Below are 72,089 nucleotides of genomic sequence, written 5' to 3' on the forward strand. Positions count from 1 at the left end.
AAATACTTATTTTCCACCATAATTTGCAAATAAATTCATTAAAAATCCTACAATGTGATTTTCTGGAAAAAAAATTCTCAATTTGTCTGTCATAGTTGACGTGTACCTATGATGAAAATGACAGGCCTCTCTCATCTTTTTAAGTGGGAGAACTTGCACAATTGGTGGCTGACTAAATACTTTTCCCCCCACTGTGTATATATATATATATATATATCTATATAATATATTTGCGAGGGAAAAAAACATATTGGGGATTGGAAGGGATGCAGACAATTACATTGATGGAAGTTACAATCTATCTGCAATATTAAAATAAAGTGTCAGCTCATCCAGGCACACTTCAACCCTGTGAGCTGGCTGTGCATCCGTTGATCCATCATGCCCCCCAGTACGCTTGGCTTGCCTGAGAGGCTTTGGGATGGTTAAACTGGTTAGCCTCATCATCACTCAAACAATCAATCTGTCATTCACCAGATTTGTGCTATGGGGTCTCACATGGTAAAGCGTGCCGTCACCGAGATGACGACCATAAGAACCCTGTCAGTCTGTTATCCTGATGAGACCACTTTAACCTGCAGAGGGGATATCTCTACCCTATATTACTCATGGGAATGTTATACATGATCTCATGAACAATGAACTCTCAGTTTAGGTGTGCAGGACACTGATCCAGCTATACCCTCCTCAACTATAAGGAGTATCCCACCGGGCAAAAACAGGTTGAATCAACTTTGTTTCCATGTCATTTCAACAAGGAAATGTAATGTGATGATGAATCAACGTGAAAAACTCATTGGATTTGAAAAAAGTAATCAACGTGGGGGAATTTAGTATTTATTTCACCCAACTTCTAACCTAAATCCAATGACTTAGTGAATTGTTTTGATGATTTCACATTGAATTCACGTTAGTTGACAACTCAAACAAATGCAAATCAAAACTAGACGTTGAACTGAGGTCTGTGCCCAGCGAGATTGCTCCCTGATCAGAGGTCAAATCTGCTGCCCTGAGGCGTGATGACCCATTACCATCCTGACTTACAGTTGCTTTAACCTGAGCAGGGTTAGCAGCAGGCAGGGTCTAGCCACACGTGGGACACATATCTGCACTTGACATCAGGGGAGTGTGTTTGTGGTGTATAGACATACAGTACAAAGGGAGCCCATTGTTTATGTAGTTGTGTGTCAGCTGGAACAGCAGTAGTGATATTCCAGTGCAGCTGGTGTCTAGGGAGGAGGCGGAGAGAGACTGGGGAAGACAGCTGCAGAAGAATGTCTCTCCCTCCTTTTTTCTTTCTCCTCCTCCCTCTCTACCCGGGGTAAACTCAAGGACCTGGAACCCTCCGAGACCTCCCTAGAGTTCACTGGAATATAGAAGCATAACACTGTGAGGAGATACATACAACCCACGCTGTTGAATCAGGGTATTTACAAACATTGATCACATCTTTACTAATGCTGCAGAAATCTGCTGTAAAGCAGTATCCAAATACATCGGATGTAGTGATCACAATATAGTAGCCATATCTAGGAAAACCAAAGTTCCAAAGGCTGGACCTAATATTGTGTATAAGAGGTCCTATGTTGATGATGTAAATAATATTTGCTGGTCTGTGGTGTGTAATGAGGAGCAACCAGACGCTGCTCTTGACACATTTATGAAATTGCTTACTCCAGTTACTAATAAACATGCACCCATTAAGAATATGACTGTAAAAACTGTTACATTTACATTTGACATTTTAGTCATTTAGCAGACACTCTTATCCAGAGCGACTTACAGTTAGTGAGTGCATACATTTTTTATACAAATCCCTGTGGATTGCTGAGGAATTGAAAATTGTTATGGTTGAGAGGGATGAGGCAAAAGGAATGGCAAATAAGTCTGGCTGCATAACCGATTGGCAAACCTACTGCAAATTGAGAAATCATGTGACTAAACAGAACAAAACGAAGAAGAAACTATACTATGAAACAAAGACAAATCATATAAAGAACGATAGTAAAAAAGCTTTGGAGCAGCTTAAATGACATTTTGGGCAAAAAGGCCAACTCAGCTCCATCATTCATTGAATCAGATGGCTCATTCATTACAAAACCCACTGATATTTCCAACTACTTTAATGATTTTTTTCATTGGCAAGATTAGCAAACTTAGGCATGACATGCCAGCAACAAACGCCGAACCTACACATCCAAGTATAACTGACCAAATTATGAAAGACAAGCATTGTGATTTTGAATACGGTAAAATGAGTGTGGAAGAGGTAAAAACATGATTGTTGTCTATCAACAATGACAAGCCACCTGGGTCTGACAACTTGGATGGAAAATTACTGAGGATGATAGTGGACGATATTGCCACTCCTATTTGCCATCTCTTCAATCTAAGCTTACAAAAAAGTGTGTGCCCTCAGGCCTGGAGGGAAGTAAAAGTAATTCCACTACCCAAGAACAGTAAAGCACCCTTTACTGGCTCAAATAGCTGACCAATCAGCCTGTTATCAACCCTTAGTAAACTTTTTGAAAAAATGGTGTTTGACCAGATACAATGCCATTTTACAGTAATAAATTAACAACAGACTTTCAGCACGCTTACAGGGAAGGGCATTCAACATTCACGGTACTTACACAAATGACTGATGATTGGCTGAGAGAAATTGAAAATTAAAACGATCGTAGGAGCTGTTTTGTTAGACTTCAGTGCGGCTTTTGACATTATCGATCATAGTATGCTGCTGGAAAAATGTAGATGTTATGGCTTTATTGTGGATTGAGAGTTACCTGTCTAACAGAACACAGAAGGTGTTCTTTAATGGTAGCCTCGCCAACATAATCCAGGTAGAATCAGGCATTCTCCAGGGCAGCTGTCTAGGTCCCTTACTTTTTTCAATCTTAACTAATGACCTGCCAATGGCTTTGAGTAAAGCCTGTGTGTCTGTATGCAGATGACTCAACGCTATACACGTCAGCTACTACAGCGAGTGAAATCACTGCAACACTTAACAAAGAGCTGCAGTCAGTTTCAGAATGGGTGGCAAGAAAGAAGTTAGTCCTAAATATTTCAAAAACTAAAAGCATTGTATTTGGGACAAATCATTCACTAACCCTAAACCTCAACTAAATCTTGTAATGAATCATGTGAAAATTGAGCAAGTTGAGGAGACTAAACTGCTTGGAGTAACCCTTGATTGTAAACTGTTATGGTCAAAATATATTGATGCAACACTAGCTAAGAGGGGGAGAGGTCTGTCCATAATAAAGCACTGTCTGCCTTCTTAACAACAATATCAACAAGGCAGGTCCTACAGGCCCTAGTTTTGTCACATCTGGACTACTGCCCAGTCGTGTGGTCAGGTGCCACAAAGAGGGACTTGGGAAAATTACACCTGACCCAGAACAGGGCAGCACAGCTGGCCCTTCAATGTACACGTACAGTGGGGAGAACAAGTATTTGATACACTGCCGATTTTGCAGGTTTTCCTACTTACAAAGCATGTAGAGGTCTGTAATTTTTATCATAGGTACACTTCAACTGTGAGAGACGGAATCTAAAAAGAAAATCACATTGTATGATTTTTAAGTAATTAATTTTCATTTTATTGCATGACATAAGTATTTGATTACCTACCAACCAGTAAGAAATCCGGCTCTCACAGACCTGTTAGTTTTTCTTTAAGAAGCCCTCCTGTTCTCCACTCATTACCTGTATTAACTGCACCTGTTTGAACACGTTACCTGTATAAAAGACACCTGTCCACACACTCAATCAAACAGACTCCAACCTCTCCACAATGGCCAAGACCAGAGAGCTGTGTAAGGACATCAGGGATAAAATTGTAGACCTGTACAAGGCTGGGATGGGCTACAGGACAATAGGCAAGCAGCTTGGTGAGAAGGCAACAACTGTTGGCACAATTATTAGAAAATGGAAGAAGTTCAAGATGACGGTCAATCACCCTCGGTCTGGGGCTCCATGCAAGATCTCACCTCGTGGGGCATCAATGATCATCAGGAAGGTGAGGGATCAGCCCAGAACTACACGGCAGGACCTGGTCAATCACCTGAAGAGAGCTGGGACCACAGTCTCAAAGAAAACCATTAGTAACACACTACGCCGTCATGGATTAAAATCCTGCAGCGCACGCAAGGTCCCCCTGCTCAAGCCAGCGCATGTCCACGCCCGTCTGAAGTTTGCCAATGACCATCTGGATGATCCAGAAGAGGAATGGGAGAAGGTCATGTGGTCTGATGAGACAAAAATAGAGCTTTTTGGTCTAAACTTCACTCGCCGTGTTTGGAGGAAGAAGAAGGATGAGTACAACCCCAAGAACACCATCCCAACCGTGAAGCATAGAGGTGGAAACATCAGTCTTTGGGGATTATTTTCTGCAAAGGAGACAGGACGACTGCACAGTATTGAGGGGAGGATGGATGGGGCCACGTATCGCGAGATCTTGGCCAACAACCTCCTTCCCTCAGTAAGAGCATTGAAGATGGGTCGTGGCTGGGTCTTCCAGCATGACAACGACCCGAAACACACAGCCAGGGCAACTAAGGAGTGGCTCCATAAGAAGCATCTCAAGGTCCTGGAGTGGCCTAGCCAGTATCCAGACCTGAACCCAATAGAACATCTTTGGAGGGAGCTGAAAGTCTGTATTGCCCATCGACAGCCCCGAAACCTGAAGGATCTGGAGAAGGTCTGTATGGAGGAGTGGGCCAAAATCCCTGCTGCGGTGTGTGCAAACCTGGTCAAGACCTACAGGAAACGTATAATCTCTGTAATTGCAAACAATGGTTTCTGTACCAAATATTAAGTTCTGCTTTTCTGATGTATCAAATACTTATGTCATGCAATAAAATGCAAATTAATTACTTAAAAATCATACAATGTGATTTTCTGGATTTTTGTTTTAGATTCCGTCTCTCACAGTTGAAGTGTACCTATGATAAAAATTACAGACCTCTACATGCTTTGTAAGTAGGAAAACCTGCAAAATCGGCAGTGTATCAAATACTTGTTCTCCCCACTGTATAGCTAACATTAATAATATGCATGTCAATCTCTCATGGCTCAAAGTAGAGGAGATTGACTTCATCTCTACTTGTTTTTGTAAGAAGTATTGACATGTTGAATGCACCGAGCTGTCTGTTTAAACTACTAGCACACAGCTCAGACACCCTTCACAGTCCCCAAGTCCAGAACAGACTATGGGAGCCGCACAGTACTACATAGAGCCATGGCTACATGGAACTCTATTCCATATCAAGTAACTCACGCATGCAGTAAAATCAGAAAAAAACATAGAAATACACCTTATGTAACAGTGAGGACTGTGAAGAGTCACACACACAGGTACAAACACACACAACATACACACTATACACACACGTACACCTGGATTGTGTTGTAGTAGAGTAGTGGACGGAAGGCACACACTTAATGTATTGTGAAATCTGTTGTAAAATGTATGTTTAAAATGTGTATTATAATGTATATGTTACGTTCCCCAGCAAGAAAACCGAATAATGTCACTCAAACAGAAGGGGGAACTAACAAAAAATCACTGAATTTGCCCAAGAAGAGGCAATCAAAAGAAAAACCTACACCTAACTTAAAGACAGGAAGCAAACCAAAAAAGTGGAGCAAAACGAAATCAGATAAAAGATTGTTTGTCTAGAAATCAAAATAGGGAGAGCCAACTAAAGGTGTTAACCCTCCGCATCTATCAAGACAACTTAAATAGCACCTGGGCCAGCACAGGTGAAACACCTTCCCACTAACGAGATGGCAAATAGCACAGGTGTAACACATACTGACTAACAAGATGACGTCAATCGGTGCACCCTACGTGCTATAAGTCTAACCTCAAAACATAAATGGAAAAACCAAAGTCTGTAATAGTATATTACTGCCTTAATCTTTGCTGGACTCCAGGAAGAGTAGCTGCTGCCTTGGCATGTTTGCTGGCTAGCTGGGGAGGGAGGAAAAGAAAGAGGTGAAGGGTCACATACTGGTCCAGGGGTGAGTGGAGGCTCCATGTTCAGGAATTACACTTTCACTACATGGAGTATTGACTATTCAGTGAGGTGAAACCTTCAGAATGTTGCAGAATGTAGAAAGAAATGTAATAAATAGAGCCGACTCATTTCCGCAGGTTGGCATTATTGGGATGACTCGTATTGGAAGCAGCTCTGCAGGGTAGTCACTAGCTGGGCACAGCCACAGTCATAAAATCTGATTTTACACCTAACCACACTGCTAACCTTATGCCTAACCCTTACCTTTTCATGAATAATTATGATATACAGCCAATTTTGACTTTGCAGCTGGCCCATTTAGTGAAAATCGCTCAGTTCTGCCTCCAAGACAAGATCAAAGAAAATAAAAGTTTATTGGTCACGTACACAGTTTTGCAGATGTTAGCGCCGGCGCAGCAAAATGCTTATGTTTCTAGCTGTATACAGATGTACAGATTCATCCCAATAAAACGTCAACCGGCCTCATTTCCCATTGAGCATGACAATCATTTGTACATTTCTGAATGTTCTTTAATGTTGCACCCTCCTAAACGGGCCCAGGTTTAGTGCCGTTTACTTTAGTTTGTCATACGTGGGAAGGGCAGAGTGTGCGTCAGTCTTTAAACAAACTGGTTGTGTCTGGTTTACAGTTTATGGAGACACAAAACCAGTTTGAGAAAATGGAGCCAAAACCTGAGGCTAGCAACAGTTGTTTACAGCTATGACACTTTATACTACTCTGATAGAGGTAACATCTTCTGTTTCATGTCACAGGCATATTTCATCCCTCTAAGTTGTGCCTAGCAAGTGCAGGGGAACAGCTAGAGACTATATCCACATTAAAGAGTCGTTATCGTCCTCAGTTCTTTAAGTTCATGATCTTAAGTAAAAAAAAGCATTGTACTTTTATGGTAAAACCCAATTAACTAATTACACTAGCTTGATTAAATGGATCTGGATTTAAATTCTGTGTTTTACTGAATCAGTTACTGGAGATTTGTTTTTCCACTTCTCAGATTTTGTCACAAGTTCCTCAGACGTCATAGCAACCATTTTAAAGACAAAAAACATGAATAAACTGAGGACATAGTTCAAAATGTTTGTTTTAATTCAAACGCATTTCAATTATACAAACTACTAAGAACCAGCTTGACAAATGTGATTGTTTACTATACATAACATGCTTCTTAAAATATATCAAAATGCTCCAAAAACGGTTCTGTACAATCTATTTACATTATCAACATGTACATACAAATTCCTTCTTGAGAGGAATCGAAGGCACCAGTCCATGGATTCCAGCATGGGATGCAATAAGCATTAAAAAAAACCAGACATTTTGTCTCACTGCAATGAGCGATAAAATGAAGCCCTGTAGCTCAGTTGGTAGAGCATGGCGCTTGCAACGCCAGGATTGTGGGTTCGATTCCCACGGGGGGCCAGTATGAAAAATGTATGCACTCACTAACTGCAAGTCGCTCTGGATAAGAGTGTCTACTAAATGACTAAAATGTAAATGTAATAGAGTAGACTTATTACATAACTGTCATTGATAAAGTGTTAACATGGTATTTTAAAGTATAAAAGCTGACATGGTTGAGTCTAGACTTTAATGGTTAGACTGAAGCATTTGGCAGTAAAGATGATCAAATTACTGAGAACTAGAGAGAGGTCCAAATACTGTGTTAAATGGCTGGTGCAAAAAGACTGACAACCTAAGAATAGCACAATGTGCTGTACAGTATCTACAAACACTATCATAGAATGGGCTCTAGAAATTGGTACTGACTGGGGAATGTTTCAGCAGGTCGCCATTGGTAACCATTCTCACACTCAAAATCAAGTTTCAATCCTTCATTTCAACATTTAAAAGTGTCAATATTTGAGATCCATCATTGTAATGTTGAGCATGCAGGACAAATCATGTTCATTGTCCTCCATCCCCTTATTGTCATCCAAGCTTCTCAGACTAACCCGACCAGCCACAGCAATCCAGAACATTCAGATCAGGTGACCATGTTGTTATTCTGCTTTCAGAGAGTGTACGCAGGTAGACCTACTTTGGCAATTCCATGTATGAGAACTCAAATCAGCTGTACTTCGACTTAAGGTCCTCCCCTGTGTGAATTCCACAGTGATTGTTATTTGATTCTTTGGATCCTTTTTCCATCTAGAAAAACAGGTAAGTGCAGTCCAAGGCACATGTTAGTGTCACAAAGTGGAAGTTGAGAAAGTTGATGATGGCTCTGACTGCTACACTATAGTTCCAGGTTTGGATGAGCCCTCGTGCCAGTAAAGTCTCTGGTCATCTGGATCCAAGCTGCAGTTCGTTTGGCTGTTGATGTATGTTTCTATTTGGCTGTTAATGTATGTTTCTGTTTGGTTCACATCTACATTGGATCTGCAACACATACAGGACGTAAACAGGTTAGGCTAGCAACAAAACATAGCTGGTAACACAATCCAAGCAAAGAGACATCTCCACTAGTGAAAAGTTATGAGTAATTTAACCCTGGGTTGTTACTTAATTGGAATACAGCACTGGAGAAATGAAATTTAACACTCCAACTTCAAGATAATTCTATCTCAGTTTGAAAATGACAAAGGTGTTTGTGTGTTTCACCCAGGATTAAACTATTCGCATACCTTAAAACAAAGCAGATGGACAGATGAACAACAAGCATCAAACACACGCACCATTCAAATATCCAATATGCAGGGTCACTTTCCTTCTTCCACAGATACCACCACTTCCAGAGCAGCTGCCCCACCACCACCACCAGTGGACACCACCATAGAGTAAAGAGTAGTAGGACAACCAAAGCAGTTTTGTGTTTTTTTTTTTTTTAGTGCCACGTACAAAATGAGTCACCACCAACACCATAGAATCTGTGGGGGTAGTTTGTTTCTTCTCTCACCCTTTCTTTAGTGCGGTGCCTTTGATTAGGCTGTTTCATTTCGCTGGTCAGAAGAACTCAGTACCATGACAGGCACCAGCATCAAACCTCTCTAATGACCCTGGAGCCACTGTTGGCCCCGGCACCAGTCTATCACAGCTCCTCCACCCATACCCTGCTGGGGGACATCTGTGCACGAGAGGGTCAAAATGAGTGATAGTGAAAAAGGGGAGGGAGAGGGGGAGGAGACAGCCGGGGTAACAGACCGTTTAAGTGGTGTATGTATGTCTATGCACACCCTTTAAGAGAAATGTGACCGCTGGATGACAATTTGGTATGGCAGCAGAAAGAGAGGGCAGATATGAACAACACTCGTAAAAGCCATGCAGTTACCTTATCATAGAGAGGGAGACAGCCCAAACAAACAGCTTTGATACTAATTGAAAAAGAGAAGCCCAAAGCACAGACCAGGACATTTTTTAGCTCACTTAAAAAAAAACAAGCAAGCAATGAAGTCACGCTGAGGACAGACTGATAAGCAAACCCACAGACAGGCCTGGTAGCTGGTTACTTACTACTATCGCGGGCTACACTTAGCAAAGGAGTCTTTACCAAGCTTCTGGAGTTGTGGGGCTGCTGCAGGGGACTGGAGCCCTGGCCCACCTGCCCTGGCCCTGGCCCTGGCCCCGGGCCCAGCCGGAGCCCACAGCGAGGGGGGGAGGAAGGGAAGGAGGAGAGGAGGGAGGAGGTGGAGGAGAAAGCGCTAGCAGGGACAAAGGCACAGCACCTCTGTCTGTCAGGGCTGTACCAAGAGCCCTTAGAGTGCTGGGAGGAGGAGCAAGAGGAGCCGTATCTATGAAGAGAGCAGCCCAGTGGACAGTTAAAGCAGGAGAAGAAGAACCACCATTCCTAAGGCCAGTAAGATGAAGAGCTAACCATTGGCTGCACAGAAGGCCGCTATAATGCAATTCAAGCAGCCACGCTAATTGGCCTGTGAGTGAGTGAGCACCAACTATCAAACTGTTTTCAATACTTCAGGGACATCTCATGGTCAGCAAGGGAATGTTAGACACACAGGTCACAATGGTGTGTGGCCGATAAAACCAAAGCGCAGCTGAATTTTTTCCAGCAAGCATCCATTCTCCACAATGACATAGTAGTGGTCTTTAGCTCCATGGTTAAGTAGGATCAGGGAGGGCCAATTAGATAAGCAGCTGAATTGGGACTAACAGTTGCTTCTCTCACCTGCTGTGGGCGGGGTGGCTGTAGTGAGCGGTGCCGTAGGAGGGGTAAGGCTGCTGCACCGGCAGGGGCATGTCGAACTCTGACATACCTCCTCCCAGGTGATCGCGCCAGCCTCCTGCTGTGGAGGACTGCTGTGACGAGACTGGAACAGAAACAGGAAGAAAGAAAAGTTAGAATAGGACGATTTATATCTCTGAGATATAGAACGCTAATGAGTGACTGAATGTTAGCATTCATTGACATGCTTGAATGCAGAGTTGGCTGATGCGTGTCGTTTTGCATTGCACATTCAAGTGAAACTAAATAATTGCCTTTGACTAACAGACTGGAATTTCATTCTGTTTGCATGTGAGATGAGGGAGTTGACAGGCTGTCTGTACCTGAGGAGTAGGACGTGGTCCTGCTGTAGGGAGCTGGCATGGTCTGGTAACCCAGGCTCTGCTGGGAACCCCTCTGGTTGTAGTCATATGCCTGTGGTTGCTTGTGGCTTGCGTTGCGGTGGTACCAGCCTTTCAGGTGCTCTGCCACCAGCGCCTTCTGGATGTTCTTGGTCACGTGTTCCGTCCGGGGCGGAGCTTGACGGTTCCTGGGTGGCCTCAGGGTGGCGTAGGGGTTCTGGGCCATACTGTCTATCTCGTCGTCACCATAGCGACTGCTGTACGCATCATGTCCGTGGTAGGCCGGCGTGGCGTGGTACGAGGGGTTGACGTTGTAGTGACCCTCTACCTCGTTGTCGTACATGTACACTCGGTTAGAGTAGGGCTCTGGTTCTGTGTAGCTGGGGTAACCCGTCACGTAGTAGGCCGTGGTGGTGGGTCGCGGTGCCCGGGGGGGCTGGTATGTGTTGTAGCAGGCATCAGCCTGTGCCAAGTTGGGCATGCTGCCCGTGTTGGCGTAGATGTTGCCCTTCCTGCCACGCCGGCGGTCCCTGGGGCGGTGGGTATGGTTCCCAGGCGCTGAATACTCCGCGCTGGATTGGCTGGTGTAGGATGAGCCGTCGTCCAGGACCTCTGTGCTGTTGCTGCGGCGGAACGGGACGAACGCTGGCGCCGAGGGTGTGGTCTCTTGAGACTGGGACTCCAGACTGCCACTCCGCTGGCGGAAATGCTGGGGGTCGTCATCCGACCTGGGAACGAACAACACCATGATGAACAACATGATCCTCTGTCCTCCTTATATACAGCGCAATATTGATCACTACCTGACATAGGGTTAGAAATCCCATCCAGAAGTTATACAGAGAACAAAAGGTCTAGACAGGATGCTAGTCTAATTGGGGCTCCTGGCTGGTGTTGAGGGAGATGTGTTAGTGAACATCAGAGGCAGCTTTGTATGTGAGGGGTGTATGGAGGGCATGGAGGCCAGGGCCCATACTCACAAAGCGTTTCAGAGTAGAAAATTGGTCATAAGTGCTGAGAACAGACATTTTACTCCTACTCTTATGGGTAAAAATAAAAGCTATGAATAAAGCCTCTTTAGTAATAAGAGTCCCACCTAGTCGACATATTTAGGAGACCTCATGAGCTGTCCTAACCAGTTAAGAGTTACCAGCAGGTGTCTTGATAATAGAAAAATGCAGCAAATCAGTGGTTCCTGTTTTGATATTTCTATATGATCAACCCAGAAATAATCTACACCTACATGCAACAGTATTTGTTGCGCTTTTGACGATTTCACATGAGGCCTATTTCACATGATATGCCTAAATAAATCATGTTTTTCTTTCGATTATTGAATTACCTACATCATATCATTTCAAGTTATCCCTTTGGAGGGCAGCATCACGTTGTTAAAACAGATGTCTAAATTGGGCATGCCTTTACGTTTGGCAATTGAATGCGTCTAGATACTAGGGCTTATGTTAACTTGATTGTCTTCGATGAAAGTTACAGACCTTTCAAACGTTGTATGCAACATTAAATCGGCAAGTGACTTGATGCCTACCGTGCCAAAACGATTTAGAGTTGTTAGACGGGAGTGACAAGTGTGTTGATAAACATTCAGCTGTTAACAATCAGAATTTGTTAAAAAAAAGCCTTATGCACGCCAACATATTAGGCAATAATAAAAGTAGGCAAAGTGATCGTGTCAGGCTAAAATTACATCAAACATTTTACCATTGCAACATTTGATGTACAGTCACATTCACCGTGGTTGTCTAAAGGGTGCTATTTAGTTCACAGCAGACTATGCCTCATCGCAATTGGTTATTCCACATCATTTGCAACATGTCAATGAGCGTCATCACCATCTTTACTTTGCGGTACCTCAAACTGTCATGATTATCAGCTGAAAAACATTTACAATTTGATTTTACATCTGGCTCAGAGTGTGTCTGAGCAGTCTCTTAACATCATCCTACTCTGAGCTGGGAGTTTTTTTTGTCTTAAAACAGGTTTGAATAGGAGTCCTAGGACTTTTTCTGAGATGCTTTGTGGATACGGGCCTGGCCTACCTGAACTGGGTGCTGCTGTAGGCGTTGCGATTGAGGAGGGGGGTGGGAGGCATGCTGTGTGCAGAGGCAGGCTTGTAAGGGCTGCTGTGGCTCGATAAGGCATCTCTGTGATTGTAGTGGAAAGGTTCCTGGACTTCGCCATAATTTAATCTGAAACACAAATAAGAACCATGCTTTTCACAGACTTGACTTCCTCAGGGTGGAGCTTGAATCATGATTACATGGCCTCTCCCTCTCCTCGCCACTCTAAACATAATCGTAAAAGCCTTGGTTTCTTGCACGTTAATATCCGAAGCCTCCTCCCTAAGTTTGAGTTATTCACTGCGTTAGCACACTCAGCCAACCCTGATGTTCTAGCAGTGTCTGAATCCTGGCTTAGGAAGGCCACCAAAAATGCAGAAATGTCCACCCCCAACTACAACATTTTCCGTCTCGATAGAACTGCCAAAGGGGTTGGGGTTGCAATCTACTGTAGAGATAGCCTGCAGAGCTCTATCGTACTATCCAGGTCTGTGCCCAAACAGTTTGAGCTTCTACTTCTAAAAATCCACCTTTCCAGAAATAAGTCTCTCACTGTTGCCGCTTGCTACAGACCCCCCTCAGCCCCGAGCTGTGCCCTGGACACCATATGTGAACTGATTGCCCCCCATCTATCCTCAGAGCTCGTACTGATTGGTGACCTAAACTGGGATATGCTTAACACCCCGGCCAACCTACAATCTAAACTAGATGCCCTCAATCTCACACAAATTATCAACGAACCTACCAGGTACAACCCTAAATCTGTAAACATGGGCACCCTCATAGATATCATCCTGACAAATTTACCCTCTAAATACACCTCCGCTGTATTCAACCAGGATCTCAGCGATCACTGCCTTATTGCCTGCGTCCGTAATGGGTCCGCGATCAAACGACCCCCCTCATCACTGTCAAACGCTCCCTAAAACACTTTAGCGAGCAGGCCTTTCTAATTGACCTGGCCCGGGTATCCTGGATGGATATTGACTTCATTCCGTCAGTAGAGGATGCCTGGTTATTCTTTAAAAGTGCTTTCCTCTCAATCTTAAATAAGCATGCCCCATTCCCATTCAAAAAATTCAGAACTAAGAACAGATATAGCCCCTGGTTTTCCTCAGACTTGACTGCCCTTGACCAGCACAAAAACATCCTGTGGCGTACTGCATTAGCATCGAACAGCCCCCGCGATATGCAACTTTTTAGGGAAGTCAGGAACCAATATACACAATCAGTTAGGAAAGCAAAGGCTAGCTTTTTCAAACAGAAATTTGCATCCTGTAGCACTAACTCCAAAAGGTTTTGGGACACTGTAAAGTCCATGGAAAATAAGAGCACCTCCTCCCAACTGCCCACTGCACTGAGGCTAGGAAACACTGTCACCACCGATAAATCGAGAATTTCAACAAGCATTTTGCTACGGCTGGCCATGCTTTCCACCTGGCTACCACTACCCCGGCCACCAGCTCTGTACCCTCCGCTGCAAATTGCCTCTGGCCGTCTCTATGGGCGTGCCACAGGGTTCAATTCTCGGGCCGACTCTATTCTCTGTGTATATCAATTATGTCGCTCTTGCTGCTGGTGACGCTCGGATCCACCTCTATGCGGACGACACCATTTTGTATACATCTGGCCCTTCATTGGACACTGTTAACAAACCTCCAAACGAGCTTCAACGCCATACAACACTCTTTCCGTAGCCTCCAACTGCTCTTAAACACTAGTAAAACTAAATGCATGCTCTTCAACCGAACGCTGCTTGCACCCGCCCACCCGACTAGAATCACTACTCTCGGCGGGTCTGACCTAGAGTATGTGGACAACTACAAATACCTAGGCGTCTGGTTAGACTGTAAACTCTCCTTCCAGACTCACATTAAGCATCTCCAATCAAAAGTTTGATCTAGAATCGGCTTCCTATTTCGCAACAAAGCCTCCTTCACTCATGCTGCCAAACATGCCCTCGTAAAACTGACTATCCTACCGATCCTTGACTTCGGCGATGTCATTTACAAAATAGCCTCCAACACCCTACTCAGCAAATTGGATATAGTCTATCACAGTGCCATCCGTTTTGTCACCAAAGCCCCATATACTACCCACCATTGTGACCTGTACGCTCTTGTTGGCTGGCCCTCACTACATATTCGTCGCCAAACCCACTGGCTCCAGGTCATCTATAAATCACTGCTAGGCAAATCCCTGTCTTATCTTAGCTCACTGGTCACCATAGCAACACCCACCCGTAGTCTGCGCTCCAGCAGGTATATCTCACTGGTCATCCCCAAAGCCAACACCTCCTTTGGCCGCCATTCCTTCCAGTTCTCTGCTGCCAATGACTGGAACGAACTGCAAAAATCTCTGAAGCTGGAGACACTTATCTCCCTCACTAACTTTAAGCATCAGTTGTCAGAGCAACTTACCGATCACTGCACCTGTACACAGCCTTTCTGAAATTAGCCCACCCAACTACCTCATCCCCATATTGTTATTTATTTAGCTAATTTGCACCCCAGTATCTCTATTTGCACATCATCTTTTGCACATCTATCATTCCAGTGTTATACGAAATTGTAACTATTTTGCACTATGGCCTACTTACTGCCTTACCTCCATAACTTACTACATTCGCACACACTGTTTATATATTTTCTGTTGTATTTTTGACCCCATATGTAACTCTGTGTTGTTGTTTTTAATCGCACTGCTTTGCTTTATCTTGGCCAGGTCACAGTTGTAAATGAGAACTTGTTCTCAACTGGCTTACCTGGTTAAATAAAGGTGAAATAAAACAATTTAATAAAAAATAAACGCTGTATCCTCGCGTACTGCAATTTCAGAATTTTCACCTGGATGACTGCCATTTCATAGCTCATTGATCTTTCTCTTCATGGAACAGTAAACAAATAACATTACCAAACAGTAGCAGTAGGAAACCTAAATGAATCACTGACTCCTGCTCTCCTCTGTCCCAGCAGCATATCATCCAAGTCATTTGGTAAATGTTCACGCAGTGAGCGAATACGTTCAAATCTAGAGTTTCTAGGACAGCTTTCCGGTCCCAGACTATTTTCCCCTCCTTGGGATTGTGGTTTGTTCCTTAGCAGGCAGAGACATGCTTTCTGCTGTCAATTTTTTTAACATGGAGCGTGTTTGGTCAGATAAGAGGAGATTGTGGGGGCAGCAGGAGAGAAGGAGGCTGGTAGGAATGCAGGCAGCTCTCCCTGGTTCTCCTCTACAGGTCTATACTGGCTGCTGCTCCCTGGGCCCCAAGAATAACAGTCTGAAACAGACTGGATAACAAAACAACCCAGAGCCAGGAGAGCTGGAGCCTGAAGAGCTGTAGCCAGTGGCCAGCCCCTTGCCAGAGCACCTACCTGCTGTTGGGGCTGAGGTCCTGAGGCTGGTCGTGGGCTGAGGTCAGTTGGTCAGGCTGGTAGTGGAGGCTCAGGGTTTCTGAGTGGTGGGGCTGGGGAGAGTACTGCACCGAATGGGACCGCTGCCTCTGGCCTCCCAGATCCTCGTCTGAAACACACAGCGGAACAGAAGGAACTGTCATCGTCACAGCCTGCTAAAAGCTATGGGGATGCTACAGATGTGTACAGAGAGGTTTAGCTAATGTATGTATGATATAACGTCCGCAGCACTCACCATCGTCCAGAGTAAGACTGTTGGACAGTGAGCTGAGTTCAGCAAGGTTCATATCATCTGAGAAAAGGGGAGAAACGGAGGTTAACACATGCTCGCGTTGTTGGGCTTTTCATTAGAAGCCACATGTCCTGAAGTCTTCTTTCTTTCAGACTAGTACAGACAAGGTGCTGCAGGCAGGAATTCTAATATTCCTCTGTAAGCTACATTCACTATAAACCATGTTATCACTGTGACTGTATGCAATGTCTGGCTGTTGGTATGGCATGGTATAGGCTACCTGCTATGATTATTGATGCTCTCTGGGTGGGCTTCTTGCCCGTCCTGATCCTGTATTCGTTGATCTCCTCCTCAATCTCCTGCAGCTTCCTCATGGTATCCAGGCAGTTCCTCCTCCTCTTCTTCTTCACAGTCTTACAGAGCTCAGCCTCGTTGGCCAGTTTCTTGGCTGCCTCCACGATCTTCTGCTGCAGGGCAAACCTGCTCTCCAGGTTTCTGAGATGGGGATCCTGCAGGACAACACACAGTATAAACAGATGAGATTAGTAATTTACACACAGGCATGCAGATCAGTGCAAAGAGGATTTTCACAGGATAAAATAAGCATATTCATCACTAGAAATTCCTTATCCTGGCCGAATATAGAGAATGTACTCTATATATATTATTAAAATGTTGCATTACAATGTAAATTAAGTATTTAGATTTATTAGCCAAAAGAACACATATTTATGACAGCCAGTGCTCCCATCCTGTGACTGCCATACTAACCGCATCATAGGGGAAGAGGTCGTCCAGTTTGAAGGCTGTTCCCATGCGCCGACGCACCGCGGGGGGCTTTTCACCCGAGGCCAGAGGGTACTCTTTAGGCAGCCTGCCTGTCAGCTCCTGGAAAAACAAAAAGAGAACAATCAGCTGTGATAAAATCTACTTGAAATGATTTAATTCAATACCTTGAGACTGATGAAGATGCTTACAGCTTCTCGCAGGCAGATCTTCTTGAGCTCCTCCAGTTTCGGAGTCAAAGTGTCCTGCAGGTCCTTCTCTTTCTTCTTCAGGTCAGCAATCTTCTCCTTCTTCAGCTCCTCGCTCACCTCAGAGTCTCCTGACCCTGCATCAGGCAGACATTCTATTAAGACCATTATGACCACTTTAATCTCATCTAATCACCATTTGTCTTAATGGAGTCTATAGGACAGATATGTCCGTCAAGCATTGTCCGTTGTTAGCTCATTGTCAACCTGCTGAGATGAGGGATCCGTTGCTGGCCATGATGAGATGGTCTTTACTCTCCATGGTAAACAGCTTACTGATCCTGGGCACGCCGATCTCTGTCAGGTCCATGGCGATGTCACTCAAATTTCTGTCCGTGGTAACTTTGGACTGGAGAGAGGAAGAAGAAAGTTAAGAGACGGAGAAGGTAACAGTCACACATCAGTATTTCTTCTTAAATGACTGCGCCGCGAGATAACAGCCTTATTTGCATGCTTCAGTTCAGGCTGGGAGAGGAGCCCTCTCTCTCTCAGCACTATTCCTGGATGAGCACCATCTCCTTCTGAAAGGCTAAAAACCCCATCTGACTGCAGCCACACACACACTCATTCACCACCCTCGGAGCAACTATCCTCGCTCACACTCAGCTTGTGTAATGACAGTAATGCAAAGTAACCCACTAAAATATGCACCATCTAAACAAACGTGTCAAAAAATGGCCTTCCGTTGATTAATCAAATAGAGCAGCCGACATTAAATCAATAATCACCACAGCTATGCTTAGGCTATTCTAAGAATACTATAATATGCATAAGTTAAATGGGGCAGAGACATTAGGGCTGTCCCCAACAAAAAATAATCTTGGTCGACCAAGAGTCGTCGGTTCTTTCGACCAATCGATTGGTCGAAACGCTAAAATGTGTATTGTTCCATATATACACACATTCTATGTGTTTTAATCAAATCAACTACAATTGAAGTCGGAAGTTTACATACACCTTAGCCAAATACATTTAAACTCAGTTTTTCACAATTCCTGACATTTAATCCTAGTACAAATTCCCTGTCTTAGGTCAGTTAGGATCACCACTTTATTTTAAGAATGTGAAATGTCAGACAGTAGAGTAGAGAGAATGATTTCTTTCAGCTTTTATTTATTTCATCACATTCCCAGTGGGTCAGAAGTTTACATACACTCAATTAGTATTTGGTAGCATTGCCTTTAAATTGTTTAACTTGGGTCAAACGTTTTGGGTAGCCTTCCACAAGCTTCCCACAATAAGTTGGGTGAATTTTGGCCCATTCCTCCTGACAGAGCTGGTGTAAGTGAGTCAGGTTTGTAGGCCTCCTTGCTCGCACACGCTTTTTCAGTTCAGCCCACACATTTTCTATAGGATTGAGGTCAGGGCTTTGTGATGGCCACTCCAATACCTTGACTTTGTTGTCCTTAAGCCATTTTACCACAACTTTGGAAGTATGCTTGGGGTCATTGTCCATTTGGAAGACCCATTTGCGACCAAGCTTTAACTTCCTGACTGATGTCTTGAGATGTTGCTTCAATATATCCACATAATTTTCCTTCCTCATGATGCCATCTATTTTGTGAAGTGCACCAGTCCCTTCTGCATCAAAGCACCCCCACAGCATGATGCTGCCACCCCCGTGCTTCACGGTTGGGATGGTGTTCTTCGGGTTGCAAGCCTACCCCTTTGTCCTCCAAACATAACGATGGTCATTATGGCCAAACAGTTATATTTTTGTTTCATCAGTCCAGAGGACATTTCTCCAAAAAGTACGATCTTTGTCCCCATGTGCAGTTGCAAACCATAGTCTGGCTTTTTTGTGGCGGTTTTGGAGCAGTGGCTTCTTCCTTGCTGAGCGGCCTTTCAGGTTATGTCGATATAGGACTCGTTTATATAGATACTTTTGTACCTGTTTCCTCCAGCATCTTCACAAGGTCCTTTGATGTTGTTCTGGGATTGATTTACACTTTTCGCACCAAAGTACGTTCATCTCTAGGAGACAGAACGCGTCTCCTTCCTGAGCGGTATGACGGCTGTGTGGTCCCATGGTGTTTATACTTGCGTACTATTGTTTGTACAGATGAACGTGGTACCTTCAGGCGTTTGGAAATTGCTCCCAAGGATGGACCAGACTTGTGGAGGTCTACAATTCTTTTTCTGAGGTCTTGGCTGATTTTTGATTTTCCCATGATGTCAAGCAAAGAGGCACTGAGTTTGAAGGTAGGCCTTGAAATACATCCACAGGTACACCTCCAATTGACTCAAATGATGTCAATTAGCCTATCAGAAGCTTCTAAAGCCATGACATCATTTTCTGGAATTTTCTGGAATCTGTCTGTAAACAATTGTTGGAAAAATTACTTGTGTCATGCACAAAGTAGATGTCCTAACTGTCTTGCCAAAACTATAGTTTGTTAACAAGAAATTTGTGGAGTGGTTGAAAAACGAGTTTTAATGACTCCAACCTATGTGTATGTAAACTTCCGACTTCAACTGTATATGCACTGAGCTTGTCTGATGCTTTAAGCGAACTGTTTGATTAAATAATTAAGACACAAATTACTAGAGGGAGTCCGGCGGGGGAATGTTCACTCGTTGCCCAGGAGGTAAAGGGGAAGTCAGATGTGGGGAATACATTTGACTAGTTTTTTGGACAATTTGAAAAAGTGTAAACAACACTAAATAAGTTATAAATAATACCAGAGGGTGGTCTAACGAAAAAATTTGTAAAGCCTTTATTACAGCATAGCAAAGATTTTAAAAAGCTGAATTTGTGAAATTGTTTATCCGACATGTTCTGGTTGCGTGAGGCTTGGTGCTCACAGAATCAGTAGGCTATTAAACAAACATTCAAAACAGGCAACAGAAGCAGGATCCGTCTTATTTCTGTAGATATATATGGATGATTTATAAAGCCAGGCACATTTAACAGTTAGGCTATTGATTATAGACCTAATTACGTTGGGGTTTCCTCTCCTCACTTTTCTTAGACAATTAAGGCAAGGGCTGTTTTCTCATCTTCTTACTCTGCTGCTGCCTCCGCCACATTGTTCTCAACACCAATATGCTGGTTAACTTTGCTATTATGCACATAGCAACATGGTCTAGGAAAAGGCGCCAATTCACCAGCGCACTGATCTTTTTCAGAACAGCAAGCATTTGTTATAAAATAATATTTTGTATTTGTGTTGCACCATTGTTCTTACATAATATAACCATATACAATTTCAGTAGCACATGTCTTTGATTGACTGTGCCATCCCCATGGCCTCCACAATGGATCAGTCCACTCAGACAGGCACCAATCACAGTTGTCTTGTACACCATGATTTTAAAAAACTTTTTTTTCTACTGCTCGACTAAACAAATCTTGCTTATCTTAAACAGCTTATCGACCAAACAATCGACAAAATGGGGTCAGCCATAAGAGACATTAGCAAACAGAGGAGTAAAGGTTAAGACAAGGACAGGAGCAATCAGATGTGGAGTGAGTGAGAGAGAGTGTGGTGGCGGTGACAAGGCCCTGATAAGGCTAGGAACAACACAGAGACACAGATGCAGGTAACGGGATGAGGGTAGGAGAAGAGCAGTAGTGCTGTGTTGCTGACACACTCACTTTGCTCTGCTTCCTGTCCAAATAGAACTGGTGCTGACTGATGGCCATCACCCAGATGGTCTTAATCAGAGAGTGGCTGGCATACCATGTGTGGATGACCAATCCAGTCTGCCCGAATGTACGTCTGGAAACTGTCCTTCTGTGGATTAACAGAGATGACAGATAGACACACAGACACAGTTTTAATCCCTCATGTTACTGCTAGGTAGGAGTAATTTAATCTCTTTAATCCAGACTGACAACACAACAAGTGAATACCTGGATATCTAACTATAGATACACTTTTAATAACATGATGGGTATTGATATCAGAATCATACACAATCAGGGATTAGAAAACAATTACTTGCATAAACTAACCCAATGTCCAAATTTATCTCATGACTGGCTCTGTAATTCAATACATTGATGGGGGAGAGATGCAGCAACATTAAGTCGGTGTTGCACCAGAGATTTTTAATTCCAGCCAAGGTGGCTAGCAGCACCATATTAAACCTGTGATACAGCACTGAGGCTGGAAGTGCTGCAATGTCCTGAGAACACTAACTGCAGCAGTCCTTTACAGCAAGAAGGAAGGCCTTCATTTGACACTAGCAAGATATTGTATTGGAGACAGCTCATTGACACTAGGCTCTGAAATTACACCTGTTGTTATGATTCAGAAAGGCTAGGATCAGAATAGAAGACGACTGATTCCTGGGTCAAGTTCAGTAGGCACAAAACATTTTGAGGTGCTAAAGGAACTGGCCCTTCAGAACACGACCCAGGATCGCTATATGCATCCAGTGTCTGTTCCATCTCACCTGTCAGGGTCGTTCACCTCTACAGCAAATTTCTTCTCACGGAAATATAAATTCTCCAGCTGCTTCCACTGAAACAACTGCAGACAGAGAGAGAAAACAGGACACACCACTTAGTAAATAGTACACTGGACCATGCCTTGTTTGAGTGAGTGGCAGACCTAGAGAGAGATGTGGTTTGATACATCGCTGCAGGAGAACAAACATTTACATCCTTATTTATTCCAAACGGCTTGATGCATCCAATGTGTGGACCATCTAAACTCAAAGACAATGCCACTAGCATGGAAAGACACTAGTTTTGTCCCAGATACACCAGCCCTTCTCTTGCAACATTAACAATAACAGCAGCCTCAGCAGCAGCTGTGAACAGAGGACAGCCACTCAGTCAGGTGGAATTTAGTTACTACTCAGTAGTGAAGCCAGTGTAGCGAGCAAGACTTGCCTAGCAAGAAGCCTCTCATTTCATTCTGCCCTGGAGGGAGAGCACTGAAAACAGGACAAGGAGGAGTGGGGTATTTTAGAGATGGCGCCGGAGAAGATGGCTGCCATTTTACAGCCCTCTAACCAATTGTACTATTGTGTGTTTTTTCGCGTTATTTGTAATTTATTCTGTACATAATGTTTCTGCCATCGTCTCTTATAACCAAAAAGAGCTTCTGGATATCAGGACAGCCATTACTCACCTCGTATTGAAAGGAAAAACAATTATTCAACAAGTCGGACGCGAAGGATATCCTACAGACACCTGACAAGGCCCAAATCCCTGTCATTCGCAGAAGAAAGAGACGGAGATATCGTGGACGTAGGTCGGGGTGCCTTGTAAGGATCCGACGGCGAGCGAGTAAACTGCCTCTTCCATCAATCCTATTAGCCAATGTTCAAACATTTGAAAATTAATTAGATTACCTACAATTACGGTTATCCTACCAACGGGACATTAAAAACTGTAATATCTTGTGTTTCACCGAGTCGTGGCTGAACGACGACATGGACAACATAGAGCTGATGGGATATACGCTACATCGGTAGGATAGAACGGCTGACTCCGGTAAGACAAGGGGTGGCGGTCTGTGTATATTTGTAAACAACAGCTGGTGCACAAAATCAAATACTAAGGAAGTCTCAAGGTTTTGCTCTTATGATAAGCTGTAGACCACACTATTTACCAAGAGAGTTTTCATCTATATTTTTCATAGCTGTCTATTTACCACCACAAACCAATGCTGGCATTAAGATTGCACTCAATGAGCTGTATAAGGCCATAAGTAAACAGGAAAACGCTCATCCAGAGGCAGCGCTCCTAGTGGCCGGGGACTTTAATGCAGGGAAACTTAAATCCGTTCTACGTAATTTCTACCAGCATGTTAAATGTGCAACCAGAGAAAAAATAATAATAATAATATAAATATATATATATATATATAAATATATATATATAAATATAACTCTATACCACCTTTACTCCACACACAGAGATGCATACAAAGCTCTCCCTCGCCCTCCATTTGGCAAATCTGACCATAACTCTATCCTCCTGATTCCTGCTTATAAGCAAAAACTAAAGCAGGAAGCACCAGTGACTTGGTTAATAAAAAAGTGGTCAGATGACGCAGATGCTAAGCTACAGGACTGTTTTGCTAGCACAGACTGGAACATGTTCCGGGATTCTTCAGATAGCATTGAGGAGTACACCACATCAGTCACTGGCTTCATCAGTAAGTGCATCGATGACGTCGTCCCCACAGTAACCGTACGTACATACCCCAACCAGAAGCCATGGATTACAGGCAACATCCGCACTGAGCTAAAGGGTAGAGCTGCCGCTTTCAAGGAGTGGGACTCTAACCCGGACGCTTATAAGAAATCCCACTATGCCCTCAGACGAACCATCAAACAGGCAAAGAGTCAATACAGGACTAAGATTGAATCGTACTACACCGGCTCTGCGGCTCTGACGCTTGTCGGATGTGGCAGGGCTTGAAAACTATTACAGACTACAAAGGAAAGCACAGCCGCGAGCTGCCCAGTGACACAAGCCTACCAGACGAGCTAAACCACTTCTATGCTCGCTTCGAGGCAAGCAATACTGAAGCATGCATGAGAGCACCAGCTGTTCCGGATGACTATGTGATCACGCTCTCCGTAGCCGAAGTGAGTAAGACTTTTAAGCAGGTCAACATTCACAAGGCCGCAGGGCCAGACGGATTACCAGGACGTGTACTCCGAGCATGTGCTGACCAACTGGCAAGTGCCTTCACTGACATTTTCAACATGTCCCTGACTGAGTCTAATACCAACATGTATCAAGCTGACCACCATAGTCCCTCTGCCAAAGGACTCTAAGATAACCTGCCTAAATGACTACCAACCCGTAGCACTCACGTCTGTAGCCATGAAGTGCTTTGAAAGGCTGGTCATGGCTCACATCAACACCATTATCCCAGAAACCCTAGACCCACTCCAATTTGCATACCGCCCCAACAGATCCACAGATGATGCAATCTCTATTGCCCTCCACACTGACCTTTCCCACCTGGACAAGAGGAACACCTACGTGAGAATGCTATTCATTGACTACAGCTCAGCGTTCAACACCATAGTGGCCTCAAAGCTCATCACTAAGCTAAGGATCCTGGGACTAAACACCTCCCTCTGCAACTGGATCCTGGACTTCCTGACGGGCCGCCCCCAGGTGGTAAGGGTAGGTAACAACACATCTGCCACGCTGATCCTCAACACGGGGGCCCCTCAGGGGTGCGTGCTTAGTCCCCTCCTGTACTCCCTGTTCACCCATGACTGCATGGCCAGGCACGACTCCAACACCATCATTAAGTTTGCCGACGACACAACAGTGGTAGGCCTGATCACCGACAACGATGAGACAGCCTATAGGGAGGAGATCAGAGACCTGGCCGTGTGGTGCCAGGGTAACAACCTCTCCCTCAACGTGACCAAGACAAAGGAGATGATTGTGGACTACAGGAAAAAAAAAAAGAGGACTGAGCACGCCCCCATTCTCATCGACGGGGCTGTAGTGTCCACATCGCCAACAAACTATCATGGTCCAAACACACCAAGACAGTCGTGAAGAGGGCACAACAAAGCCTATTCCCCCGCAGGAGACTGAAAAGATTTGGCATGGGTCCTCAGATCCTCAAAAAGTTATACAGCTGCACCATCGAGAGCATCCTGACTGGTTGCATCACCGCCTGGTATGGCAACTACTCGGCCTCCGACCGCAAGGCACTACAGAGGGTAGTGCGTACAGCCCAGTACATCACTGGGGCCAAGCTTCCTGCCATCCAGGACCTCTATACCAGGCGGTGTCAGAGGAAGGCCCTCAAAATTGTCAAAGACTCCAGCCACCCTAGTCAGACTGTTCTCTCTGCTACCGCACGGAAAGCAGTACCGGAGCGCCAAGTCTAGGTCCAAAAGGCTTCTCAACAGCTTCTACCCCCAAGCCATAAGACTCCTGAACAGCTAATCATGGCCCCCACCCCCCACCCCACTTTAACTCTACCCACATGTACATATTAACTCTACCCACATGTACATATGTGCCCCCGCACATTGACTCTGCACCGGTACCCCCCTGTATATAGCCTCCCTACTGTTATTTTATTTTACTTCTGCTCTTTTTTTTCTCAACACTTTTTTGTTGTTGTTTTATTTTACTTTTTTTTTTTTAAATAAAAAATGCTTTGTTGGTTAAGGGCTGTAAGTAAGCATTTCACAGTAATGTCTACACCTGTTTTATTCGGCGCATGTGGCAAATAAAATGATTTAGTGAGATTTGGAGCTCTTTTCCCTGAGAGCGAGAGACTCTCCCCTGGTCTGGCTGAGTGAGAATCCACCACTAGCGTCAGAGTCTGGGGGTGTAGATTTATGGCAGAGGGATTTAATAAACATTCTCTACCAGGTACTGGCAAGCCAGGCAGACAGCCAGAGCTCTAAATAATAGAACACATTACCCTGGACTACAGAGGAATATGGGTAATATATCATGGACTACCTACAGTCCTCAGCGACAAATCTAAACGATCTCACAAGCAGCCCAGCCCATGATACTGTGTACTGCTTTTTTTTTTTTTTCACTCCTCTTCCCCTATGATCTGAGAACTGATTTTAGTACATTGAAGTCTTGGTAAAAATGTTAATAACACAATAGGAATCTTATTCTTCCAAACAGGTTCTACATGTTTCCAGTATAGTATATACCTCAGTCACTGCTTTACAACTGTGGATTGGACAGCACGTTAACATACAATTACGTACAGGTAACCCAAAAACAGAATGACAACAACAACTCAACTGAATATATCCTGAACTACCTAGTCAGGTAAATGGGGGCTTACCAGAGCAGGTTTTAGTGCTTTTTAAATCCCTGGTGAATTATCAGGGTGGTATTGAATCCTCTGGCCAAGTTTCCCACAGGGCTAGAGCGTCCTTGAACAATACGCTCATCTGTTCTCAGGCAGCCAGATAGGTGTTGCAAGAGTTTCAGCTGAGCAGGCTCCACCTCTCTCCCCCCACCCCCTCTGACATCACAGACACCTCACTGACCTCACTCACCTTGCACCGCTCTGCTCCCTCTCCTTTCCTCATGAATTCTCTCTGTGCAACTCACTCCTTCTCTCACAATCTTCCTCCTCAGTCAAACCAGATGAACAAGTTGTACACGGACTACACACACAGAGAGGTATTCAACCTCCTCTCCTCTTCTGGGAAGAGACCATTATGACCCCCTTTCTTTCAGTATGTAACCCTTCATCCACAGATCTTAGATTAGCCCTCCACAGTCATAATCCTTAGTACCTCCATTACCCTCTGTGATGTGTTATCTGGGTTCTAAATACCATGCCAACCCCTGTTGTTTAGAGTGCTATCAACTCCAGCCTCCCACCGCTTCCCATCCAAATATTTCAGGAATCTACTACTTTGGTCTAATCATTAATAGCGGGCCCCTCTTCACCTCCCTGTGAATCCAGGACAGCTCTCGGTCAGCTCTCAGAACTAGGCCCTAGCTGACAAGGAATAATCTCTCACTACACCTCTAAAGTCAGTTATTAAAACCAGAAAACCAAACTATCACAAGGTAGTCTTCAATGGAAAATGTAAAACAGAATATCTGCAACTGACAAAGCAAATGCTGCAGCCAATAACAGTGTATTAGGTATCAATGTTTCATAAAATGTTACTTCATACTTTAAGTAAAGTGATCCAGACTGTTTCTCCATTGCTGCTCCAGCCAATACTGCAAGCCTAATCAATTAGATCCCCAGTCTCACTGTGGATTGGGAACATGGTATTTACTGAACAATGGGAACCAGCAGACTCCACACTTCCCACAGGCTCACCCCATTGTGTGGGACACCCCTCTCTAATTCACAAACCCCCTGGATACTTACTACTACAGCACATTCAGAAAATAAACAGATAACAACATTTACATAACTATCTCATTAGACCATTTCCACACACACAAAACCCTATTAATGAGTGAGCACTAACCATGTATGGCCGATGGTAGTAAGTGCCAAAATATGTCAAGGATATGTGACACACCTTTAACTCTGATCACAAGACCCCACTTACTATCTGGACAGAGGAAACAGTCCAAGCCAGTGCTTCTAAACATCCTTGCACAGAAACCACCACCAAAACTAAACATGAGGTGAAAATGGTAGAAAGATAGTTCAGTCATCTGGAGAACAGAACAGTAGTTCCCCATCTCGGTCTCATTTATTTAAGATGTTAGCGGTTTCACTTCTCATTAGAGCCCATGCCAAAATGCCTGTGGTTTGAGATATTCCCAGAACATTCTGATGCAGACCCAACCCTGAACCCACAACAACCTCCCCAGACACCCCAGGCCCTGTGACATGACGGAGGAATCCTCTGAGGAGGATAAAAAAATGTGTCAAAGGTCAGGACTCACACGCAGGAAGAGCACCACCACACCCTTCTCATACAGTCACATGGCACGCTGGTTCACTGAACATTTCCAGTAGAGGCATGACGAGAGAGATTGCTACAGTCGACTACAAACACAAGCATTAATTAAGGCTCTGGTTTTAACCCATTATATACTGGTGTGAAATAAATGTGAAGAGGGCTTGTTAGGAATGGATCTGCATGGTCCACTGCCACAGCTAGCCTTTGATTTTAGTACCTTTTTAAATATTTGAGCAGCCTTTTACTGTGCCAAGATAACAATTAAGGGTCTAATCATATGATTATTACCATTACAGAAATGATTTTATCCTTACTGAGCTGTGCTTACTTTGGTTTTATTGGTTGACCATATAACTGGACCTGCAAGTGATTATAATACAAGTAAGTGTCAAATTACTTGCTGATAAGAGGAAGAGAGAGATGGACTGAAACAGACAGACAGAGAGACAGAGCGAGAGAGAGGGAGATCACTCTCTATATCATGACCATCCTCAGACTGACTATCTTAGAAATACCTTTTTCATTTATAGTACAGCCTTTGTATAAAATGTGGTGCTCTAGCATACATTTTATTCTCCTTTATGGTCTTCGGTCCTATACCCATTCAAATGCACACTTTCTCTTCCTTCCCCCATAGTCATGGTCCATCTATGGTTAAATCTGAACAAGCAGACTATCTGAATGACATGTTGGTTACTTTTGAGATTTTGGAAAAAGCCCCAGTTCTCTTTTACCCAACAGGCAGGGATAGGGAGTTGTGGTTCATCCTATTCATTAAGTTGTAATAAAGCTGACATCCATGATGAGGAGGATAATGACAGCTTAAGCTACAGTAGCTTCTTTCAGGGCATGTCACTGAACTCTGGGAAAACCTCACTTTTAAAAGCCTTTTCATCCCGACTCCCCAAGATTCCTCACGGGACGATTGGAGTGCTGCAGTGGGATCCTCTTTCTGCAGACCCCCTCAACCCCCCTTCCAAGCCCCTCACACCCTCCCCAAGCTTCCCACAGCCCCCCTGCCAAGGTGATTGTGTTTTATTGCTTGATCAATTGTTTGCTCTCCGAGAGACACACACACCAATGACAGGCAGCTTTGCATAATGAGCGCGGCATGCTGGGAGAAGGGCAGGGGGGGGGGGGGCTGCACTGAATACAAAGGTCTCCAACCTTGACAGGAAGAACTATCAATATTCTACCAGATGACAGGCCCCTCTAGAACAGCAACAAGAGTTGTGCACGTTCAAAAAAAAGCATATTACAAAAGTCCACCGTTTCACCAGGTCTGCTGAGGAGGAGTTTTGGCATGAGTGCTCCCTCCCTCCATGTGTGGTGGGTTGGCCTGGGTAGAGCATAGCTCTCTCAGAGCTGAGCCCCTCACAGAGACAGCCCAGGCTGGCTTGGTGCCGGCTCTTCCAGCATCAGAGCCCTGCCTGCCTGCTCCCCATGGCGCACCATAATTACACCTTCCACTGGGAGGGCTGCTGAGAAAGGAGCTGGGATACGCTGAGTTTAATACATGGGACATGCCCATTAATGCCTTGGCATTCACTGCAACAGCACACCCAGCTGTGTCAACAGGGATACAACATGGGAACAGGTAAGAGACATAGTAATGAAGCTGGTGGAGGAAAACACACGAGACTAAAACGTTTATTTTTTACCTCAACCGCCATTTAAGGCCAAAACTGTAACTTTAGGTTTCATATTTGGAATCACAGTCAAGGTTATTTCAATCACACCCTAAATGAGGACTGCCACAATCTTATCACCATAATCTAGATACCATCACACCCACGTTGATAACAACTTTCCCTCCCTTTACCCTGGCCAAGAACACAATCTTTTTGTTGCCATTATTTACAGTTTGGTGGATTATTAACCAGAGTGGGGCTGGTTGTTCAGTTAGACCATAAGGAGAAACAAGTCACCGAAGGCCAACCTACCTTCCGAGGTTTCAACTTGTCCTGTAAATTGTACTGTCCGATGCCTTTATAGCTGATTCCCAGCCACCACGGCAGGCCCTGCTTGTCCTGTTGGGAAGGCAAGGCATGGCACACCACTCATTAGGAGCAGCTTGAGTAGTACATTTAAAAAAGAAGAACAGGCCATTACTGTGGCAATTACACCATTAGGCTAGCAGCACAAGGAGAGATCAATTGCATTGAAGCAGCCCTAAAAAGCCACAGACCGAGTCATTTTAACAGCAGCGTTTGATGTGCTCAGACACCCTGCTTTAATGAGTGAGGTAGGAGAGTGGGGCTGACGCTCTGGGAGAGAGAGAGTTGCTGTGAGAAGGATCATTCAATCATTAGTTTACTAAGCATGGAGCCAGAGCAAACACCCAGCTTAAGTCCCTGTCCAGCCTCCAGAGGGAAAACAACTGTATTTCTATCTGAACACTCTACTTTTTTATAATTTAAAAAAAGTTTAGTTAGATGGGAAAGCAAACATGAAAACAAATGTACAGATGTTTGATGCTTCCTACTGTAAGATACAGGGTTGCTTTTTTCTTACCTTTACTGGATAATAATGGACTCCATATGTAGGGAGGGACTCCACTAAGGCCAAATACCTTCAAAACAGAGTGGGACACATTAGCAGTAATTCAGGCAGTTACACTTCATCAACGTCTGTGAGTGGCTGCTCTACAGAAGTTTGAATGGGCTTTAAGCCCCAGTCAGTCATTCACCAGACACAATCACTTACAGTGGCGGAGCCATCGATTTCTTTACAGGGCCTTGGAGAATCCATTGATCAAGTAAAGGGCACAAATCATACAGCCGAGTATAAATGACCTTGCTAGGCTAAGCTCTCCCAGGGAAAACACAGTGGATCTCTGTCACACACTGCTGGCTGCCCACAGTATAGTAAGAGTTAGCTGTCCCCTAATTAATGACACATTCTGGCAGCGTGACAGCAATCCCTTTTAAATAGCAGGAGTAGACGCTACAGAGGACTGCAGAGTGTGTTGGACTGATGAACGTGCTGAACTAGAGGTACACAGCAGCTAATTTCCTCCATGCACTTGACCCAGATTAACATAAAAATGACAATTTATTACGTTACTTACTGCACAATGGCTTGCCCTCTGCTGAGGCCCTTCAGGTTCTCATAGTGCTCGATCACTCTGTCTTCACTGTAATAGAGAAAAATAAAAGCCATAATGAATAAGCCATCACTGATTGTAACATATCCCCAAACAGAAAAAAGTGGTGAGACGGTCCTTCCCTGACACACATTCTGCCTGTTCATGCAGAGAATTCTGTCTGGCCTACTGGCCTGACCATAGTTCTCATCTCCCTCTCAGCTCACACACACAACCCATCTGCTCTCTCACACACACACACACACACACACACACACCACGACCCTGTAATTCCAATCTGCCCATTAATCCATACAGCTGCTGTTCATCAGTGGGCTGGGCTGCAGCCTCAGATGAATGCTGAGGCAGAAGAACAAGATGCAGCAGCATGCACTCAGACAGACACAGGAGCTGTTAACCAGTGGCTGGCCTGGCCGTCTGCCTCCCTCCCTCCCTCCCTCTCCTGCCTAACCCAGCTCCCATGAGGACATGATGAAGTCAGCACCACCCTGGCTGTTCATGGTGCAGCCAGACGTAATTAACACAGAGCACTAATTAATACAGCCCATCTGAGATAAACAGCCTGGCAGGACTCTGGGTGCACCTCCACCTCTCTGCCCACACCAGCTCATCTGCATGGGAAAATAATTGCTTTGTGCATCCAGTTGTTAGCTACAATTAAAAAGCAATTTGATAGGGATAGGGACGGTGTGAGGGGAGGAGTGGTATTGACAGGACTGCGGTCTGGTATCTATGGGACTGTGTGTAATCCACTTGGATTAATACCCCCTGTGCATTTGTGGTTAAAGTGTTGCTAATGTGGCACTGCTTACCAGTATACCAGGGAGGGGTGCTCCCTCAGGACTCTAGTGGGTAAAACCGGGAGCTTCTTCAGGTCCGACCTGGAGCTTTCAACACTGTAAACACATAAGGATTGAAAAAGAATGATCAACTGAATTAATTCACAAGAACAGTAATCTCCAATAGGGCCAGGAGGAATTTTAAAGCTCCATAATAATAACACTGCTGATTGATCAAAAGTTCTTATTACTGTCATTATACTGTCATACCGTCATTACACTGTTATACTGTCATTACAGTTATTAGACTGTCATTACCCGGTCATACCGTTATTACACTGTCATTACCGTTATTAGACTGTCATTACACTGTATAATTACTAGTCTAGATCTCCATGATGACCATCTCTGAGTTCAATAAACCCCTATATCCAATAATGACCCCAAATGAGTTCTACAGAGCAGAACACAGGGGACAGAGATCATATGAAATATCAATGTTCAAATATTGTACAAATTGTTATTGATGCATTTGTGGTTTTACAGAACAGGTAACTCCCCACGTCGTATAGCATGAAAGTGATAACTAACTAACTAAAAATAAAATCATATTTTTTATCTGGCAGGCTATTGATGCTTCCTAACAGACTAGGCTTAATATCCACTTATGTCTTGCCAAAGTGCCTCAAATAGAAACAGATAAAAACCTGTTTAACAGAGGAAATTGAAATATAGTTATATCATGTCAAGGAGCCTTTCAAGAATGGGCTGGTAATTATGACTCATGAGTAAATGTTTTTCAATGTTCTCACATGTACATACATTATTTGAGGTTGGTGTGTACAGTACAGGCGTTGACCTCAATCTTTGCATGCCAGTGCAAAGAGTGAGACATAGTCCTACCATATGTCATTTTCCATACCATTTCCTAAACACACAATTAAGACCTAATTTAATCATAAATGCAACAGGTACCTCAAGTCAGGAGGTGATCTAATACACAGCAATAAAATATTATCTCTCTGTACTAACTGTGTTGTATGTCACTGTCAAGGTCTGTGATAGTGAACTATGAGTCACTCCAACACATGAGGGGGGAGCATTTGCTCTACAATTACTGATCGACAAAGAGGGCTATGACTTGGTAGGCCAGAGCACTGGAGCCCGGAACAAAAGCCATTCACCAGTTTTGGCAGCCCATGCAGTGTTGAAAGGTACTGTACAACTCACAGAGGAGAGCTTTTCAAAAATAGGACTTGGCCTCTCAGACAAGACTCAGACCAGTAGATCCTTCATATCTGTATCATGTTCTAAAATACTGGGACAACATAGTATACTTATGTTTTGGTCTTTTTTCATTGAAACTATTTGATGTAATAACTAATGAAGAAAATCAACAAAAGAGAAAGAAACTACAAAGCATGAGCTGAACTTTTTCAAATATCTCACTTGCAGTTTCTCAATGATCTCCAAAGTGAAATGAAAAAAGCTAAACAATCCTTAGAATGCAGAGGCCATAATGATCTAGTAATATGAACCTGCTCACTCCACAGAAAGGTGAAACACTACAGAGAGAAAGCCACTTTAATCATTGCTCCCTAGCTAGCTGCCTCTCTGAAGTGCACTAGTCTCTGCAGTTCACTGCTATGGAGTTTGATGGCAAACATTTTATAGGGCGCTGGGGCTGGTGTTGCCCTGTCAGCAACCTGGAATTCATTACGATGTCTGTTATCCTCCTGCGACGTGGGCTGGGGGCAACTCTTCCACCTTGCCAGCTAGCGAGGGTGTAGGTTAAACACTCATACAATATGTCAGCTATTTTAGTGGGCTGATAGTTGGTCACTGTTAAGGAAATGCAAAGAAAGAGACCAGGGGATCCCCATAGCTGTGAAATTCCCAGTAAAAGCAGGTTGTATCTACATTTGAGTGAGTGAATCGACAGTGTAGCCTATAGGCATAATGTATTATACTTAGAACATTTAACTGGGATGTGACATAATCATCAGCTGAAAAGTACTACGTGGTGATATTACACTGCATAACATTAAAAAGGTACAAGCATAACCCCCAGGCAACATGTTTTTATTCTCCTATATGCACATGATCCCAATGAACATGCAAAATCAATCCAAGGCTAGAGGCACAACAGGAAAAGATAAAGTGATAGCTCAGCAGGGGCCGGCTTTGACTACAGAGAGATGACATCACAATGGTTAGTACCTGACGCCTGGCAGTCTACCGTGGGCCAGTGAGGTCTGCACTCCTAAAGCTCAACCCTTTTAGAACAGGCTATACATTGGAGGGGGGGCTCCCTAACTCCATACATCCTCCACATCTAATCTCAGAGCTACAGGGCCATTTGCAATGTGTGTCTAGAGCAGCATGTTTGAGAGGATTTGCCAACCTTACTCATCCAAAAGATAGAAATGAAAACCATCAGAGAGGAAAAATATGTATTAGCCTAAAAACAACCCAGGAGAGAGTAGGCTGGGCTATATAGTTGGACAGGCTCCCATCCACACTGACAGACTCTGTTTCATTGTGCTTTCAGTCAGGACAAAGTGCAGCTGAAACATTAACTGACGTAGCTGCCTGACACCTCAGGGCTAAACAATCTGAAAACGCACCCCTAATATACTGCAACACAAAGCTGTGAAGGGCATCACTGGGCAGTCAATACTATACAATAACCATGAACTTAAGCTTGCCCCAAAAAACAGGTGCTGCTGAAATTAGAGTTTTTGAGAGTACAAAGATAGAACCTTGACGTAGAAACAAACTGCATTTTAAGCATAAAATATCACGGTGTGCATTCACACCATACAATTCCTTACAGAGCAGAGCAAAGCTTTGTATTCAGATAGGCCTGATGCCCAGGGGCCTCTAGGAGACCCAAGCTGGGGAAAACACCCCACAGGTTCAGCCATATAACCTGCTCAGTGCTCGTCCACTCTGACGGACAGGACAATATTTTCTGATTACCTCAGCCCTCTCTTCTCCACCTGACGACTAAAATAACAAACCTTATCACCAGGTCAAGCCTTTCAGTGGCTTATCTCTCCACCAAAACACATTAGGCCTAGTAAAAAAATAATATATATATATCAAAAGCTATTGGGTTTCTACCAAAAGTTGCAAAGAAAATGTTGTGGTCTATTTAATAAACACAAGAGACCAGCAAAATGGATAAAAGGGTGTGGTGGCAGTAGCAGGAACAGCAGCATCTAGTGGGCAGAACTTGGTACTTTCACATTAACATGCTGACCACACCGCTCGCGTTACTTGCGCGAGCGTTGCAAAATAAATGTAACCATACATGTTATTCAATCATTGCATCTAAACTGCTCGTGCACGTCAACAAGTGTCTGCGTAGCCAGGCACTCAAATAGAACTTGGTTCTATTTGTCACGCTTGATGCGCTGCAAGTCCCACCTCTCCCATCTCCTCATTGGTTTTTAGGAGCATATACCCACGTGGGTGATTGAAAGATGAACTGAGGTCCACACTCCAGTCCAGTTAGTGGTGGTAATGCACCTTAAAGTTGGTTGCCAATCGCCATATAAAGTCCAAAGAAGAAGAAGAAGACTGAAGGAGGAGAGATTACTAGAAACTAACTCGGTTTACCCTTTTATCTGTGGATTAATTGTCGGAGTAAAGGAGTTCAGGTAAAATAACAACCCAATGTTTTTATCCCAGGACAAATTAGCTAGCAACAGCAAGTTGTCCTAATCCAGGCACTTGTCATCTCCCGTCTGGATTACTGCAACTCGCTGTTGGCTGGCCTCCCTGCCTGTGCCATTAAACCCCTACAACTCATCCAGAATGCCGCAGCCCGTCTGGTGTTCAACCTTCCCAAGTTCTCTCACGTCACCCCCCTCCTCCGCACACTCCACTGGCTTCCAGTTGAAGCTCGCATCCGTTACAAGACCATGGTGCTTGCCTATGGAGCAGTGAGGGGAACGGCACCTCCGTACCTTCGGGCTCTGATCAGTCCCTACACCCAAACGAGGGCATTGCGTTCATCCACCTCTGGCCTGCTGGCTCCCTTCCTCTGCGGAAGCATAGTTCCCGCTCAGCCCAGTCAAAACTGTTCGCTGCTCTGGCACCCCAATGGTGGAACAAGCTCCCTCACGACGCCAGGACAGCGGAGTCACTCACCACCTTCCGGAGACATTTGAAACCCCACCTCTTTAAAGAATACCTGGGATAGGATAAAGTAATCCTTCCACCCCCCAAAAAAAAAGAAAAAAAAAGAAAAAAGTGTAAAGTGGTTATCCCACTGGCTATAGGGTGAATGCACCAATTTGTAAGTCGCTCTGGATAAGAGCGTCTGCTAAATGACGTAAATGTGCCCTTGAGCAAGGCACTTAACCCTAATTGCTCCTGTATGTCGCTCTGGATAAGAGCGTCTGCTAAATGACTAAAATGTAAATGTAAGTTTGTAATGTTTAATGCTTTTCGACTTGTCCCCAAATTAATATAGTTGGTTTAGAGTTTGTTTTGATATTTCAACCTGCGTGTCCTGCAATGGCTAATTTCTCTGAACAGGGGAAGAAAACCATCACCAGATTTACAGGGAATACATTACAAAGGTTGAAGAAGCAATACCCCAAGCAGCAGCTCCATACTACTTGTCAGACAGAGAACTGATACCGTATACTGGTTGTTGGTGTGAGGGATCTGTGGGTGGCTATTGATCATTTTATTGGATTCCTCATGTCTTACTCATTGTTAGGAAGAATTATGGTTCAAATCAGATGTTAGGTACTATATTTATTGAAGATTATAAGAATCCTATGGATTAAAATGGCCAATTTGGGTGAAATCAATTCACTTAATTTCTCAGATAAAATGATATTTAAACAAAATAATGTTTCAGGAATGCTAATCTTATCGGTTTCTAACTACTGAAACAATTTCAGAACAATCTGAGATGGTGGGTGACATGGCTTGCTGAATTTACATGGAATGACCCTGAAACTTTCACAAAAACATGTTTTATGAGTTAGCCCCAGTAACATACAAGTTTTACTCTTCCATAGGCCTACATGTTTTAAAATGGCCCTTTGCAAGTAGCCTACTGTGGCTGACAAATGTGACAGAGTGAGTAACATGGTGCAAGCTGAAGCAATATGTTATGATATTTAACAAAAGATGTATGCAGATCAGTGATAATTGTGTTCTAATAATAATAATAATACGTATTTATGTATCTATTAGTGTTGACATGAGTGAATTACCTTGTGTAGTCTCCTTTGGCCTCCTGGGAAACAAGAGTGCCCTTACAAGTTAGAATAATGAATATGCATCAAGTACTACTAGCCTGGAGGACTTATAAAAACATTATCAGTACGTCATTAATAAGTCTTGAATGTTATTTAGGACTATGGGAACACTTTTTAATCTTACTCAGTTTTGAATAGCATTTACAGCAAAACATCTTATTACACACTATAAGAAGTACAATGATTTCAATATTGAAGTAAAAACGTAGCTGCACATCACTTACAAGACGACTCCGAAATGAATTTATTTTAACAGCGTGCATGAGTGTTGATTCAGTTTATATTCAAATCGCTGATGAATTACAGTCACACAAACTACAAAAATGCACTTACCTGCAAAGCGTATGCAGCTAATTTGAAAACATTTTCACTCTCCACTTCGATTATCTCCTGTCGTTAAAAAATGAGAAAATGTGTTATAGGGTAAAAAACAACAAAAAATGAGAAAATGTGTTATAGGGTAAAAAACAACAAGAGTACCACGTTGGAACAGTAGCACTTGACTTGAAGGAAATCTCATTCCCACCAGTAAGTACCTACCTCAACGGTTACCGACTGAACCAATGTCAATGAAAAGCAGGTGTACGTATTTAAGGTTGATTCGGAATCTTACATGTTTTTCATATTCTTCATGGACGTTCAAAACTAAATCTTGCTGCATAGCCTATATAATGACATGCAACGACAAAGTACATACAATAGCTACAAAAAGCCTCTATAACCACAGTTATTTATAATTTCAACCCCCTAATCATCAAAATGGTACATTCTTCGAGCAGGTTCACGTTCCTCCAGTGTTGAAAAAAAGTTCGTCCTGGGCACTGAGCTATAAGGTCCTGGAGCGTATTCATTACGCCAATTCTGTTGCAAACCGTTTCCTAAACGGAAGGAAACGGAACGAAACGAGGAGAGACCTACCTGAATTTGTCCAACAGAAACTCTCGTTTTGCTCTGTTTGCTTCCGTTTAAGAAACACCCCTGTGGTCCAAAACGGAAACAAACAGAGAAAAACAAGAGTTTCTATTGGACAAATTCAGGTAGGTCCCTCCCCGTTTCGTTTGCTTCCGTTTAAGAAATGTTTTGCAACAGAATCACCAGAATGAATACACTCCTGGCAAATTGGCAGCATTGTATCAAAGATGGTGGATAAATGAAGATAATTCACTCAGGCCGTTTACCATTGAAATAAATGGTCAGTTCCTGTCTACTTAACTATGTGTGTCTCCCATAGAAACCAATGCAATAGCAGCTGTGTCTGGTCTTCTTAGTTCTTAGGCTGCGTTCAAAACAACTGGGAACTTGGAAAAATACGAGGTCAAATCATGACGTCAGTGATATTCAGGTCGGAAAGTTGGAGCTCTAGAAAGAGGCCTGAGTTCCCAAGTTGCAATTCTGAGTTGGATGACCGTTCAAATAACATTTTCCCAGTCAGAGCATGTTTTTTTCCGAGTTCCCAGTTGTTTTGAACGCACTGAAGTCGGAAGGCTGAGATTTCTTCCCAGTTCCGAGTTCCCAGTTGTTTTGAACGTGGAGGTGTCATTGTAAAAAAAAAAGTCTGTCTTGCTCCTCTCCTCTCTACCTAACTTCCCCTCACAGTCCCTTCAGTTTCCCTTAAGTCCCGTTAGTTTGGCTGCTCATCCTACCGTAGTTATCCCTCACCAGTCATAGCCCTGCCATTCCCAACCAATCAGAGAGCTTGGAAATGCATATCTGGACACTGCACCCGCCCACTCAGGTCAGAGTGTTATCGTCGTCCGAAGGGAAAATACACAAGTTTCTGAGGACTTTTTATTGTCGACAGTAACACGAATATCTGAATGTTGTGCATGCATCAAAATAACCACAACAATAAGATTCCAAGCCATTTGGATTACCACAATCATTAAACATCTTCAAATGGAAACAGATGTGTCTGCGTCTGTGTGTGTGTGTGGTGGTGACTATCAAGAGTACAGTGATGGGCCTCAACATCATATTCTAACCGGACAGCACTATAGTGGGCAGAACCAAACCAATCAGCATTAAGTATATAGTGGGTGAAGGCATTCACAGCCGACCACTCAGACGGGTGAGGGCATACCAGCCAACCGTTTTTATATGGTCCTTCTAGCCCGATTTAGCTACCAACAGTTTTTTACATGGTGCTTCATTCTGCCGGATTTAGCGACCAATAGGTTTTACATGGTCTTTCGTATCGCCGGATTCTGACCTCTATAGTTGAGATGTTGAGGTGCCCCGAAGAGGAGTCATGCCAAGAGACGCCTGTCACCACCCATCTCAGACCACACCACCACACAAAGCCGTCATGCACCTGAGGAAGATGAGTTGCAAGGCCCTACACACCTCTCTAATCTAAGAGACTACCAGCCCTGCTCAGTGGTCAGGTAGTGACCATACCCTCACCAGTTGGAAGCTGATGAGGGAATACGAGTACCTGCGACACGAGCAGCAAGAGATCATGAGGGCGTACTTTAGGCCCTCCCGGCCTGAGTCACCGCCACGGGAGCACTGGTACTGCCCCTACTCTAATTTTACATTTACATTTTAGTCATTTAGCAGACGCTCTTATCCAGAGCGACTTACAGTAGTGAGTGCACACATTTTCATACTTTTTCGTACTGGTCCCCTGTGGGACTGAAACCCACAACTCTAGCATTGCATGTGCCATGCTCTACCAACTGACCACCACTGCACTAGGCCTCCCCGACTAGAGCCATCGTCACCATCACGGGAGCGCCATCAATGCCGATACTCCCTGAGTCGGCCCAGCTACTCCCCTCCCGACCTGAGCGTTCGCCACCTCCACGGGACCATTGGGACCCTCACTACGTTATCGTCGTCCGAAGGGAAAAGACACATGTTTCTGAGGACTTTTTATTGTCGACAGTAACACGAATGTCTGAATGTTGTGCATGCATCGAAATAACCACAACAATAAGATTCCAAGCCATTTGGATTACCACAATCATTAAACATCTTCAAATGGAAACAGATGTGTCTGCGTCTGTGTGTGTGTGTGGTGGTGACTATCAAGAGTACAGTGATGGGCCTCAACATCATATTCTAACCGGACAGCACTATAGTGGGCAGAACCAAACCAATCAGCATTAAGTATATAGCGGGTGAGGGCATTCACAGCCGACCGCTCAGACGGGTGAGGGCATACCAGCCAACCGTTTTTACATGGTCCATCTAGCCGGATTTAGTTACCAACAGTTTTTTACATGGTCCTTCAATCCACCAGATTTAGCGACCAATAGTTTTTACAGTCATAATACCCATAAAACCTGGCGGTCAAACAGGGAAATGGTTCCAATTGTTTTCCACCATTCATTTTTCCCATAGGGGATTTTATAAACACTTAAAATAAGGGCTGTGTTTTGTGTTGGCTTACCCTGGGGTGACATTTTGATAACCATGTAAATCTCTCTCGGACAAGGTGACTTTTATCAATATATTAGTCTCTATATACTCTCAGATTCGAAATTGCTAATTAGCATCAAAGTAGACGTCATGCAAAACTACAAATCCCTGCAAGCTCCTGCATGTCATCTCTAGCTGACAATTTTGCTAACAGGTATTGTGTCAATTTAAAACTTGCACAAGACAGCTCACAGAATTGTCCATTTAAAGAAAGTTAGTCAATTTATTCATTACTCCATTTAGCTAACATTAGATAGGAAATCCAGAGATTTGGCTGTCTTGTCCAGATCATCATGGCATGTGTAGTTCTTCATGATAGCCACATTAGCAGCTAATTAGCATTTCATTTTGGGGGGGTGAATACAGCCGAATATATCGATAAAAGTCACCTTGTCCTAGAGATATTTACATGATTATCAAAACATCACACCAGGGTAAGCCTACACGAAACACAGACCTTATTTTAAGTGTTTCTAAAATGACCTATGGGGAAAATGATTGGTGGAAAAACGATTGGAACCATTTCCCAGTTTGACCGCTAGGTTTTATGGGTATTATGACTCATACTGTGGTACTCTATCAACTTTAATTGAACCAGAAAATAAAAAAGTGGGGTGCTTTGAAAAAACTAGAGAGAGGAAAACATATTTCTAGTGTGTGTGATATCAAATGGATTCTGTTCAGTTCCATACAGGGTTATGCAGTGCACGTGAAGTTTTTAATAATTTAAATCATTTCTGGGTAACAGTACCTTACTGTGATTGTTTGCAATCAAAATGGTCAAAAAGAAACAAAAATAGTTTCTTAGCAAAGAGCAATTTCTCAAGCAACAATTTTGCTAAGACTGTTCGTGAGTGGTCTGAGTGGGAAGGGGAAAATGGAAAACTAGCTGTTATTGGCAGAGATGTTTGGAACTCTCTTTCTTATTGGTCTAAACTAAATTCCACCAAAACAGGCTGACATTTCAGGCTGACTTTTCAAACAGCTCTTACATTAAAAGGGCATTTTCATAATTTTCACAATTTCACTGTATTATTCCAACCTCATAGTGTGGAAATACTGTATATATAAAACACAGGAAAATCACGTTTATGACTGCCTTTAAGACCATCTCCATGGGCCAGAGATGCTTAAATACATGGGTAACTATCACATCTGAACTCATATTGGGATTCCATTGTTTCCTCTGGATAATTCAGCAACATTAGGTGATAAACAAATACTGATGAAGAGCCATCTGGATTTACACCATCCCTGGCTACGCAGAGACTGACTGACTAAATGTCAAATAAAATAAAATGTTATTAGTCACATGCTTCGTAAACAACAGGTGTAGACTAACAGTGAAATGTTTATGCTCCCTTCCCAACAATGAAGAGAGACAGAAAATAGAGAAACAATAGAAAAGTAAAACACGTAATAATAAAAGTAATAATAAATACACAATGAGTGACTATAACTTGGCTATATACACGGCATACCACTACCGAGTCGATGTGCAGGGGTATGAGGTAATTGAGGTATATAATTTATGTACATATAACTAGGAATAAAAGTGACAGATAAACAGTAGCAGCAAGTCAATAATATAATAATACTCTTAGTAAACATTTTCATCTTTAATATACAATATGTAGAAACTATGAGAATAGAAAAGTTAAGAACTTTTGTGAAATATTACAGCACAGTTGAAAAATATATGGCAATTAGAAATCAAAACTGGATGGTGTTCAGAGATAGATGGGAGGGGTTGAGGGTAGCTGACGGCTGGGACTAATAACAAATAAAACAAATAAAAAAAGATAACTAATGTAAAATATACTGTGTCAGTAAAATGTATATAGTACGTATAAGCTGGAAGTAGAAGCCTAAGTATTGTTGTCCATACATTTTACTCCAGTTAGGGAAAGGGTGGTAGGGTTAGGGGAAAATAATAAAGAAGGAAAATATATGTTTTTTTAAATATATGGGGGACTGGAAATGTTGCAGACAATTACAGTGATAGAACCCACAATCTATCTGCAATATTAAAGCTGATCTATATATGAAAATAGCAGCAGCGAATAAGTTAGTGCAAAAAGCGTCAATTCAGATAGTCCGGGTATCTGTTTAACTAACTATTTAGCAGTCTTATGGCTTGCAGGAAGAAGCTGTTCAGGATCCTATTGGTTCCAGACTTGGTGCATCGTTACCGCTTGCCGTGCGGTAGCAGAGAGAACAGTCTATGACTTGGGTGGCTTGAGTCTTCGACAAATTTAAGGACATTCCTCTGACAATGCCTGGTCTAGAGGTCCTGGATGGCAGGGAGTTCGGCCTCAGTGATGTACTGGGCCGTACGCACTACCCTCTGTAGCGCCTTGTAGTCGAATGCCAAGCAGTTGCCATACCAAACGGTGATGCAGCCAGTCAAGATGCTCTCAATGGTGCAAGTCTGGAACCAACAGCACTGTCGTGCCCTCTTCACGACTGTGTTGGTGTGTGTGGACCATGATAGATCCTTAGTGATGTGGACACCGAGGAACTTGGTCTCAACTTGCTCCACTACAGCCACGTCGATGTGAGTGGGGCCGTGCTCGGTCCTCTGTTTCCTGTAGTCCACGATCAGCTCCTTTGTCTTGCTGAGGTTGAGGGAGAGGTTGTTGTCCTGGCACCACACGACCAGGTCTCTGACCTCCTCCCTTTAGGCTGTCTCATCGTTGTCGGGGATCAGGACTACCACGTAGTATCATCAGCAAACTCAATGATGGTGTTGGAGTCATACGTGGCCACACAATTGTGGGTGAACAGGGAGTACAGGAGGGGACTAAGCACGCATCCCTGAGGGGCCCCCGTGTTGAGGGTCAGCCTGGCGGATGTGTTGTTGCCTACCCTTACCACCTGGGGTGTAATTGTTTAATTACACCCCAGATTTTTGATGGTCAAACATCAGCTTTCCAACGTCAGACTAATAAGGAAAGTGAACGGTGGGTGGGTGCACCACTCAACCCATTACAATCACTGCTGTGTGTGTGTGTGAGTATGTGTGTATGTGTGTGTGTGTGTGTGTGTTTGTGTGTGTATGTGTGTGTGTAGGCTAATTTGTGATGTATGTGTGTCTGTATGTGTATGAAATGTCAGACCTGTTTCTCCAGCTCCATCATCCAACATGTATAGTAGATGATTTCCTCCTGTTAATTATCACAAACGCTATCTAATATTTTATAACAATACAGCTAATTTCTGCTACTCTGGCTGTGTGTGGCATGGGAAATATACACAGGTCTCTGAGAGGGGAGGCAGTGAATCAGGATATTGTTCTTTTTCATGTTGTTACAGTGCAGCGTTTCCAAAAGAGAGCCCTGAGTCAAATTATATTTTGGAGGATTAGCTAACTATTTGGTACTCATTGTGTTGAAGAATGTAGTATTAGAGTACATAAAACAAAAGTGTGAAGTCAGCAAGTGAAGTGAGTTTAGCCCCATGAGTAATTAAATATGTGCAGAACAATTACTCTAAAGACTGTTTTTGAAAGAGCTTGAAATAATGAAGAGTAATGGCCTACATCTTAATAAGTACTGGAGAGTGTCCAGTAAAACAGGCACTCCTTACTAAACAACTGTCTTCTGTAAATGATTTGTAGACAAAATAACTCTCTGGCCACCAACTATGTTTTGGGCCCACCTTGCTTGTTTTAAGATGTTGACATCTAGAGTCAGCTTTCAGTTCCAGCAGCAACTCATCCTATCAGTTAGAATTCCCCACAATGATTCCACAGCAGGAACTTTTGTCTTGTAATTCCATTTGTGGGATTATATTTTCACCCAAATGATCACAGGTCACACAATTGGTTTATGTCTACGCATGCAGTGGATGAGCCCCAACAGAGTAAGCACATTATTTGTGCATTGGCATGGAAATTGAAGGACAGGCTATGGAGGGCTGACTCTTGGCATGCTCAATACAATCATATTGAGTAACAAATGTAAGAAATGTAGTTACATCCACTTACATTGAAGACAGACAATTTGGCATTTAGGAAAAACAGCTCCACTGTTGTATTCTCTTTCAAGAATGTTATCTTCTCAATATAAAACCTGTAAAACACACATATATACATGGTGTAAATCATATGGAGTACTTGAATTAGGTGTAAGGGTAATAGTGCCCCCCTTCCAATTTCAGAACAGTCGTTCTTATTGCAGATTGTCAAACACTGTTACATTAGCGCCATCTACTGGACACGAGTCGCTACATGTGGTCTGGGTTACAAGTACTGTACCTCCTCCGATCAACACTGGGGATTAACACTGTAGTAGCTCTTTGAGGCTTCTCTTGGGCAACATTTATAGATACCTCACATTTTCAGATGTTCTCGAATAGGAAGGAAAGTCTATGGATTAAAGTGTGTAAGATACACTGTAAGATATGTAAAATACACTGTCGAAGTCTCAGACTGATGCTAGGTTTGTGATAGAGTACACTATGGGGTAGCCGGCTACTACAGTATGGTGGTCCATACTGTAGGCTACCAGCTGAGAGGCAGTGAGAGAGAGATCACTCACCTGACCAGGAACTTGAGCTCCAGTGGACCAGTCTTTTCAGTGAAGTCATGATCCAGGACCCTGCGATCCAGCTGGAGCCATTTACTCTGACCGCTGGGGAAGTATACGAGCAGATGCTACCCCTTTAACTTTGATGTCAACTGCTAGACTGATACAGAGTTGTCTCATAAATTGCATAATTTCAACTTGTGTCATGGAGATGCAATCAGCAGCAGGAAAGGGAGCTGTAGGGAAATGTAGTTACAGATGTACTTCCTAAATTTTGATTAGTTTCTCACAGCAGGAAAATAATCCTGCAGCAACAGGAATTGTGAATTATTATGTGTATTATAATGAATGGACATTTTTGTAGGGGTTGCAAATTTTTTTGTTAGGATGAATCAAGTCTGACATTTTAAAGTAGAAATTACAAACTTTAGAAGCCTTGAATACACTACAATTTGCATTTCCTGCTGTGATCAAATTAAAATAGAACATCTGTAGGAGTTGTACGTACGCGTCATCGATGAAGGATATTCCAAAATACTCCTTCTCCTTCAGGTTAAAGTGTGAGGACACCAAGTCTAACAGGTCCCGGGACAAGAGCTTCGGCTAGGAAAATGAAACCAGTATAAATGAACTAGAGTATAACGACACAGTGATCAACATTAGAAGTACGGAAGTCGAGGATGTGTGGAGGGTGTGTACCTGGACCAGTAGGTCCAGCTTCCTGTCGTCCAGGAGGTGCACCTGGCACAGCCGGCCCTCTGTCATCTGTGGGAAGGGAACAGACATGATGACATCCCCTGGAACAGGGAAGGGCAACTGGCGGCATGCCCCCCTTTTGTAGGCCCGCGGTTGAGATGAGTGCGTGGGTGTGTTTGGAGATAGTGAACATTCAAGCTGCTGTTGGTGATATTTTAAGACCCATAATCTGCTTTCCTTATTCTGTTATGTCTGAGTGTGTAGTGATATTGGGACAATGTTTCAACAAACGCAGTTGTAAGAAACAAGAGACTGAATTGTCAGGTAAAACTGAGACACTTCAACAAAGCATGGCCATGTAAGAGGTCTGCAAAAGCTGCAGGGACACCAGGGAAAGATGATTCACAGGATTCGTGTCTGTGTTGACTCTCAAGGCTGCTTGAACGTGGCGAAGAGTCGGTTTGAGTGAAAAACATGTGGCTCCCAACTGGTTAGGCTGGCCTGGTCTCTATGGTGGAAAGTGACCACAGGGTGGGAATAGAAGTTCTGGGCTGGTGTTAACTGCAGTCTACCAGAACATATTGTTCCCTCCACCACCACAACAGAGTTGCTTTTAAGCTGTTATACAGGCTACTTTTTTGCTTTGTTTTTGAACACATAAAACCTAATTGACATTTACTCACTTATGGGCATGTCTGGACAAAGTATTTTATTTATTGTCACGCAAACACTGAATTATGTCAACTCTCTTTTTCTAAAGTCAAACTGTAGTTTCTAGGAATTTCAAAAACAAAGTCGAATCTCAGTCATGTTTCCCTTGAGAATTCAAGCCCTTTCTGAATGGTTCAATAGCCCATCTATGTAGCAAAGACCAAGAACCTTAATCAGAAACACAATCATGGATTACTAGATGACAAGTTTTTATAACACAGAGAAAAAAACTATAAGACCTGTCTTCATAGAACAACATAGGATTGTGTGTAATCCGTTTTAATAGAGAGAATTATTGTAGCTGTTAATTACACAATCTCCATTGTCTAAACATGGATTAGTCGCTATAGTGATTGTGGGGGTTGTCCAGTGCATGATCCACACTATGGTGCATTTATCAATGCTGCATTGTTATGGACAAATTACATTAAAACATACAAACAAAGAGGCCAGTAGCTCCATGGTCTAAAATGTGTTAGTCTTCCAACATTGTTTAATGGGATAAAGTGAAACAATAGTAGTACAAATGTTGAGTTAAAGTATAAAAAAATTCAAGTATCTCCAACACACTACCCACACCCCCAGCTTTTCTGCTCCTTTTCTGTGCCTGTCTCTGTCTACCCCTAAAGCCCCCCCACCTACCCTCACACCACCACCACCCGCATACAGTAACTCCATTTCAAATTCACCTTAGCAAGACATCTAATGAGCTACTGCTCAGTCTGAACCCTATCCCCAAATCATTACGCCACAGCTCACCGCACAACCAATTTAAAAAAGACATGGACTCATAAACATTTTAACAGACAATGCCTAAAATACCCCTAGAGGTACAATGTCCTGTGGATCTACATGTTGTTCTCACGCAATTCATGTTTCCTTACTTTAGTAGAATGCAGTAAAAGAAGACCCACTGACATCAATTCAACCCTAGCCCCACGTTGGTTAACGTGATTTCATTGTAATCACGTGGAAACAACGTTGATTCAACCAGTGTGTGCCCAGTGGGGAGATTTGTTGGTGACTATCTGACCTAAACATATTTTAACAATTGTCAGGATGGACCCCTGAAAAAAGCACTGTGATGCCGAAACGTTGGTAGTTTACCCAATAAATTACTGGGAGCTTATATATAACGTGCAACTCTTTATTTTTATAGCCTACAATTGACTCACCATTAATCAGCTTTGGGTGTGCGCCAGCTCATGCTTTTCACTAGACTATGTATCCTAACTATTTTTTAACAAGTGTCAAGATGGACCACCCCTCACGTAAGGCAAACAGGCTAGAGGCCATGGCTTTAGAGAGGTTGACCCGCAGGTTTAAAGGAAGGTCATGTGATGTGTAATAGCCATGCCAGAGAGGTCATCCCCCTGAAGGCCTGTCATTGGGGCGGGGCGTTCCAGCCGTGGCCTCTTCACATGACCTCCAGCCACTGACCTACATAGGCTTAGCTCCAACCCTGAAGCATTAGGCCCTGCCTGTAATTGACTGCTTATCAGGCTTATTGACATATTCTCACTGATTACCATCTCCTGTCACCAGCCATCTTCACTGACGATGTAATTTGGCTTTTAGTGGTACTTCATAAACAATAACCTTTCCTAATTTGAAATCTTGACATTTTTTAAATTTTGGAACATTTTCCAATTTTGACAGAAATGTACATAATTATAGAAGATGTCTCATTTGTTCATAAACAAGATCCCATTCAGGTGCTCCAACAAAAGACAGCATTTCAAAGACAACCTTCAAAGCTCAAAAGACTGGCCATGCTGCTTCCTGATGACTTCCATATGTGCCATGAGACCCATGTTAAACCTGTCTCTGTGACTCATACAGAAACACCCTGTCCTGAGTCCTCACAGGCACAAACAGTAAACTTTCACCCAACAGACACCATCAATTGGACACTGACCAGTCAAAGACAATCTATCAAATACAATATGTAATTCTAAAAGTAAAATTAAATCGTAGTACCCTTTGGATATACATAGTTATAGCCACAATGTGATGGTTATTCTACAGACTCCAGACAACTCCTGACAGTTATGTCAATTTACAGAAAGCAAGATGTAAAACAGTATCAACAAGACAGGTCAAATTAGAATATATATTAGATATGATCTTGCTCCAGCCACCAGTACATCCCAGTTGGCAGCTAGCAGCTGGCACAGTCAACAGGGTAGTCAATAAAAGTCAAATTGATTAGAGCAGCATGTACAGTACAATCTTTCCCCTGGAGTAAAGGGATTGATTGGTAACACAGTTCCAGCGTACCTGATAGAACTCCCCGAGCCGCCACCATGTCTGTAGGAAGCGGCGGGCTGGCATGAGCCCCTGAGAGGACCACCTTCTGAGGGTCTGCTCCGCCAAGCTCCACACAACCTTGCTGCTTGAGGCCAGCAGCTCCTCCACTCTAGACATGAAGCCCAGAGCCATGGCTGTCACTTCACCTCTCACTCACTCACTCCCAGAGACCAGACTGAGATGCCCAGTGCCCGGCACAGCCTCTCTCGACTGATGAAGTTGTAGAAAGTCTGTGATGCTTGAGAGATGCTTGAAAGGTAAGCACACTACTCCGTCTTCTTGGCCCAAGAGAATGTACACTGCTGAGTAAAACACCAACTTCACTCTGTGTCTAGAGGCTGTTGTGACTCAGAATGTCAATACCCTGGAGGAACATCAGTAGTAGTATACTACTACACACACGCTTTACTATGTCTCCCTGCTGATGTAATCTGTGAGAGTCACAGCTCTGGTCTAGAGAGGCTGGAGTTGTAGAGCTGGAGTGGAGTGGCGCGCCAAAGGGTGAGCTCTGACACTCACAGGGCAAAGGGGAGAGGGAGGGCAGGACAGAGCCACAGAGAACCAACCTAAAGAAGCTTGGTCTGCAGTGCACACCACATAAACACACTTTACACACACTCACAGGCAGACTGACGGACAGCTCAGTCACTCCATCCCCGCCTCGTAAACACTCTATTTTCTTTCTGACCTAGAGCTTATTCTTTTTCATGAGGTTTTCCACTCTGTTGTTAACTTAATTTGAGACTGTAGTTGCTCATTCATTAGGGAAATGGATCAACTGTAATACTAGTGTTTCGCACCATTTGGAGGGTTCAGAGAGTGGAACGTCAACTATATGAAAGTTAAGACCAAACAGAGGCAGAATACAGGACTTCTATAAGACGTGACTTTATTCTTGACAGGCAACCACCATCTCAATTATCTTGCATGACACACCAATTTATAGGCACACGCCAGGCATTACTAATCAATCACTAACATCCAATTCATATCCTTATTCTAATCATGGTATTGAAATATATAATATCACATTAGATATTAGATATTGCTATATAATAGTGTGAAATAGCGTGTGTAGATTTGGATGGTTTCTGAAGAATTTCCTGAGGACAGTAGACGTCTCCACCCATCATATTCCACAGGAAAACTCAAAATAACCTGCTTTGATTTGGACCAGCAGAGGCACAGTAGCCACACTACCACTAAAACTGAAACTGTCTTTCTTTGGAACATTTTAAATGTTGGAACCTACGTCTGACATCAAACAGAATGTAACAGATATAGCTTAGGAAAAGTGAGGAAAGATTTCCATAGTGTAGTTGCTTTTGATATCAAACACTGACATTTGAAATACTGTGGGAACATCCTCATATTAATATTTTTACATTCCATTTAGCAAAGAAGGATGTGCATATTTCCCCAAAGAGCCGTACACCATTCTGACAGAAACGGAAGAAAATAAGTGAAAAGAGAGAAAATGTGCTCTCGGCTGTGGATTCTCATCTGGAAACAATATCATGTTGCTTGTTTGTGTGATCTGAGTCTGTCAATGCTGAGGTGTATGCGGCGGTGAAGTCAGGCGCAGGACACAGAGGATCAGTAACGACTACTTTACTTTCCAAAGTAAAATACGCACAAATCAAAAGCCTCCAAACACAAGAGGAGAAATGTACACGGAGTGCGTAATAAACAAGATGGTCAATGCCGAACATACATACAAGAGACGCGGACAATAACACACAAAGGCAAACATAAAACAAGGGAACTTATATGGTACATAATCAATACAAAATACGAAACAGGTGTACCAACTAGACAATACAAGACAAACATCGAAACATCGAGCGGCAGTAGTTAGTACTCCGGGGACAACGAACGCCGAAGCCTGCCCGAGCAAGGAGGAGGAGCAGCCTCGGCGGCATCCGTGACAGTACCCCCCTTGACGTGCGGCTCCAGCCGTGCGCCGACCCCGGCCTCGGGGACGGCCAGGAGGACGCGGAGCAGGGCGCGCGGGATGACTCCGGTGGAACTCCGTCAGGAGGGAGGGATCTAAAATGTCCCTCCTAGGCACCCAGCACCGTTCCTCCGGACCGTACCCTTCCCACTCCACAAGATACTGCAGACCCCCCATCCGACGTCTCGAATCCACGATGGACCGGACTGAGTACGCCGGAGCCCCCTCGATGTCCAGTGGGGGCGGAGGAGTCTCCCGTATCTCATTGTCCTGGAGTGGACCAGCTACCACCGGCCTGAGGAGAGACACATGGAACGAGGGGTTAATGTGATAATCATTAGGCAGTTGTAACCTGTAACATACCTCGTTCAATCTCCTCAGGACTTTAAATGGCCCCACAAACCGCCAACCCAGCTTCCGGCAGGGCAGGCGAAGGGGCAGGTTTCGAGTCGAGAGTCAGGCTCGATCTCCAGGTGCGTACACAGGACCCTCACTGCGGTGGAGATCGGTGCTCGCCTTCTGCCTACGGATAGCCCGCTGCAGATGTACATGCGCAGCGTTCCATGTCTCATCCGAGCGCCGAAACCACTCATCCACCGCAGGAGCCTCGATCTGGCTCTGATGCCATGGTGCCAGAACCGGCTGATACCCCAACACACACTGGAAAGGGGTCAGATTCGTAGAGGAATGGCGAAGGGAGTTCTGGGCAATCTCTGCCCAGGGGATATTCCCCGACCACTCCTCCTACCGGTACTGGCAATAAGATCTCAGAAACCTACCCACATCCTGGTTCACTCTCTCCACCTGCCCATTACTCTCAGGGTGGAAACCCGAGGTAAGGCTAACCGAGACCCCCAAGCGTTCCATGAACATGCTCCAGACTCTAGAGGTGAATTGGGGACCCCGATCAGACACTATATCCTCGGGTACCCCGTAGTGCCGGAAGACGTGGGTAAACAAAGCCTCAGCAGTCTGTAGGGCAGTAGGGAGACCCGGCATTGGGATGAGGCGACAGGCCTTAGAGAACCGATCCACAACGACCAGAATAGTGGTATTCCCCTGGGAAGGGGGAAGGTCCGTGACAAAGTCTACCGATAGGTGAGACCACGGCCGTTGTGGAACGGGTAGGGGTTGTAACTTCCCCCTGGGCAGGTGTCTAGGCGCCTTACACTGAGCGCACACCGAGCAGGAGGAGACATAAACCCTCACGTACTTAGCCAATGTTGGCCACCAGTACTTTTAACTAAGGCAGTGCACTGTCCGGCCAATACCAGGATGTCCAGAGGAGGGTGACGTATGAGCCCAATAAATGAGACGATCACGAATCTCGAGCGGAACGTACGTCCGCCCCGCTGGACACTCTGGAGGAGTAGGGTCGATGCGTAACGCCCGCTCGATTTCCGCATCGACCTCCCACACCACCGGTGCCACCAGACAAGACTCCGGCAGTATGGGAGTGGACTCAATGGACCTCTCCTCTGTGTCATATCGCCGGGACAGGGCGTCTGCCTTAACGTTCTGGGACCCTGGGATGTAAGTGAGCTTAAAAACAAACCGGGCCAGAAACATGGCCCACCTAGCCTGACGAGGGTTCAGTCTCCTAGCTGCCCGGATGTACTCCAGGTTACGATGGTCAGTCAGAATGAGAAAAGGGTGTTGAGCCCCCTCAAGCCAATGCCTCCACACCTTTAGGGCTTGAACCACGGCTAGCAGCTCCCTGTCCCCCACGTCATAATTACGTTCCGCCGGGCTGAGCTTCTTCGAGTAAAAAGCGCAGGGCCGGAGTTTAGGAGGCGTGCCTGAGCGTTGAGACAGTACAGCCCCAATACCGGCCTCTGACGCGTCCACCTCCACCTGGAACGCAAAAGCGGGGTCCGGATGCGCCAGCACCGGAACCGAGGTGAACAGGTCCTTCAGTTGTCCAAACGCCCTGTCCGCCTCAGCCGACCACTGCAAACGCACCGGGCCCCCCTTCAGCAGGGAGGTGATGGGAGCTGCTACCTGTCCAAAACCCCGGATAAACCTCCGGTAGTAATTGGCAAAACCCAAAAACCGCTGCACCTCCTTAACCGTGGTTGGAGTCTGCCAATTACGCACGGCTGAAACGCGGTCAATCTCCATCTCCACCCCTGACGCGGACAACCGATGGCCCAGGAAGGAGATGGACTCCTGGAAAAACAGACATTTCTCTGCCTTGACATACAAGTCATGCTCCAACAGCCTACCCAACACTCGACGCACCAGGGGCTACATGCTCGGCTCGTGTAGAAGAGTAAACTAGAATGTCGTCAATATACACCACTACACCCTGCCCATGCAAATCCCGGAAGATCTCATCCACAAAGGATTGGAAGACTGAAGGAGCATTCATTAACCCGTATGGCATGACGAGATACTCATAGTGACCCGAGGTGGTACTAAATGCACCACGGGATACGCAGGAGAGTCGATCAGATACAACTGAATGATCTCCTCATGACCCCCCTGCGTCCTCATCTTTAGTGGCGCTGTGACCTCCCTAATCAACCTAGATCCCAACGGACGGCTATCTAGGGCATGAATAGGAAAGGGCACATCTACTGGTAGGAGGGGAATCCCTAACTTAACACAAAAATTACGATCAATAAAATTCCCAGCTGCGCCTGAATCGACTAGTTCCTTATGCTGGGAATGAGATGCAACCTGGGGAAATACTACTTGTATACACAGGTGAACAACAGAGAGCTCTGGGTGAGTTGGGCGCCTACTCACCTGGAATGACTCCCCAGTGCGTGACCTGTTGCCTCGATCCCCTGGAGACCCTCCCCAGCACCGAACCGCAGTGTGTCCTCTACGGCCACAGTTGGTGCAGAGGACGGCCTCCCTCCGGATCTCTCTCCTCCTCTCTCTAGCGCCAGCACCCCCGTTCTCCATAGGGCTCGGCTCGGAGGTGCTGGGGGATGGAATGGACGGCCCCAACTCCGGACGTCCGCGGGTAGCCAGCAGGGTATCCAGACGGATCGACATGTCCACCAACTGATCGAAGTTTAGATTGGTGTCCCTGCAGGCCAACTCTCATCGAACGTCCTCTCGCAGGCTGCACCGATAGTGGTCGATGAGGGCCCTCTCATTCCACCCCGCATCCGCCGCTAGAGTCCGGAAGTCCAGGGCGAACTCTTGTGCGCTCCTCTTCCCCTGTCGGAGGTGGAAACAGACGCTCCCCCACCGCTTTACCCTCTGGGGGATGATCAAAAACAGCCCTGAAGCGGCGGGGGGACTCCGCGTAGCTGATGGTGGCGGCGTCTATTCCCCTCCATTCGGCATTGGCCCACTCCAAAGCCTTGCCGGATAGACAGGAGATGAGGGCGGAAACGCTCTCGTATCCCGAGGGCGCCGGGTGTATGGTTGCCAGGTAGAGTTCCACTTGAAGTAGGAAACCCTGATACCCGGCTGCGGTGCCATCATATGCCCTCGGGAGCGAGAGCCGAATCCCACTGGACTCCGGAGATGGTACGATGGGGCTGGCCGATGGTGGTGGTAATGTAGGAGGAGGTGTGGGCAAGCCTCCTCTTTCCCATCGGCGCAGGGTGTCCATCACGTCTTGCATGGCGGAGCCGAGTCTATGGATCATGGCGTCCTGGCTGCTGACCCGATCCTCCAGTGACTCGGTCACTGCCGCTGCTCCTGCTGACTCCATGGGTGGTGTGTTATTCTGTCAATGCTGAGGTGTATGCGGCGGTGAAGTCAGGCGCAGGACACAGAGGATCAGTAACGACTACTTTACTTTCCAAAGTAAAATACGCACAAAACAAAAGCCTCCAAACACAAGAGGAGAAATGTACACGGAGTGCGTAATAAACAAGATGGTCAATGCCGAACATACATACAAGAGACGCGGACAATAACACACAAAGGCAAACATAAAACAAGGGAACTTATATGGTACATAATCAATACAAAATACGAAACAGGTGTACCAACTAGACAATACAAGACAAACATCGAAACATCGAGCGGCAGTAGCTAGTACTCCGGGGACGACGAACGCCGAAGCCTGCCCGAGCAAGGAGGAGGAGCAGCCTCGGCGGCATCCGTGACAGAGTCTCCTAGAACCTTAACACGTCTGCAGTCAGCACATACAGAACAGGTCGCAAAGCCCTCTGAACAACATCCGCAGGATCATCTGAAACAAAGTTGAATCATGGAATACTAGTAACAGGCCTGATTACCATGAGGGTAAAAATCAATGCTAAACCATTGGCTGCATCATGACAATGGTTTAGCATTGCGCATTTAGCGCCCGAGTGGCGCAGTGGTCTAAGGCACTGCATCGCAGTGCTAGGTGTGCCACTAGAGATCCTGGTTCAAATCCAGGCTCTGTCGTAGCTGGCCGCGACCGGGAGACCCATGGGGCGGCGCACAATTGGCCCAGCGTCGTCTAGGGCAGGGGATGTAGCTCAGTTTGTAGAGCATGGCGTTTGCAACGCCAGGGTTGTGGGTTTGATTCCCACGGGGGGTATGATTTTTTATTTATTTTTTATTTTAAAAAAAAATGTATGTACTAAATGTAAGTCGCTCTGGATAAGAGCGTCTGCTAAATGACGTAAATGTAAATGTAAATGTTAATAAATTGTTCCCAAGCAGCACTGTCCACTGTGGCCAGAGAATGTTAGCAGCTGTGGGCTTGTGAACAGTGGGATGACACTGCAGTCTCACACTCTTACACACACATCAGGCATTTTGTATCTCATCTATGGAAAATCAATCTTGTATCATCTCTCCCCACTGCCCATTGTCCTGACTGGAAGGACATGGATGATTGTTGAATCTTTTGGACTTCATGTGTATAGTCTAATAATTTATGGTAGTTTCCTAGCGCAGTAAAGACAAACACTTATTGAACTAAACAATCACCCAGGGTAAAGTTCAACAGGCATTTTTGCAATTACGTATCTATTGCAGATGAGACAGTGTATGGCACTGCAGTCTAGCTTTAACATATAGCTCCATTATGACAAGACCTTTAGGAGGAATTCAATTATTTTATTTCGAGGTGACAACCATAAAGTATTTTGTAATTAAGATTTCAAATTGTTTAATCAAAAAGTTGTTTGATAAAAACATTGAATGACATAACATAGTTATTGATGCTTTAATGTGTGTATTATGGTATGACTGGAATTGGATTGATCTATTTCAGGGTGATATACATTTACGTCATTTAGCAGACGCTCTTATCCAGAGCGACTTACATTATTTATTTTATTTTTTCATACCCCCTGTGGGAATCGAACCCACAACCCTGGCGTTGCAAACGCCATGCTCTATCAACTGAGCTACATCCCTGCCGGCCATTCCCTCCCCTACCCTGGACGACGCTGGGCCAATTGCGCGCCGCCCCATGGGTCTCCCGGTCACGGCCGGCTACGACAGAGCCTGGATTCGAACCAGGATCTCTAGTGGCACAGCTAGCACTGCGATGCAGTGCCTTAGACCACTGCGCCACTCAGGAGACATATATATATATAATTCAGTAGATGCACAATTGGCCCAGCGTCTACCGGGTTTGGCCGGTGTAGGCCGTCATTGTAAATAAGAATTTGTTCTTAACAGACTTGCCTAGTTAAATAAAGGTTAAATAAATAAATAAATAAAACAAATTAGAGGCCCACATTGAAGCTATACAAGAGTGCAGTGGGGGAGGGGGGTGTATTAAATTAACCATGTTGCTTATGACACACACACACACACACACACACACACACACACACACACACAGCTGCCTGAGTGGTAACAACTATGAAGACCACAGCTGTGGTGGACACAATACCATGGTTATCACCAACATACTGTATGTCACCATATTTGGCAAAAAAATTAAAAAAGAGTACAGAGTTGTTGCCTGTGTCCACTACACAAAGCAAGCACTTACAATATAAAACCAGTGCAGAACCTATAGATGGCATTCTTAACGGTAAATAGAGTGGAGGTGTCCTGTGATATTACATGAAAGTGTGATATTACAGTATCATTCCCTCTAGCCATATCTCCCATCCCATTATATCCAGAGACTTGGACCAGGCATTAGCCAGATTATTCCCTCCACAGTGAGAGGAGTAAAGGTCTGTTTGCTCCTATAACACATACAGACATGCAGGGGCTGTCTTCCATAGAGAACAGCCAGAGGCCAAAACACACACATGTGCACACAGAAACCCCAGAAGACAGAAACACACACACACCGCCCGCAGGTGCCTGCTATTCACAGCTGATATCCATGTGCGATGTGCTTCACTGGGCGGCGGTGGGGTAGAGGTAGGGGTGAGACCAAAACAATAAACAGTTTGTGAATTTACAGACAGAGGGGATCCCAGGGGAATAAGAACCGTCTGCCTCTCTCACCTCTCATAGGGTGGAACCACTCTTTATCTATTCCTAAAATTATCTGTCTGCAAGAGTCCATGTCTCAAGAGGAGATTATATTCAGCTCTGTAAATGGATGCCTCAGGCCTGTTTGACATTTCCCCTCACACTAGTCTTGCTTGGCCGATCTTACAGTGCAGTGTAGGGGAATGAGACTACCCTCACACAAAATCCAAACCGTCAGTTCATCTGTGCCTTTTGAAGAATGGTGGTGATACAATGCAGAGGAGGTGTGTAGGATATTGTCTGTCACACTGATGCTTGAAACCTGAAATATTTCCTTATAGACCCTGATGAGAAAGGAAGAATGGATCTATCCTCTCCTCTCACTCCTCTGGTTGTTGATGCACTATGAGTGGACACAGGTGCTCCAGCTGTCCCTTTCACTCGGATTCACCCATCTGTTTCCATAATGAGACCAACTGGAGAGGCTGGTACCACTGACTGCAGCTCTGCTCTCAGCTGTAAACAGCATGACCTCACACACTGGCCCACTCTCCTCTCTGAGGTCACTCTCGTAAACACTTCACAGACAAGCCCCCTCCAAGTCATCTGCTCCACAGAGGAATCCATTTATTCGAATGATGATTACTGTCCTCATGACGTCAAGAGTGTGCTTTACCACCAATTGTGGGATTTTTCTCCTAATGACTAGAATACAATCAATTGCGGAGAATCAGGTCACTGCTGCCTTGTAGTTCATACTGCAGTTGCCAGGCATCACCAGTAGGCGGAGTAACATCACACTACTCGACAAGACTCCACTACTGAATATGTATGCATGGTCAGGCAGTGGTCAGTCTACAACTTTTGTCCTTTTGTTCTAGCCCACTGAATCAGGTGTGCTAATGCTGAGCTGAAACAAACCCCAGCACATCCTGTCGCTCTCTAGAACATGCGTTTGAGACCCCTGATCTGGTGTAAGGAGTACATTTAGTGCTGAGAATGTTCAGCCAATCATGTCCTGGCTGTTATCTGTATGACAATCGTGCCCATCCTCCTCACATGTTCATATAGCGTTCTCATCTGACTAGTGAATCCTTTGAGGAGATGATTACACACCACTGGCATGCTCTGGTTCTGGTACTGAGGCAGCGGATGTCTGTTTCAATTTAGATAACTCTCAGTCCAATTCCATAACTCATCAGTTTTAATAGGCTTGGGTCTGTAGAGAATACAATGAGGGCATGACAGTACCGCCCGTGCTGCTCAAGCTAATTTCAATAGAATGTAAATTACCACGTACAGTAAACGCTCGGTTAATTGTCTAAAAGAGGATGGCCTCCCACAGTAGCAGACATACAGCTCCAGCACAGGGCAGGGTAACAGCTGTTAACACACAGCTACAGCTGATAGGCAGGCAGGGACACATAGAGTACAGTACGGCTGACAGGGCACAGCCCCATGCCACAGCCCCATGCCACAGCCCCATGCCACAGCCCCATGCCACAGCCCCATGCCACATTCAGAGATACAGCTGTCAGGCAGGCAGGCTAGGACACGAACACATATAGTACAGTATGGCTAAGGCAAAGCCAGGGCCGCATGGTGGACAGTGTTAGCATTCCCTTTCCTCTCAGAGATGACACCCATGCCATGCCTTCAGTGACAGGGACAGGCCCATGGCTTTACATGGAAAGCCTCCTGACTGCTGCCTCTGTTCCAGGACATGACATTCCAGTGGAGGCATTTTGTAGTCATAAATCAAATATGAGTGGATTAAAAGAAATCAAATACATTTTTGAAAATAATCAACTCTAGTTATGCATTAGTGATTGCTTGATTAATATGCTTCATGTCTCATATGTTGTAGTGTGTGTGTTTACCAAATTAAATGGATTCTGATAACTTACTTTTACTCTTCCTCAATACTCTAATATGCTCTCCCTATTCAGACGGGTTGCTTCATAAGCACATATTCTGCATTTAATCAACAGGGATGAAACTATAGCTTCTGAGGGGGATGTATCTTTTTACCTCTCTCTGAGCCCTAAAAGTCACACCACCATGTCTGTGAATGAGAGGTCCACATTATACTCCTTGAGGGAAGTTGTCAGTACATCTTTGTAATACACACGCAGGACATACCCAATTATACCCAATTAAAGCCATGTGATAAAGCTCTAGTTGGTGAATGTGGAGAGAGAGAAAAGCGTTTTGTGTGTGGCCGGGTGTTAGAGTCAAGCCCGGCTTTGTGCAGCCTGGCAGGGGTTGGAGGAGAGGGAGAGGGGCATGGGATCTGGACTGCCAACACCGTCCCATTGAGATGTCTGTTATGACTGGGGATTTGGGGCCTGGTTCTCTTCTCCCTTGGACACTGCTCTGCGGCCTGCTGGAGGCCCTGGCCTGTGACAAACACTGTGCGTGCATAACCCAGATGCCACTGAGCTGAGGGGGCTGAGGGGGTGGGACTGAGTCCATGGTGTCAGTCGCACACTGTCTGCCCCTATCAAATAAGCCCACGGCCCAAAGGGATTGTGGTTGCTGCTGAGATTTGCAAAGGCAACAGTGGTGGAAAAAGTACCCAATTGCCATACTTGAGTAAAAGTAAAGATACCTTAATGGAAAATGACTCAAGTAAATGTGAAAGTCACCCACTAAAATATTACTTGAGTAAAAGTATTTGTTTTTAAATATAGTTAAGTATCAAAAGTAAAAGTAAAAGTATAAATCATTTCACATTCCTTATATTAAGCAAACCAGATGGCATGATTAATTTGTTTGATTATTTTACGGATAGCCAGGGGCACACTAATGACATACAGTTGAAGTCGGAAGTTTACATACACTTAGGTTGGAGTCATTAAAACTTGTTTTTCAACCACTCCACAAATGTCTTGTTAACAAACTATAGTTTTGGCAAGTCGGTTAGGACATATACTTTGTGCATGACAGTAATTTTTCCAACAATTGTTTACAGACAGATTATTTCACTTATAATTCACTGTATCACAATTCCAGTGGGTCAGAAGTTTACATACACTAAGTTGACTGTGCCTTTAAACAGCTTGGAAAATTCCATAAAATGATGTCATGGCTTTAGAAGCTTCTGATAGGCTAATTGACATCATTTGAGTCAATTGGAGGTGTACCTGTGGATGTATTTCAAAGCCTACCTTCAAACTCAGTGCCTCTTTGCTTGACATCATGGGAAAATCAAAAGAAATCAGCCAAGACCTCAGAAAATAATTTGTAGACCTCCACAAGTCTGGTTCATCCTTGGGAGCAATTTCCAAACGCCTGAAGGTACCACGTTCATCTGTACAAACAATAGTACGCAAGTATAAACACCATGGGACCACGCAGCCGTCATAGCGCTCAGGAAGGAGACACGTTCTGTCTCCTAGAGATGAACGTACTTTGGTGCGAAAAGTGCAAATCAATCCCAGAACAACAGCAAAGGACCTTGTGAAGATGCTGGAGGAAAAAGGTACAAAAGTATCTATATCCACAGTAAAACAAGTCCTATATCAACATAACCTAAAAGGCCGCTCAGCAAGGAAGATGCCACTGCTCCAAAACCGCCATAAAAAAGCCAGACTACGGTTTGCAACTGCACATGGGGACAAAGATGGTACTTTTTGGAGAAATGTCCTCTGGTCTGATGAAACAAAAATAGAACTGTTTGGCCATAATGACCATCGTTATGTTTGGAGGAAAAAGGGGGTTGCTTGCAAGCCGAAGAACAACATCCCAACCGTGAAGCACGGGGGTGGCAGCATCATGCTGTGAGGGTGCTTTGCTGCAGGAGGGACTGGTGCACTTCACAAAATAGATGGCATCATGAGGAAGAAAATGATGTGGATATATTGAAGCAACATCTAAAGACATCAGTCAGGAAGTTAAAGCTTGGTCGCAAATGGGTCTTCCAAATGAACAATGACCCCAAGCATACTTCCAAAGTTGTGGCAAAATGGCTTAAGGACAACAAAGTCAAGGTATTGGAGTGGCCATCACAAAGCCCTGACCTCAATCCTATAGAAATATGGGGGCAGAAATGAAAAAGCGTGTGCGAGCACGGAGGCCTACAAACCTGACTCAGTTACACCAGCTCTGTCAGGAGGAATGGGCCAAAATTCACCCAACTTATTGTGGGAAGCTTGTGGAAGGCTACCCAAAACGTTTGACCCAAGTTAAACAATTTAAAGGCAATGCTACCAAATACTAATTGAGTGTATGTAAACTTCTGACCCACTGGGAATGTGATGAAAGAAATAAAAGCTGAAATAAATCATTCTCTCTGCTATTATTCTGACATTTCACATTCTTAAAATAAAGTGGTGATCCTAACTGACCTAAGACAGGGAATGTTGACTAGGATTAATTGTCAGGAATTGTGAAAAACTGAGTTTAAATGTATTTGGCTAAGGTGTATGTAAACTTCCGACTTCAACTGTAATTGACAAACGAAGCATTTGTGTTTAGTGACTCGGTACCGGTACCCCCTGTATATAGCCTCGTTATTGTTATTTTATTGTGTTACTTTATATATATTTTTTTACTTTAGGTTATTTAGTAAATATTTATTCACTCTATTTCTTGAATTGCATTGTTGGTTAAGGGCTTGTAAGTAAGCATTTCACGGTGTTGTATTCGGCGCATGTGACAAATACATTTTGATTTGATTTGATTTAGTGAGTCCACCAGATCAGAGGCAGTAGGGATGACCAGGGATGTTCTCTTGATAAGTGTGTGAATTGGAAAACAATTCTGTCCTGCTAAGAATTCTAAATGTAACGCATACTTTTGGGTTTTAGGGAAAATGTATGGAGTAAAAAGTACATTATTTTCTTTAGGAGTGTAGTGGAGTAATAGTAAAAGTTGTCAAAAATATAAATAGTAAAGTAAAGTACAGATACCCCAAAAAACTACTTAAATAGTACTTTAAAGTATTTTTACTTAAGTACTTTACACCACTTGAAAGGCAGAGCTGTTAGAGAGAAAAAATGACCTGGAGCTGCAGGGTTTTAACACGATTTGCAAGAGATGGATGACATGAATGGCTGCTCTTAACATCTCTGCGGGGGTCCTAAGAGACAGACAAAGAGAGGGGGAGAGAGAGAGCGAGAGGTTCATATAACATGTATGCTGATATCTCATGCTTGATTGTCTAGCTCCTCTAACGTACTGTTTTTGTTTAAGCTTGTTTACGTATTCATGAATGAGGAAGTGACTTTATTCTATAAATGACATGAGTGTCACGATATGCCTAGTCAACAACACATCACTGTTCAGTCGTGTTTTAAAATATTTGTTTATTGTCTCATTTTAGTCAACACAAAAGCAACAAACAAACAAATCTGTGGAGAAACAGAATTTTATTTTGAGCCAGCCCTTGATTAACTAGTTTGTGCTGCCCGGTTTTATTTAAAGCTTTATATTCGGCAATGACATTGTCCTTGTTCAGTAAATATAGATGAATTACCACCATCATGCATCCAATTTCCACAGTAATGTGAATGGTGCCCAGGGGAATGTCTTTAGGGACTCAGTGAAAAGGTTATTCTGAATGCTAAATCAACTGTCGAGAACGTAGTGTCGCAGACACACACAGTGGACATGTATCGCATTATCAATGCAAAAAATCTATACCTCGAAGACCTACAGTATATTACCAAATATCTCGCTCCAGTTAAATCCTACAACCCAACCCAGTCTTATCACTCACTGACTTATTTGATACACTGCTCTTTCTTGTCCTTGTACATCCTTTAGAGAGTGTTTGCCAGTTGATAACTACCATAACTACTGGATAATGTAATGAGACCCTCTGGTGACTTCAGCTTATCACTGTCCTCTAACACTACATAATCAGATCAATTACACAGCTTTATCAGGCCAGCAAAACATGTGTAGGGAAGACCTGCCTGACTCAGAGGGGCAATGAAAACCTCAGAACTGTACCACTCAGAGTTTGATAAGGAGTAAGGACTTTTCACTAGGTGTGGATTTTATAGACAGAACAGACCCTGAGGCATTATGGGAAAAAGGCTAGCGGATACCCAGCAGTCACTGTGGATTACTCACCATTGGAGCAAACCACCAATGTGACAGAGGACCTCTCAATCTGTCACAGTGTGAACACTAATGCCAGGGTCTGTCTATTCCACTTTGGAGGGAAACTGAGCTCATGGAGAGTCAGGATTTGGCATTGAGTTGTGCTGGGGTGGGGGGTGCATAAGCAGTGGTGTGTATTCATGGATGCCAAAAGAAGCCAGGCTAACCCAAAATATTTGACCAATAAAAACATTTAAATGATAAAATAAGTTATCTTTCATCTCTCTGTGATGTCATCATTTTCCGTCAATTCGCAAGTGGCTGAATCTCACCTGAGAAATAATCAGAGCGAGGGAAACAGCACCCCTTTGTCTCAGTATGTGTAGACCATGTACAGTGGGGAAAAAAAGTATTTAGTCAGCCACCAATTGTGCAAGTTCTCCCACTTAAAAAGATGAGAGAGGCCTGTAATTTTCATCATAGGTACACGTCAACTATGACAGACAAATTGAGGAGAAAAAATCCAGAAAATCACATTGTAGGATTTTTTATGAATTTATTTGCAAATTATGGTGGAAAATAAGTATTTGGTCACCTACAAACAAGCAAGATTTCTGGCTCTCACAGACCTGTAACTTCTTCTTTAAGAGGCTCCTCTGTCTCCACTCGTTACCTGTATTAATGGCACCTGTTTGAACTTGTTATCAGTATAAAAGACACCTGTCCACAACCTCAAACAGTCACACTAAAACTCCACTATGGCCAAGACCAAAGAGCTGTCAAAGGACACCAGAAACAAAATTGTAGACCTGCACCAGGCTGGGAAGACTGAATCTGCAATAGGTAAGCAGCTTGGTTTGAAGAAATCAACTGTGGGAGCAATTATTAGGAAATGGAAGACATACAAGACCACTGATAATCAAATCAAATCAAATCAAATTTTATTGGCCACATGCGCCGAATACAAAAGGTGCAGACATTACAGTGAAATGCTTACTTACAGCCCTTAACCAACAGTGCATTTATTTTTAATAAAAAAGTAAAATAAAACAACAACAAAAAAGTGTTGAGAAAAAAAGAGCAGAAGTAAAATAAAGTGACAGTAGGGAGGCTATATATACAGGGGGGTACCGTTGCAGAGTCAATGTGCGGGGGCACCGGCTAGTTGAGGTAGTTGAGGTAATATGTACATGCGGGTAGAGTTAAAGTGACTATGCATAAATACTTAACAGAGTAGCAGCAGCGTAAAAAGGATGGGGTGGGGGGGCAGTGCAGGGTTGAAGCTGTTGAGAAGTCTTTTGGACCTAGACTTGGCACTCCGGTACCGCTTGCCGTGCGGTAGCAGAGAGAACAGTCTATGACTAGGGTGGCTGGAGTTTTTGACAATTTTGAGGGCCTTCCTCTGACACCGCCTGGTATAGAGGTCCTGGATGGCAGGAAGCTTTGCCCCAGTGATGTACTGGGCCGTACGCACTACCCTCTGTAGTGCCTTGCGGTCGGAGACCAAGCAGTTGCCATACCAGGCGGTGATGCAACCAGTCAGGATGCTCTCGATGGTGCAGCTGTAGAATCTTTTGAGGATCTGAGGACCCATGCCAAATCTTTTCAGTCTCCTGAGGGGGAATAGGCTTTGTCGTGCCCTCTTCACGACTGTCTTGGTGTGTTTGGACCATGATAGTTCGTTGGTGATGTGGACACCAAGGAACTTGAAGCTCTCAACCTGTTCCACTACAGCCCCGTCGATGAGAATGGGGGCGTGCTCAGTCCTCTTTTTTTTCCTGTAGTCCACAATCATCTCCTTTGTCTTGGTCACGTTGAGGGAGAGGTTGTTGTCCTGGCACCACACGGCCAGATCTCTGACCTCCTCCCTATAGGCTGTCTCATCGTTGTCGGTGATCAGGCCTACCACTGTTGTGTCGTCGGCAAACTTAATGATGGTGTTGGAGTCGTGCCTGGCCATGCAGTCATGGGTGAACAGAGAGTACAGGAGGGGACTGAGCACGCACCCCTGAGGGCCCCCGTGTTGAGGATCAGTGTGGCAGATGTGTTGTTACCTACCCTTACCACCTGGGGCGGCCCGTCAGGAAGTTCAGGATCCAGTTGCAGAGGGAGGTGTTTAGTCCCAGGATCCTTAGCTTAGTGATGAGCTTAGAGGGCACTATGGTGTTGAATGCTGAGCTGTAGTCAATGAATAGCATTCTCACGTAGGTGTTCCTCTTGTCCAGGTGGGGAAAGGGCAGTGTGGAGTGCAATAGAGATTGCATCATCTGTGGATCTGTTGGGGCGGTATGCAAATTGGAGTGGGTCTAGGGTTTCTGGGATAATGCTGTTGATGTGAGCCATGACCAGCCTTTCAAAGCACTTCATGGCTACAGACGTCAGTGCTACGGGTCGGTAGTCATTTAGGCAGGTTATCTTAGAGTCCTTGGGCACGGGGACTATGGTGGTCTGCTTGAAACATGTTGGTATTACAGACTCAGTCAGGGACATGTTGAAAATGTCAGTGAAGACACTTGCCAGTTGGTCAGCACATGGTATTCTCCCTCGATCTGGGGCTCCACGCAAGATCTCACCCCGTGGGGTCAAAATGATCACAAGAACAGTGAGCAAAAATCCCAGAACCACACGGGGGGAACTAGTGAATGACCTGCAGAGAGCTGAGACCAAAGTAACAAAGCCTACCATCAGTAACACACTACGCCGCCAGGGACTCAAATCCTGCAGTGCCAGATGTGTCCCCCTGCTTAAGCCAGTACATGTCCAGGCCCGTCTGAAGTTTTCTAGAGTGCATTTGGATGATCCAGAAGAGGATTGGGAGAATGTCATATGGTCAGATGAAACCAAAATATAACTTTTTGGTAAAAACTCAACTCGTCGTGTTTGGAGGACAAAGAATGCTGAGTTGCATCCAAAGAACACCATACCTACTGTGAAGCATGGGGGTGGAAACATCATGCTTTGGGGCTGTTTTTCTGCAAAGGGACCAGGACGACTGATCCGTGTAAAGGAAAGAATGAATGGGGCCATGTATCGTGAGATTTTGAGTGAAAACCTCCTTCCATCAGCAAGGGCATTGAAGATGAAACGTGGCTGGGTCTTTCAGCATGACAATGATCCCAAACACACCGCCCGGGCAACGAAGGAGTGGCTTCGTAAGAAGCATTTCAAGGTCCTGGAGTGGCCTAGCCAGTCTCCAGATCTCAACCCCATAGAAAATCTTTGGAGGGAGTTGAAAGTCTGTGTTGCCCAGCGACAGCCCCAAAACATCACTGCTCTAGAGGAGATCTGCATGGAGGAATGGGCCAAAATACCAGCAACAGTGTGTGAAAACCTTGTGAAGACTTACAGAAAACGTTTGACCTGTGTCATTGCCAACAAAGGGTATATAACAAAGTATTGAGAAACTTTTGTTATTGACCAAATACTTATTTTCCACCATAATTTGCAAATAAATTCATAAAAAATCCTACAATGTGATTTTCTGGAGAATTTTTTTCTCATTTTGTCTGTTATAGTTGACGTGTACCTATGATGAAAATTACAGGCCTCTCTCATCTTTTTAAGTGGGAGAACTTGCACAATTGGTGGCTGACTAAATACTTTTTTTCCCCACTGTATGTCATGTTGCCACCGTAGCATTTGATTAATTGATGCCAGCAAGTATTTGGACTCCCTTGATTATTAAAAAAATAAAATAATTAGCCAATCAGCATTGAGCTGAGCTCAACTGTGGGTTGTCCTGGCGCAGCAAAACGCCCACCAAGGGAGGCCAGTTTGGATTTTGCTTCACACCAATCAAACTACATCCTGAGCAAAACGTCATCATTGTCAGGAAAACGTGTCTGTTTCTGGTCTGCTTGTGTTGATGTCTTGCAGTAGCTAGCTTGCTAAATCAGCCCTTTCCTAAGCCATGGATGGAGATGGGGATTTGGACTTGTGGTTTTGACTTAATTCTATGTACAGGCCAATGATTATGATGGCGATTCTAATCTAACTATGAATTCATATATTGTGCCAATGGTCTGAGATGATTGAAGTTCAATATGTAGCCTAGATGTAGCCTAGTAGTCTCACGTTAGCTAGCTAGCTAACTTAGCTGGTTCATTGTTGCCCATGCGAGGAAGTTAGGCTAGCAAGTATTTTAGCTAGGTAGCCTATGAAAACAAAAACTAAAGGCGTACAGAGCCATAGCCCTTTTTGCCAAAATGAAAGAGAGGAGGACGGCATTGGTGTTGAACTAGTCTACAAGTAGGATGGGTACCCAAAAATGTTTTTACTTGCACGCACACGCACGCACGCACGCACGCACGCACGCACGCACGCACGCACGCACGCACGCACGCACGCACGCACACACACACACACACACACACACACACACACACACACACACACACACACACACACACACACACACACACACACACACACACACACACACACACACACACACACAGAGAGAGAGACAGAAACCAGTACCATGGACAGCCACAAGATATTTAGCAACATTGATTAGACTAAATTGTTTTTGGTTCCTTTAAGTTCGTTTTCAGTGTATTAAACTAAGCATACAGTATATAGCCTTGTTGATTTGATGATGTTTAAATGTTTAAGTTGAAATGGTGCTGGAATAGCAGAGGCAGTGCTCCTGTTGTCTTTGTGCTGACTTGCGGTAACTCTGTGGTTCTAAATCAGTAGTTGTTTAGTAAACTGTCGAAAACATTAACTTGCTTGACCATGCTGCAGGTCATATAACTGTTTGTTACATGCAATATTTACTTTGTGACCTTCACTGGACAGATGTTGCTCTCCGGTTTTGTGATGAAACAAATGTATGTGTAGTTGAATTTATTCTGCCACTGTGTGACCGTTGTCTTTTGGTTGTCATGGCCTTATTGTATATCACGGTGGTGTATGAACAAATGGGTTATAGAGCAAACAACACAAATATCACAACATAGGTTGTAATATGTTTTTCTACAGTGGTGTAAAGTACTTCAGTAAAATACAGTACTTTAAATTACTAATGAAGTAGTTTTCTTTTGTATCTGTACTTTACTATTTCTATTTTTTACAACTTTTACTTTTACTTTTACTACACTACATTCCTAAAGAAAATAATGTACGTTTTACTCCATACATCCCTGACACCCAAAAGTACTTGTTACATTTTAAATGCTTAGTAGGACAGGAAAATGGTACAATCAAACTTTGGTCCTACTCAAAGTGTCATAAACAAAACTGCACCCCCCTCCCCAAAGTTAGAAATATTTTCACAAGATCCTCCCCTTGTACTGTAAAATAAATTGAACACACTCCCCCCTCATAGAATTAACTCAAAATAATGCTTACGACCACAAATAACAATATCTGTAGCGACCCTGTGTTTATCGGCTTTGCCACTTCAGCATGGTTTTGTGGCACAGTCGAGGCCACGCAGGGCTACGGGCCAGAAGGTTGAGGGTTCGCCGACCACCACAGACGCGCTCACTCTCCCTGCCTGTTTCATTACACTATGATCAGAGCCGGCTTCAGACAATGATCAGCTAGAGGGAAATCAGATTTTCAACATTTTGATGCCATATTTATAATTATATAAAATATATGCAACAAACTTTCCACCAACAGGTTTCTGTGCTACTGCACCAAACAACCAACAAACAAAGCAAACCAACTTCTGGCACTTCAATATCATGGTTTTCAACACCACAATAAATAGACTATGTCAATCTCGACAAATAGAAGATACATCCCTCCCTACCTTGTAGTATCGAAGGCTAAACAATCTCTGAATGTCATTAAACTTTTTGGTGTTTTGTAACAGATGTCTCTTTCCATTCATCAATTGGCCACTGCACAGTTAGGATTGATATTTGTCAGTTAAAAAAATACATTTTTAAAGTGACCGGGATTGCACATTAAAGTCGAGGACTTACATCCATTGTGGTCCGTATTTTTTTACATAAATACATATACAATTACATAGATACAGACACATTACAGAGATAGAGATGAAAAAAATTCTCAACCTCCAGATGAGTATGAGGGGGGAGTTTAAGTACAATTCTTACAAGCTTGTTTAGCTGGTAGCTTATTCTTTAGATGTTTGGGGCTGCTGGTGGAACTAGTGCCCTTGCCAGAGTCTTTAGGATGTCTATAGCTAGGTTTCCATCCAATTGTCGACAGATTTTCCTGTGAATATTCTAAAATCTTCACTAAAAAAATATATGCCATTTCAGAGTTTCCCTTCAGAAAATTTGGCACTGGACAACATGACAGGGAAGATTTTAACTTACCGTACATTTGAGAAATGTAATGGACATTCATATGCATTCAGAATCAACCTGGTGCAGTCAGAGCCATCAATAAATGAAGGATGTTGGCCAAATGAGCCACATTTATGTGTCCTTAAAAACAGCCTATAAAAAAATTACAAAAACACTATTCCTTGTGTTTCGATGTGTAGCATATGCAAAACTTCATAGCTTTTTTTTTTTTTTTGACTACTTTCCTTAAACAATAATTGTCCATCTCACAGTTCAGCTGTCAGAGATTTGAGCACTAAATTTAACAGGGCATTGCATTCAAAGGCTTAGGTGTCCACTGTATGATATTAATATTTTAATATAAACTACCATTCAAAAGTTTGGGGTCACTTAGAAATGTCCTTGTTTTCGAAAGAAAAGCAATTTTTTTGTCCATTAAAATAACATCAAATTGATCAGAAATACAGTGTAGACATTGTTAGTGTTGTAAATGGCTATTGTAGCTGGAAATGGCTGATATTTTATGGAATATCTACATAGGCGTACAGAGTCCCATTATCAGCAACCATCAGTCCTGTGTTCCAATGGCACGTTGTGTTTGCTAATCCAAGTTTATCATTTTAAAAGGCTAAATGATCATTATAAAACCCTTTTGCAATTATTTTAGTACAGCTGAAAACTGTTGTGCTGATTAAAGAAACAATAAAACTGGCCTTCTTGAGACCAGTTGAGTATCTGGAGCATCAGCAATTGTGGGTTCGATTACAGGTTCAAAATGGCCAGAAACAAAGAACTTTCTTCTGAAACTTGTCAGTCTATTCTTGTTCTGAGAAATGGAGGCTATTCTATGTGAGAAATTGCCAAGAAACTGAAGATTGTAACAGACACATCTCAACATCAACTGTTCAGAGGAGACTTGTCAGTCTATTCTTGTTCTGAGAAATGAAGGCTATTCTATGCGAGAAATTGCCAAGAAACTGAAGATTGTAACAGACACATCTCAACATCAACTGTTCAGAGGAGACTGTATGAATCAGGCCTTCATGGTTGAATTGCTGCAAGAAACCACTACTAAAGGACACCAATAAGAAGAAGAGACTTGCTTGGGCCAAGAAACATGAGCAATGGACATTAGACCAGTGGAAATTTGTCCTTTGGTCTGGAGTCCAAATTGGAGATTTTTGGTGCCAACCGCCGTGTCTTTGTGAGACGCGGTGTGGGTGAACGGATTATCTCCGCATGTGTATTTCCCACCGTAAAGCATGGGGGAGGAGGTGTTATGGTGTGAGGGTGCTTTGCTGGTGACACTGTCTGTGATTTATTTCGAACACAAGGCACACTTAACCAGCATGGCTACCACAGCATTCTGAAGCGATACGCCATCCCATCTGGTTTGGGCTTAGTGGGACTATCATTTGTTTTTCAACAGGACAATGACCCAACACACCTCCAGGCTGTGTAAGGGATATTTTACCAAGAAGGAGAGTGATGGAGTGCTGCATCAGATGACCTGGCCTCCACAATCCCACGACCTCAACCAAATTAAGATGGTTTGGGATGAGTCGGACCGCAGAGTGAAGGAAAAGCAGCCAACAAGGGCTCATCATATGTGGGAATTCCTTCAAGTGTTGGAAAAGCATTCCAGGTGAAGCTGGTTGAGAGAATGCCAAGAGTGTGCAAAGCTGTCATCAAGGCAAAGGGTGGCTATTTGGAGAATCACAAATATAAAATATATTTTGATTTGTTTAACACTTCTTTGATTACTACATGATTCCATATGTGTTATTTCATAGTTTTGATATCTTCACTATTATTCTACAAAGTAGAAAATAGTAAAAAATTAAGAAAAACCCTTGAATGAGTAGGTGTGTCCAAACTTTTGACCGGTAGTGTATATATATAAATAAAAGAAGAGAAGCTTAGGCCTAACCCAGAGAGATAGAGATATGCCGGTGGCATGCTATGACACCGACATGCATTTCTTTATGTCAGATGGCTACAGCGTCTGCTATACAGATAAAGACATACAGAAGGAGGGTAATTCGTTAAATTTCTATCCCGAATATTTTGTATAAAGTTAAGCATTATATTGTTCGATTATAGGAGTAACTCTGGTAGGCCTGAAACAGTCTTCCTCACCTCTACTGCACGATCCAGCTTTACAGCCGAGCACACTGCCACTGTATCAGGTTTGTTTCAATGTCCAGGTCACATTATCAGGCGCTATACTCAACAACATTGACTGACAACATTCATTTACACTGCAAGCCAATTATTGATTGTGACTAAAGGGTATTGCCATACAGAGACCAATGAACACTTATGGGAGAGGTGAGTGATAACAGGCCATGGTGCTATGAAGGTGACTGACTGCTGCTGGCTACCTGCTCAGTGGCTTGCTGCTGTGGATCTGAGGAGGCGGTTAGGGACAGCAGTGTGGAGGGGGACAGGACAAGTGGCCTCTAATGAGGGAGGGAGGAGGGCTCATATAACACAGCATTATTGATGCAGGGCTCATCCACTCATGGATGACACAATATCTTTGATCTGCCAGACAGCACTAAAATGACTTCTAAATCCACAACATATAGCCTACACCTTTTACGAACAGCCAATATGAGCAAAGACAAGGATATAAGAAAATAAGAATAAAGAATACAATTTAGTCTTTAGACAAGCTATTGAGGAGAAAACTCAAACAGTGGATTGCGAAAGTATTCACCGCCCTTGGCATTTTTCCTATTTAGTTGCCTTACAACCTGAAATTAAAATTGATTTTGGGGGGGGTTGTATCATTTGATTTACACAACATGCCTACCACTTTGAAGATGCAAAATAAAACATTTTGTGAAACAAACAAGAAATAAGACAAAAAATACAGAAAACTTGAGCGTCCTTCAAGTTGGATGGGTTCCGCTGCTGTACAGCAATCTTTAAGTCATACCACAGATTCTC

General features: G+C 44.0%; 1 protein-coding gene across 4 annotated transcripts; it reads right to left on the bottom strand.

Annotated features, from left to right (window-relative positions):
- Positions 1-7,473: 7,473 nt before the first annotated feature.
- On the bottom strand, positions 7,474-48,895 carry frmd4ba (FERM domain containing 4Ba). Of its 4 annotated transcripts, none has more exons than XM_041887817.2 (23): positions 48,486-48,895; positions 45,498-45,563; positions 45,307-45,401; positions 44,811-44,903; positions 44,258-44,342; positions 37,180-37,236; positions 36,802-36,824; positions 31,595-31,678; positions 30,747-30,812; positions 30,191-30,248; positions 29,620-29,706; positions 21,722-21,798; positions 20,919-21,057; positions 17,528-17,669; positions 17,264-17,397; positions 17,058-17,174; positions 16,567-16,795; positions 16,290-16,346; positions 16,016-16,163; positions 12,621-12,770; positions 10,546-11,291; positions 10,166-10,307; positions 7,474-8,424 (listed from the first exon to the last, which is right to left on the bottom strand). In XM_041887817.2, exons 1-23 carry the CDS (start codon positions 48,645-48,647, stop codon positions 8,277-8,279), a joined length of 3,105 nt encoding a protein of 1,034 aa, XP_041743751.2. In that variant the 5' UTR covers positions 48,648-48,895; the 3' UTR covers positions 7,474-8,276. The 4 variants fall into 4 exon arrangements, with proteins under 4 accessions (XP_041743751.2, XP_041743748.2, XP_041743749.2 ...); XM_041887814.2 differs by lacking the exon at positions 48,486-48,895 and adding an exon at positions 9,496-9,773 and having other exon boundaries at positions 8,336-8,424; XM_041887816.2 differs by lacking the exon at positions 48,486-48,895 and adding an exon at positions 8,942-9,109 and having other exon boundaries at positions 8,339-8,424.
- Positions 48,896-72,089: the final 23,194 nt, after the last annotated feature.

This window comes from Coregonus clupeaformis, chromosome 10, assembly GCF_020615455.1.
Source record: "Coregonus clupeaformis isolate EN_2021a chromosome 10, ASM2061545v1, whole genome shotgun sequence".
NCBI lineage: Eukaryota > Metazoa > Chordata > Actinopteri > Salmoniformes > Salmonidae > Coregonus > Coregonus clupeaformis.

Coding starts and splice junctions, on each gene's coding strand:
- frmd4ba (XM_041887817.2), bottom strand. CDS start 48,647: ATGGCTCTGGGCTTCATGTCTAGAGTGGAGGAGCTGCTGGCCTCAAGC. Junction 45,402..45,497: donor AGCTGGACCTACTGGTCCAG/GTACACACCCTC, acceptor TCATTTTCCTAG/CCGAAGCTCTTGTCCCGGGA. Junction 30,249..30,746: donor AGAGGGCAAGCCATTGTGCA/GTAAGTAACGTA, acceptor TCTGTTTTGAAG/GTATTTGGCCTTAGTGGAGT.